Below are 72,089 nucleotides of genomic sequence, written 5' to 3' on the forward strand. Positions count from 1 at the left end.
GCATCAATTACTTACTCATGTAAACCCTAGTGACTAGTTTATTATAAATAGGACCTTTTACTATTGTATTAGACATCTTTGGTCTCAGTTTTAATCCATTGTTCATCTTAGGAGACTATTGATCACGTTTTAGAGGGGCTGGCTATTCGGCCATGCCTGGACATTTCACTTATGTATTTTCAACGGCAGAGTTTCTGCACTCCATAGATTAAGGTGTGGAGCTCTGCTGTTCCTCAAAGATTAATGCAAAGTACTACTATTTTCTATTCAATTCATCTTGTTTCGCTTCCAAGATATTCATTCGTACTTCAATCTGAATGTGATGAACGTGACAATCATCATCATTCCCTATGAACGCGTGCCTGACAACCACTTCCGTTCTACCTTCGGCTGAATGAGTATCTCTTAGATCTCCTAACCAGAATCTTCGTGGTGTAAGCTAGAATGATGGCGGCATTCAAGAGAATCCGGAAAGTCTAAACCTTGTCTGTGGTATTCTGAGTAGGATTCAATGAATGAATGACTGTGACGAGATCCTAACTCGCGATTGCAGGGCGTTAATGACAGACGCAAAAGGATAGTAAATCCTATTCCAGCATGATCGAGAACCGACAGATGAATAGCCGTGCCGTGACAGGGTGCGTTGACCATTTTCACTGAGAGGATAAGATGAAGCCATTGACAAGGGTGATGCCTCCAGGCGATTAGCCGTGCCGTGACAGGGCATTAGATCATTTTCCCGAGAGATGACCGAAAGTAGCCATTGACAGTGGTGATGTATCACATAAAGCCAGCCATGGAAAGGAGTAAGACTGATTGGATGAAGATAGCAGGAAAGCAAAGGTTCAGAGAAACGAAAGCATCTCTATTCGCTTATCTGAAACTCTCACCAATGATTTACATAAGTATTTCTATCCCTTCTTTTATTTATTTATTTTCGAAAACCCATTACTGTTTTATATCTGCCTGACTGAGATTTACAAGGTGACCATAGCTTGCTTCATACCGACAATCTCCGTGGGATTCGACCCTTACTCACGTAAGGTATTACTTGGACGACCCAGTGCACTTGCTGGTTAGTTATGCGAAGTTGTGAAGATATGTTTAGACCATGGTTCTGTGCATCCATTTTTGGTGCCATTGACAGGGAATCAATTTCGAACAACAATTCACAACCTGAGTAGCAATTTCGCATACCAGTGTTGCTATGCAACAAAATTTGGTTCTATTCCTTACAAGATACTTGCATCAATTCCAAGTGAAAGTATCACACTAAGTTTGGTGTGCCACTTATCTTTTATGCAATGTATTATGCTCACCTTCTTATTTTTACAATCACAATGTCTCTGTTTCTTGTGCCTTGATATCTTTAATTTTGCTTGCTTAGAACACATGTACTACTAACATTTCATTGTGTAAGACATTCATGATCCATCTTAGCCCCATAGCCGTTATTCTAATTATTGCTTGAGGATGAGCAAGCATTCTGAGTTTGGCAAGGGAAGAGGAAGAATAGACGAAAAAGGACAACAATGATGAAGATGAACTACAAGGTTGTAAAGTCCCTTTTCCTCTCATTTGTTTCCAGTACTCTAAATTGCATGATTGTCTTTATCTCTCTGTATGCATGTGTGGTATGAATAAGCATAGCTTGAATTTTGATTTGCAACATGTTGCTGTAATATTATGACTACCAAATTGAGTTTTGTGAATTCAAAAGCAAAAAAACGCATCATGATCATAAACAAACAAGGAATTAAAGAAGAACTTAGCATGTGCATACAAGTATTGAAAGGCTAGTCTGGTTAATTGTTGCTCAATTGCATTAGATTTTATTTAATTGAAGTTTTCATCTAGGACATTTTGTGAAATCTTTTGAAATCATGAAAACCTTGAAAAAGCAATTACAAATTAAGGCAAGAAAGAAAAAGGGAAAGAATGAGAAAGCTGAAGGCTCTGAGTACCAATGACAATTTCATTGTTAAGTACTTGTGGTGTTTATGTATCAAGTAAAATTCTTGAAAACAAAACACTTAGAATCCTTTTTGGAGGGAAATATTAATTCAGGAATTTGTCTGATAACTGTTTCCATGTTCTTATGCTTGCTGTGGGTTGGTTATTTAGCCACCTCTTAGTTTGATCTTTTACAGCAAATGGAAACAGTAATAATCTGTAGACACATCCTGATCTACTTTCTTATCATGTACTATGTCAGCAATTTGTAAGAACTGTGCCAGAAACTCAGTAGGTTCTTCCTGTGGAAGACCAGAATACTGGCAATTTTGCTGCACCATGATAATGAGCTAAGGGTTTAGCTCAAAACTGCTGGCTCTAATGGGGAGTGACGTGGCGGAAATTGGCGAGTTAAGATTTGTTATAAGATATGCGTTGCAAGTATAGTCCTCAACCAACCAGAAATCCGCTTATCAATTTAAAAAGGGTGTCACAGAAATTAAAATTAAAATACTGGGAGTATGAATCCCAGGTCGTCTCCCAACGAGTTGCAGGAAAGTGTGCTATTTTATTAATCAGATGGTTTTCAAAAAGATTTGAGTTGAATGACAGGAAATTAAATCAGAGAATTAATGTAATTTAAATAAAAGCCTTGACTGGGAGTAGATTAGTTGGAAGCCCTATTCTTGTTGTAATACTTTCAAGATTAATTGATAATTGGGGGTTGTTCTGTTTAGTTATCCCTTACTAGGTAAGGGAAAGTCAAACAAGTTGGAATGTTATTTCTATTCACAAGTCCCAATCCGCTTACTTGGAAGGACTGGCGTTAGTGACTAGAGAGCAATCCAACAATAAACCCAATTACAATTTCTCCTTTGAGCATTCCAACTCAAGGGTTCCTTTCAATCAACTCCCCATCAAGTTAGGAAACTACTCACTCATTATGAATGTGGAATTCATAACATAGGAAAGGGAATTAAAGAAAGACATGATAACTAAAACTCGAGGAATCAATTAAAGATAAAAGTAACTCTTGTATTGATAAATTCTAAAATAATCCAATAGTAAAATTAAGTAAATTAAAGGACATGGAAGAGTAAAGCCAAGTAAAGAAAACAAACTAGAATGACGAAGTCTTGATGAGGTGATAACTCTTCTCAAAATCCCAATGCAAAAAGCAATAGAAAATAAGAATCCTAAGAACTATGAATGTGTAGAGATGAAAGAAAACCTAGAGGAGAGGAAAACTAGATCTGAAAAACTAAAACTATGTGGAATGAATGATGTTGTTGGTTTCTGCATGTTCTCTGGCTCTAGTCTGCTTTTCTGGGCCGAAAACTGGGTCAAAATAGGGCCCAAAATCGCCCCCAGCGATTCTGCAGATTATGCAGATCGCGCATGTCATGCGATCGCGTCATTCATGCGGACGCGTCATTCGGCGTTTTGCTTCTCCACGCGGGCGCGTCGTCCACGCCTCCGTGTCGCTTGTGCTATTCCATCTGCACGGTCGCGTGAGACATGCGGCCGCGTCACTTCTCGTTGGTCATCTCCTTAATTTCTTGTGTTCCTTCCATTTTTGCAAGCTTCCTTTCCAATCTCCAACTCATTCGTGCCCTATAAAGCCTGAAACACTTAACACACAGATCACAGCATCGAATGGAATAAAGGAGAATTAAAATACATAATTAAAAGTCTCTAGGAAGCAAGTTTTCAATCATGTAATAATTTTAGGAAGGAAATATAAATGCATGCTAATTATATGAATAAGTGGGTAAAGATCACGATAAAACCACACAATTAAACACATTATAAACCATAAAATAGTGGTTTATCAACCTCCCCACACTTAAACATTAGCATGTCCTCATGCTTAGTTGAAGGAGATAATATGAATGAGTAGGAACATGTAGAACTCATGCAATGCAATGCAACCTATATATGTGAATGCAACTATACGATTCTTGTCTACTTGATCAAAAGTAAATAAGCTCTTCAAAATAATTACAAACCAAATTCCACTAACTCAATTCTTATACAGTAAGAACAGATAAAAATGCAAGAAGATAGCTCATGAAAGCAGAGAACATAGAAATTCAAGCATGGAACCCTCACTGATGATGTATGTACACTCTAGTCTCTCTAGTGTATAGGGTAATTACTCTATTCTTCTCTAATCATGTTTTCTAATTTTTGTTCTTCTCCTAACTAATCAACAACATTTAATATACCAATGCAAACATCATGAGGTCTTTTCAAGGTTGTAATGGGGCCAAGGTAAGGGTAAGGATGTATATATGGCTAAGTAAGCTTATAAATTGAATCTTTATTTAACCCAAGCTTTCACCTAACCTCTATGTATATTCTATATAACTTTAGAATTCATACCTAGATACCCAGAAATCTCTTTCACATTCCATACTCATGTTTCAACTTTTCATTTTAATTTTATCATACATGCATTGATCCTTGAATTCTTAACTTAACATTGGGGTAATTTTGTCCCCTTATTTATTTATTGAAAAATTTTATTTTATTTTTTTATTTTTTTTTATAAACATAAAAATAAACATAGCTTATCAGTGCACATAGATTTTTAATTCTTATAGTTTCACATGAGTAGGTATCCAAATTCCCATTATATTATCATGACACATTCCCTTATTATCTTTTGTTCCCACAATTTCCCATACTTGATTGACACACATAATTCTATCTTAAGCTAACCAAAGATTCAATTTGGGATATATAATTATTTTTCCGCTTAAGGCTAGTAATGTGGTAAAATATAAAACAAATGGGATTTAAAGGCTCAAAGTGGCTAACAAAGGAAATTGAAAGGGGTAGGCTTAATTTGGATAAGTGGGCTAAACAAATAATAGCCTCAATTATATGCAAACATAAAAATATAATAAACATTAGACATATAGGATGAAACAAAATATAGATTACAATCATAGAGAAGTAAACACACAAGAATAAAATAGTTATGGTTAAATAATGTAACCATTCATAAAGGCTCAAATCTCACAGGTTGTGTGTTCTTTAGCTCAAAAATCATGTTCCAAATACAACTTCAAGAAAATTTAACATAAAAGTTTTAATTAAAATTAGTGAAATTTTGTTCCAAAGATAGGGTCTTAGAAGAAACTTATTGCCTTTTCAATCAAGCAGAACATGCATGCAACTAACCTATTACTATGTAATTTATCCTATTCTACAAAAGAAAATCTAGCTAAATATCCTAATTTATTGGTGTTTAGGGAAGAAAAATTACCTCCGGAAGTAAGGTACTGACCGACCTCCCCACACTTAAGGCTTTGCACCGTCCTCGGTGCCATCTGTCAGGAACAAAGGTGGGTTGGTAGCAGTATCTCCATCGTCGGGGCCATCATGGCTCCCTGTGCTAGTAAAGGAAGTGGAGTCTGGGGTGTCTGAGTCCTTGAATTTTCCCAAAATCAGCTCCTTGAGGTATGTGAATTGGCGCTTGTTACGACGCTCTCTCATCTTAGCTTTCTGTTCCTGTCGATCCAACCTTGCAAGTATCTGCTGGAGCAGTTGGTCTGTAGTAGGTGCTTGTGGTGTTGAAGAAGGAATATCTTCAACTGGTTCAGTAGGCTGGCTGATAGTGGCGGCTGGAGGTCTGATATATTTCCCATTAGGGACGTATTGATCATCCCGCAGAAGTATGGCTTTGGTGTCCCCAGCTCTGTAGGAGACTCCGGCGGCTGAGATAAGATCTGAGACCAGGGCGGGGAAAGGTAAGTTGCCCGTAATTTGTACGTGTCCCATGGCATTCCTGATATGTCTAGGTAGATTCAGAGGTTGTCTGTAAGGATGCACCATAGAAGAATGGCCATGTCCGTAGTGAAGGATGATTCGTGAGTGCTCGGAAAGACGTAATGGGACATGATCTGTGCCCATACGCGAGCCTCCATGGTAAGTGCTGAAGCCGATATTCCCTTAGAGCGGGTGCGATGGTATCTGTAGATCCAACGGCTGCCAGGTAGTACCATAACTCTGAGAACGGCGTCCCAGTCAAAGTGGTACATCTGGCGCTTGAGTGCGGCTTCTTAAAAGGCGTCCAATCCTTCTGGAACAGGGGGAAGACCTAGAGCTTTTTGAATGGCCTCTTCTGTAATGGAGACTTGCTTCTAGCAGACGTAGACAGACTGCAGGGTTGGTAGGTGGAAGTTGGAGCAGAACTCGACTACCCAAGAAAAATTGACCTACCTTGGCTGTCTCTGTAGGAAATCCCATTGTCTTCGTGCAATCTGCGGCTCAACAAATGTAGCAATGTGGTTTGGGAGGAGAAGAAGGTTTTCGTTGTTGTAACTCCTTTCTGCCAGGATGGGGAACATCTGCTCACAGTAGCGATTGGGGAATCGCGCAGTGTCCTTTGCTGGGAAGGCTCTTTCTTTATCATCAACCTTTATAATCCTTTTAGATTTCTTTGTTGAGGGCTTAACTGCAGTTGAAGAGGGTTCTACCACTAATGCTCTTTTTGTTCCTCTTCTTGCGGGTTGTTTGGGAGTAGCTTTCTCCTTTCCTTTCTTGGTGGCCATCCTGAAAAAGGAAAGAGAAAGTAAATTAAATTTAAAGGGGCAGAGCAAGGAAGAGAACGGGGAAGGTGGTAATCAATGCACAATAAAGAAGAATGACGTTAACACATGGTCATGACTACATATGAAAAGTTCAGAGGTAAGCATCAAAGTGGTCCCTGAACTTATCCTCGAGGATCAAAGTAATCTCTGAACTTAAAAATTTGTCTAGATCGTCCCTAAAGTTGATCTCCGGTACTCATAGTGGTCCTTCCGGTGAATTTTGTCCAGCTGGCGCAATCGGAAAGCTGACCTGGCGTCGTTGGTGACACGTTAGCAGCCCAACGGCTAGCTGACGTGGCCTAGTAAACGTTTTGGAGTCAATTTGTTCCCTAATTTTAGTTTAAAAACCCTAACCCCCAAATTGACTCTGTTCTCCTTTCTTCTCCATCGCACATGCTGTTCTCGTCTTCTCTCCGTTCTTCTCCATCGCACCAGAGGTGAGTCTTCAGTGTTGTCTTCATCTTCAAGCACCAGACGTTATGGCTAGCGCAAGCAACACAGCTGGGAGCTCCAACAACCCAAGATCATTTGGAAGCATCATGAGGAGGATGAATAGAAACAGAGATGCGCATCTGCCAGAATGGTGTGCATGTGGGTCGAGACCAGTGCTGCGATGGTCAGCGACAGATTCTAATCCAGGGAGACCGTTCGTGGGTTGCCCAAACTACAATGTAAGTGCTTGATGATGTTCCTTGTGGTAAATGTAGAGGTTGGTTGATTCACTTTCCTGGGTTTAGACTGCAGGTAAGAGGTGGTGTGGGTTGTTTCTCTGGGTGGACAAAATTCTGGAAGAAGATGCGGTGACATGTAATGGTAGAACAAGCCCTTCAAACAAAAACGAAGAATGGAAGATGAGGATTATTTGGAAACTTGGAAGACTAGAGTCTGAAGTTAGAGTTCTGAAAATGGGGGGGATTTTCTTGTTTACATGTATGCTGCTGCTGCTAGTTACAGTTGTTGTGCTTGTCTTAAGATTGGATAGGCAGCAGAGTCAATTGTGTTTAGCCAAAAACTAAGTAAAATGTGACATGCATATGTTGTTCTGTTCATGTAATTGCACTTGTCATTTTGGTTGAAAGGAATGCAGATTAAACTGTTTCACATGACTGTTCAAGTGTAATTTAGAATCTGAATAAAGTAGAGGTTATATGTAAATAATTTTTCCTGCAGTACTAATGGAATCCTCTAATTTTTTTAATCGTAATGGCATATCAGAGAACAACCAAAAGAAAATATGGCACAGCTCAAGTTCAGTGAGGTCATAATCCATAATCATATATTAATGCAGAAAACATATTCAAAATAGGCAAGGAAGAGCCAGGGCAATATTCTGCAAGTATGTCAGAAGTTCTCAACATATTGAGAACACAAGTTTTGAACAAAAAAATTCCCAACACTTGGGTTCTAAATGCAGAAAGCACACTGCTTCATCAAAATAGTTAAACAAAATAATGTTCTCCTAAACATAATAAAGCTAGTCTTCATTTTTTGTTTCTTGGTGGTCTGAATCCAGGATTCGGAACAAACTTCATGAAGTTAAAAAGTCTTGTTACGGTCCCCTGTGATGCACCTTGCATAGGATGAGACGGAGGAAGAGTTGTGGGCTGACTGGTTGCTGGTGGAGTGGGAGCAGGTGGGGTGGTTGCTGCTTGAGAGCTGCTTCCTGGAGTTGTCTTTTCTTGTTTGGATGACTTTTTTTTTGGGAGGCAGTTTTGGTGGCCTCACAGGAGGAGGCAAGACCTATTAGTGAAGACATGTATAATAGTTAGTAAAAGTGGAGAAGAACATGCACATAATAAGATTAAATGTGATTTAATTTTGTGAACCTCTTGAGAGTCATCGGTTTGTGACAATGGTGGTTGACTGACATCAAGTTGAATTTCGGTGGGGGGTTCTGGGACAAGGGTGGCTTCACTACCATTAGCAGCTGGAGGTTGGACAGCAGTAGCCCCTGCAGCAGTAGCCTTAGCTGCAGCAGCAGCCTTAGCAGCAGCAGCAGCCACCTCATCAGCAGCTCTCTTTCCACAGTTTCTCTTCGTGTGTCCCGATTCACCACAATAACGACAGTGACCTTTTTGATAGATTCTTTTCATCTTCTTCCTCTGCTTTTTACCACCACTTGGCTCCTCATCTGCATCATTTCTTCGTTTTTTCGTAAGTGGACCTGATTTCTTTCTAAATTTAGGTGCTTGTGGTCTGTTATGTGGTGACTTTTCCCATAGGGCTTGACCTGGAATTGGGTTGATATGGAAGGCGTATGTGTTATTATATGCTTCCATTGTCAACCATTGGTGACAAAACTTATCTGGTCTTCTACCAACCCTTGCCAATGCAGCACAAGCATGCACACACGGCATCCCTAAATAACATTATCACAAGTCCAAAGATTACAAATATTAAGCCAACAGTCAAGAAAAAAATAAACAAAGCAAGAAACAAGTAAAAGTATATCACCACTCAATTGCCAAAAACCACATGTGCAGAGCCTCTTTCCTAGATCAACAACCATGTTAGTCGGCCACCCGTGAACCTCGAATTTCTCATACTCAGAGTCACCAGACCAGATCGGGACCCAACTCTTTGACTCCTTCCTTATTTTTTCCAATCTGCTGCGCTGTATAGGAGGTAGAATACCAGTGTTCGAATTAAGCTTCACTTTGTTCCTAGCAATTGACCTCATTGTATACAGTCTGACTTCCTCTAACAATGTAATGATAGGTTTGGCTCTAGCTTTTTTGATCCTTGAGTTGAAGACTTCATAAGCATTGTTGCAGATATTGTCTATTTTAGGTGCGTTGCTGAAGAAAGCCCGGCTCCAAGAGTCTCTAGGCCACTTGTTCAAATACTCCCAAGCTTCCTTGTTAACCCTCTCAATCTTTTTTATACTCTCTAGGAACCCATCTTGGCTGGTGCACCTTGCACACTCCCATAGCAACCCTCTCAGGTGGAGATCTTTCCACTGCTTGTTGAAGTTCTTCCATAAGTGCCACACACAGAATCTGTGATGGACACCTGGAAAAACCTCCTTAACAGCATGGATTAGGCCCTGAATTTAAAAAAAGAAAACAGTCACATACAAGTTATCGAGCATCAAACTGATCCCTTAAGTTATATAAGTGACATCAATTTAGTCCCTTAAGTTTTATAAGTGACATCAAATTAGTCCCTTCAGTTTTATAAGTGACATAAATTTAGTCCCTGTTCGTTGCATTACATATCAATTCAATATATATATACCAGTTCATCGAGCAGTAGTCCATCTATTTAAGCAAAGCAGTTGTTCATTACAAACACAGCAGTTCAGCAGTTCAGAATATATAAAACGAAATTATACAACAACAAAACAACAAAAACATAGAGCAGCCTATACAAATTATACAAATTATGCAATTACTCATGCTAATATCAGAGCAGCCTATACAACAACTACAACAACAAAACAACAAAAACATGGATAAAACGTACCTTCTGCATATCTGAAATGAAACAGAGCTTGTTTTGCTTATAATCTCCCAAGTCTTGATGAAGTAATTTCAAGAACCACCTCCAGTTTTCAGTATTTTCAACAGGAACAATTGCATATGCAATCACATATATGTGATTGTTTGCATCTTGTCCAATTGCAGACAAGATCTGGCCACCATGCTGGGTCTTCAGAAAAGCTCCATCCAAGCCTATGAGCGGTCTGCAGCCAGCCGGAAATCCCTTCTTACAAGCATCCAAGCAGATGTACATCTTTTCAAATATTGGTTCATCATCAGGGTTGGGCTAAGGGATAACTCCAACTGTGACAGTAAAGCCTGGGTTACTCCTAAGCAGTGTCAACCCATAATCCCTTACCATCCCATACTGGGCAGCAGCATCACCATACACAACAGCCCTTGCATCTCCTAAGGCCCTAGTCAGTGAACACTTGCTTAGTTCCAAGTCACATTTTGTCTTAAAATACTGAGCAGCCTCACAGTGTCTTAAGTTAGGATATTTTCATAGCTTCTTCACCAATTTTCCGGCCAGCCACTTCCTATTAGCCAATCTATTTTTGGTTTCCCTTGCACAACTATGATCATCATTGAACGTCTTGATCTGCCAGTAATTATTCTCAGTGTTGTTAGCAGCATAGACAAGCCATCCACAGCTGTCATCCTTATACACTGCTCTCATCCTTACATTATCATTCTTTTTAAACCAAATCCTCCGACCCTCCTATATACAATACTCACGCACAGCCTCTTTGAACTCTATCTTTGTAGTAAATGTCATTCGAACAGCAAGCCTAAGCTCCCCAAACCTACCTCTATCTCTGAACATAGGAAAAACCTCATCCGAATCAACCTCCTCCAATTCATCCTCAGAGTTTGGAGGAGTCTTTAGTTCTTCTGAGTGCCATGAGTCTCCACCATCAGATTCCTCATAACCTTCATCTTGGGCATCATCATATGTTCCCATGGACCCGAACCTAGGAATTTGTCCAAAAAAACGTGCATCATCCTCAAAGCCTGAGTCAACACACACGGGACCATCATCCTCAACCATTACAGCCCTCTTTTGTTTAGAAGTTTTCTTAGCTATCCTGGTTCTCTCCTTCACATTTGTCTTTTTCTTTCCAGCTAATTTCTCCACACCCACATCTTCCTCACTAGACACTAAATCACCATCAGGCCGATATGGTTCATCCTCCTCACAACCATCACTCGCTTCACTCTCTGAGGAATCCTCTGAGCTAGACAATGCCACATGTTCTGTTTGGGGCTGTTTTCCTTTACCGCTACCTCTTACACTAGTTCCACTAGCAGCTGCTCTTGTTAATGGCCTCCTTCCATATGGTTTTGGTGCTGCAGATTTTACATTCCTAGTCCCTCTCCTTGGTACAGCAGACTTCTTGGTCTCTTTTGATTTCGACCATGGTTTAGGCATTTCAGTGGGTAGCGACATTTTTTTGGGTGGGATTTTCGGCTTGGTTTTACTGGGTTGAGTCACTGTTTTTGGGGGTGGATTGGGGTTTGACATAGGAGTTGCAGTGGGGTAGGGGTGTATTTTTTTGTTGGTTTAGTAACAGTAATTGAAATAGGTGGGAGCTTTGTAGTTGAGTCTAGTTTTTGGGTGGGAATAGTGCTGTCATTTGGTGCAGAGGTTGGAGTAGATGCTGTTGTGGTGGGAATTGGCTCAGCATTATCATTGATGGTGGGGTTTGGGGTGGGATTCAAATCCTGTATCACCAAGAGCTCCTTCCCTTTAGATGAAACTGCCTCTGCTTCCTCAATGTACAGAGGTTCTGAGACTCCATGTTCATAGTAGACATGAACAACCCCCTTGTTCTGCTGACCAAGGTAGCACATCTCCAACAGCTCCTTGTCATTTGTTAAAGCCCTTAGACCATTTTGCAACGGCCTATTAGGAACCAGCCACTATGTTTGAGTGACCTTGTCATATCCAAGTTCCTTGTGGTAGTCTCGGACAAAGAAGACATCCAGTTTGTCTGTATCAACTCCTGGCAACTCAGAGACATCTCCACCATTGTAAGTCACACCTCCATCAACATCTATGATGAATGATCCTCCATGGTGAAATAGGATGGTAATCAAATCATCACCCATCTGCAATTTAAAAAATTTTAATCTTATATCAGCCTCCCAAAACTTCAACCATATTACCAACTTACTAACTCCATAACTAAAACTGTAACTGCAGTAAACCCTTGGACAAAAAAAAATAAGTTTCCGTCTTAACAAAAACCCCCATAGTTAGCCTAACCACTAAGAAACCTCCTCCTGATCAAACCCCTAGCCAATACCCCAAAACACAAGCATGCATTCCGATATAAAATACTCCAAGAAAAAGTTTTTTCCCCTTGTGAAGAATAGATTAACAACAAAATTCAAAAAACAGAGCTTCACCACACATTTAAAGCTTTTTTTGCGTACCTTTATCAGAGAAACCCATCTTCACAACTCTCTGTCTGATGCAGATGATGAAAGTGATCCTCTGGAGTTTAGGTTCTCCACCGAAATACGCTTCGGTGACTGCAATAGCACTGGCACCAGTGAAGAGGGTAACGGAGAAGAAGAGGGCTCTGCTTTGTGTTGTGTTTGTGTGTTTGAGTGTGGGAGACGAGACGTTAGTGTAACGTTGAGGGAGGGGGATTTTTTCGCATAAAACAATGACATTTTATGTTTTTTTGGTGCCACCCCACAAATGATGTCGTTTTTGGCTGCTAACGTGTCACCAACGACGCCATGTCAGCTTTCCGGTTGCGCCAGCTGGACAAAATTCACCGGAAGGACCACTATGAGTACCAGAGATCAACTTCAAGGACGATCTAGATAAATTTTTAAGTTCAGGAATTACTTTGATCCTCGAGGATAAGTTCAGCGACCACTTTAATGCTTACCTCGAAAAGTTCATCAATGAAAATATAGCAAGTGCATGTGGGGACAATTAAATGCAAGGGGTTTATTGGCATGCAGGCAAATGCATGAGTAGCATAGATCAAGCATTCAATGTTGAAGTTAGATTACCAAGTCTTTCAAACTAACAATTTGTTTGTAATAACAATTATATTAAATTAATAAAATAGAAAAAGGGTTTTGTGAAAAGCAAGCATTGAAAAGTAGAATAAAGTAGAAAAAATGCTTAATGCCATATGGGCCTTTTCACAAACACATAGCATGCATGATAGTTAAGTTATTGAAAGCATGAATTTGAACATGCAAGCATCCCTTGAAAAAAGTAATATATAATTGTCAAACAAATTTATAACAATCCACAAGCATATAATGACTCACATAAATTTATAACACCAAATAAAAAGGAAAAAGAAAGGAAAAAGAAAATATGAATAGTGAAGGTAAAATGAAAAGAAAAGAAGATAACATATAAAAATAAGAGGAATAATAGAAAAGTAAGGGGGAAGGAGAGAAAGAAAAACCTTGTTAATAGGGGTGAGAGAGAGAGAGAGAAAGTGTAAAAAGTGAGAAAGAAGGAAGAAGGAAGAAGGGAAGAAAAAGAAATAAGGAGGGAAAAGAGAAAATAGAATTTGGGGAGAAAAATATAAGATAATTGGCAAATCAGGAAAACTGTGTGGCGCAAGCGACGCGGTCGCGTGAGGCAAATGGTCGCGCGACTTGCGCTTAAACTGATTGACGCGGTCGCGTCGGTCATGCGGTCATGTGGGACGATTTGTGCCATTGCCCCGTCTTTCCCACGCTCCTGCGTGACTCACTGTTCGTTTATTATTTTCTCACATCCCCTTGCGACGCGGACGCGTCAATGATGCGGTCGCGTCACGTAACTTTTTTTTTTAATTTAAAGGTATGTAAATGCAGATGCATGAAATGTACTAATAAAGAGAAGAGTTATTGAATAGGAAAACTAAAAATAAAGAAGAGAACGATCATACCATGGTGGGTTGTCTCCCACCTAGCACTTTGCTTTAACATCCGTAAGTTGGACGCTCCACTAGCTCAGTCTTCGGCTATGTGGGGATCTTCTAAGAGGAAGATCTCGAGCTCCTTGTTTTTCTTCAGCTGCTCGCTATGGTACAGCTTTAAACGATGTCCATTAACTTTGATAAGTTCAGAGTTTGAAGGATGGCTTAGGTGATAAACTCCGTACGGTTCGGCCTTATCTACTCTGTATGGACCTTCCCATCTTGATCTCAACTTGCCTAGCATGAGCCTCAGTCGAGATTTGTAAAGGAGGACTAAATCCCCAGGTTGGAACTCTTTCCTCCTGATGTGCTGATCATGTACAGCCTTCATCTTCTCCATGTATAGTCTTGAGTTCTCATAAGCTTCCAGGCAAAGGCTTTCCAATTCCTGCAGTTGCAATTTCCTTTCAGCTCCGACTTTCTCAATTCCCATGTTGCACTCCTTTACTGCCCAGAAGGCTTTATGCTCTACTTCAACAGGGAGATGACAAGCTTCTCCATAAACTAAGCGGAAAGGAATCATCCCAATGGGTGTTTTGTATGCGGTTCTGTACGCCCAAAGTGCATCTTGTAGCCTGGTGCTCCAGTTTCTTCTATGAGGTTTGACTATCTTCTGCAAGATACGCTTTATTTCTCTGTTTGACACCTCGGCTTGCCCATTAGTCTGAGGGTGGTATGCTGTTGCAACCTTATGAATTATCCCATGCTTCTTCATTAATCCGGTTAGTCTCCTGTTACAAAAATGGGTGCCTTGATCGCTCACGATTGCTCGTGGTGATCCAAAGCGACAAATAATATGGTTTCTCATAAAGGAAACAACAGTGTTAGCATCATCAGTGCGGGTAGGAATTACTTCTACCCATTTGGAAACGTAATCTACAGATAACAATATATAAAAATAACCATTAGAATTTGGAAATGGACCCATGAAGTCAATGCCCCAAACATCAAAAATTTCATAGAAAAGCATAATTTTTTGAGGCATCTCATCCCTCCTGGATATATTACCAAATTTCTGGCATGGGAAACAAGATCTACAAAATTCAGCAGCGTCTCTAAAAAGAGTAGGCCACCAGAATCCACAGTCTAAGATTTTTCTGGTAGTTCTTTGAGGGCCAAAATGTCCTCCACTCTCAGATGAGTGACAGGCCTCTAAGATGGACTGGAATTCTGATTGAGGCACACACCATCTAATTACCTGGTCAGCGCCACATCTCCATAAATATGGGTCATCCCATATATAAAATTTAAACTCGCTTTTCAGCTTGTCTCTTTGATGCTTAGAAAAGTTTGGAGGAAAGGTGCGGCTAACTAGATAATTAGCTACAGGTGCATACCAAGGGACTATCTCAGATACTGCTTGCAGGTTATCAAATGGGAAATTATCAGCTATAGGAGTGGAGTCATCTGTAATATGTTCAAGGCGACTCAAGTGGTCTGCCACTAAATTCTGGTTACCACTCCTGTCTCTAATTTCCAAATCAAATTCTTGTAATAGCAGTATCCAACGTATAAGTCTTGGTTTGGACTCCTTTTTAGCTAATAAATACTTTAGAACTGCGTGGTTTGAATACACTACTACTTTAGTACCAAGTAAATAGGCTCGGAATTTATCCAGAGCAAAAATAATAGCAAGAAGCTCTTTCTCAGTAGTAGTGTAATTGGACTGAGCGGCATCTAAAGTTTTAGAAGCATAAGCAATAACAAAAGGATCCTTACCTTCACGCTGAGCCAGTACTGCTCCTACGGCATGGTTGGAAGCATCACACATTATTTCAAATGGTTGGCTCCAGTCTGGTCTTCTAACAATTGGAGCTTGAGTTAGGGCGGTTTTCAGCTTATCAAACGCTTATTTGCAATTTTCACTGAACTCGAACTCAATATCTTTCTTCAGTAGCCTGGATAAGGGAAGTGCTACCTTACTGAAGTCCTTAATGAATCTCCTGTAAAAACCTGCATGGCCAAGGAACGAACGGACTTCCCTCACAGAAGAGGGGTAAGGTAAACTAGAAATAACATCCACCTTTGCTGGATCTACAGAAATGCCAGTATTAGACACAACATGTCCTAGTACAATACCTTGTTTTACCATAAAGTGACATTTCTCAAAATTTAATACAAGGTTTGTACTGACACATCTATCTAATACTCTAGATAATCCATCTAAGCAAAGGCTAAAGGAATCGCCGTATACAATAAAATCATCCATAAAAACCTCCATACAGTCCTCAATAAGATCAGAGAAAAGACTCATCATGCACCTCTGAAAGGTAGCTGGTGCATTGCACAAGCCAAAGGGCATTCTCTTGTAAGCATAAGTCCCAAAAGGACATGTAAAAGTGGTCTTTTCCTGATCCTCAGGAGCTATATGAATCTGGAAATAACCTGTATACCCATCTAAAAAACAATAATGTGATCTACGTGACAGGCGATCCAGCATTTGATCAATGAATGGAAGAGGATAGTGATCCTTGCGGGTTGCTTGGTTGAGGCGTTTGTAGTCAATACAGACCCTCCAGGCGTTCTGAACTCTGGTTGTCAGGAGCTCTCCATGCTCATTCTTCATTGCAGTGACTCCAGACTTCTTTGGCACCACTTGTACTGGGCTTACCCATTCACTGACTGAGATGGGATAGATGATATTTGCCTCTAGTAGTCTGGTCACTTCCTTTTTGACAACCTCTAGGATAGTGGGGTTCAGTCTTCTCTGGGGTTGACGGACAGGTCTTGCTCCCTCTTCTAAAAATATTCTATGCTCACAGACTTGAGGGTTTATGCCTACTATGTCTGCCAAACTCCAACCAATTGCCTTCTTGTGCCTCCTCAGCACACTAAGTAACTACTCTTCTTGTTGAGAAGTAAGTTCCCTTGCAATGATAACTGGAAACCTCTGCCCATCTTTAAGGTAAGCATATTTGAGGTGTGGAGGAAGGGGTTTTAATTCTTACTTTTGATCATGGTCAGGCTCTGGGTTGTCTGGAGCTGGTAACAGTGGTAGAGCACTGTCATTGTCCTCTGAGAATGTCCCCACACTTGGACCTTGTCCTGCGTGCTTCTCTTCAAATTCCTCCTGATGGACTTCAGCCACGGTTTCATCTTTAATGTCACACTTGAGGATAGTGTGATCTTCCGGAGGATGCTTCATAACTCCATTCAGATTGAAGATCACTACTCGGCCATCTATTTCAAAAGAGTATTTTTCTGAAAAAGCATCTAATTTAAACTTTGAGGTCTTCAGGAATGGCCTTCCGAGTAGGATTGATGATGGCTTGTCTGAGTCATTTTGGGGCATTTCCAGGGTATAAAAATCAGTGGGGAACGTGAGTCCCTTAATGCCCACTAATACATCTTCAGCAACTCCAGCCACTGTAATAATGCTTTTATCTGCTAACACAAAACGAGCTGCCGACCTTTTTAAGGGGGGAAGCCTCAAAATATCATATATAGACAAAGGCATTATACTCACACATGCTCCTAAATCACACATGCAATCAGAAAATACTACACCACCAATAGTATAATTAACCATACAAGGACCTGGGTCACTACACTTTTCAGGTAAACCACCCATTAAAGCAGATATGGAACTTCCTAAAGGAATAGTTTCTAATTCATTAATTTTGTCCTTATGTATACATAAATCTTTTAGAAACTTTGCATACTTAGGTACCTGTTGAATAACATCAAATAGAGGAACAGTTACCTCAACCTTTTTGAATATCTCTACCATTTTTGGATCAGGTTCCAGCTGCTTCCTGGGCTTCCTTGCAAGTTGTGGAAATGGAATAGGAGTGATATCTTCTGCAGTGTCTGCGCCTTTTGATGCTTCCTTCTGTGGTTGAACTTCTTCTTTTTTAGTTATGTCCTATATGTCTTCTTCCTCTTCAACATCTTCTATTTCCACTACCTCTTCAGCTGAGGTGTGTTCTGGTGGGCTTGGATCCTCCTAGTTCCTCTCCTGCAGTGTGGTTTCGGACCTTAGGGTGATGGCATTAATACCACCCTTGGGATTGGGTAATGGTTGAGAGGGAATTTCACTGGAGCTCAAAGGTTGGTTATTGGAGTTATTCATTGATCCAATCTGGGAGACAAGAGCTTGCAAAGTAGCGTTCAGACCATTCAGAGTGGCATTAATGTTATTTTCTATGGTCTGTTGTCTCTGATCAATAGATTGTAGTAAGTCATCATTAGCAGAAGAAGAAGGATAAGTAATTTGAGAGGTCTGCTGTTGGGTATTCTGTGGTCCTTAGGATTGCCTCAGGTGAGGTGCTCTGTAAGGCTGGTACTGGTTCTGCTGCCTGTTGTTATTATTCTACCTCTGATTTCCCTAATTATCTCTGCCTCCTCTGTTATTGTTGTCCCTTCAATTCTGGTTAGAATTGTCCTGCCATCCATGGTTGTAATTGCCACTTTGATTATACCCTTGGTTGGGGCGGTCATAGAAGTTATGAGTGGCTGCCACGGTGTTGTCTTCCTGCTGGAGCTGCGGACATTCATCAATATAGTGGCTATAATCAGTACAGATTCTGCAAACTCTCTGTGGGACTAACTGTTGGTTTTGCTGTGTTGGAGACGGTTGAGCTTGCTGAACTTGTTGTTGGTTCAATTGCATCTGCTTCAACAAGTTGGTCATTTCACAAATACTCTAAGTTAAAGCAGCAGTCTCTCTGCTAGAGGATACTTCTGCAACGGCTTTTGCACGGCCTTGTTTCTGCCTGAGATTCCTAGTAGATTCAGCTAAGTCGCTGATCAATTGCCATGCCTCATCAGTGGTCTTGTACTTTTTTATAGACCCATTGCTAGCACTTTCCAATGTGGTCTTATCTTGGGGCCTCATGCCCTGTGTGACATAGCCGAGTAACACTATCTTGTCAATCATATGGTGGGGGCAAGCTTCCAGAAGATTATTGAAGCACTTCCAGTACTCATAGAGAGTTTCAGATTCATCTTGAACAATCATGGAAATATCTTTCCTCAGTTTATCAGTAACTTCAGCTGGAAAGAACTTTTCCAAAAATTCTCTTCTAAGTGTATCCCAGTTGGATACAGTTGCAGCGGGTTGAGTGTAGTACCACTCTCTTGCCTTTCCCTCAAGAGAAAACGGGAAGGCTTTCATCAAAATTGAAGTTTCATCTGCACCATCACGCCTGACAGTAGAACAGGCTGCTTGAAAATCTCTCAGGTGCTTGATAGGCTCTTGAGCAGGTAAGCCATGAAACTTGGGCATCAAATTGAGCAGTGCGGTCTTTATTTCAAAGTCTGTAGCCACCGCTGGATGATGCGCTTGAAACGGTTGCATTGTAAAATCAGGGGCTCCAGCCTCCTGGATAGTCACTCTCCTAGGTGTTGCCATGTCACCTATACGTAAATCAACCGAATCAGTAGAACGGGGTCTGGTTTTTTCCTCAAATGACGTTTCAGATCCGCCCTCAGAGAGGACTAACCGACGCCGAGCTTGCCTTATTCGTGAAATAGTTCTTTCAATCTCAGGATCGAATACTGGCAAGCTTGGATCAGGAAGTGAACGCGTCATCTAGTGAAAGAAACAAGCAGCTCATAGTAACAAAATAAAATAAAATGCAAATAAATAAATTCCAATTAATAACTTTAGCACTCTATTGCAACTCCCCGACAACGGCGCCAAAAATTGACGTGGCGGAAATTGGAGAGTTAAGAATTGTTATAAGATATGCGTTGCAAGTATAGTCCTCAACCAACCAGAAATCCGCTTATCAATTTAAAAAGGGTGTCACGGAAATTAAAATTAAAATACTGGGAGTATGAATCCCAGGTCGTCTCCCAACGAGTTGCAGGAAAGTGTGCTATTTTATTAATCAGATGGTTTTCAAAAATATTTGAGTTGAATGACAGGAAATTAAATCGGAGAATTAATGTAATTTAAATAAAAGCCTTGACTGGGAGTAGATTAGTTGGAAGCCCTATTCTTGTTGCAATACTTTCAAGATTAATTGATAATTGGGGGTTGTTCTGTTTAGTTATCCCTTACTAGGTAAGGGAAAGTCAAACAAGTTGGAATGCTATTTCTATTCACAAGTCCCAATCCGCTTACTTGGAAGGACTGGCGTTAGTGACTAGAGAGCAATCCAACAATAAACACAATTACAATTTCTCCTTTGAGCATTCCAACTCAAAGGTTCCTTTCAATCAACTCCCCATCAAGTTAGGGAACTACTCACTCATTGTGAATGTGGAATTCATAACATAGGAAAGGGAATTAAAGAAAGACATGATAAATAAAACTCGAGGAATCAATTAAAGATAAAAGTAACTCTTGTATTGATAAATTCTAAAATAATCCAATAGTAAAATTAAGTAAATTAAAGGACATGGAAGAGTAAAGCCAAGTAAAGAAAACGAACTAGAATGACGAAGTCTTGATGAGGTGATAACTCTTCTCAAAATCCCATTGCAAAAAGCAATAGAAAATAAGAATCCTAAGATTTATGAATGTGTAGAGATAAAAGAAAACCTAGAGGAGAGGAAAACTAGATTTGAAAAACTAAAACTATGTGGAATGAATGATGTTGTTGGTTTCTGCATGTTCTCTGGCTCTAGTCTGCTTTTCTGGGCCGAAAACTGGGTCAAAATAGGGCCCAAAATTGCCCCCCGCGATTCTGCAGATTATGCAGATCGCGCACGTCACGCGATCGCGTCATTCATGCAGACGCGTCATTCGGCATTTTGCTTCTCCACGCGGGCGCATCGTCCACGCCTCCGCGTCGCTTGTGCTATTCCATCTGCGCGGTCGCGTGAGCCATGCGGCCGCGTCACTTCTCGCTGGTCATCTCCTTAATTTCTTGTGTTCCTTCCATTTTTGCAAGCTTTCTTTCCAATCTCCAACTCATTCGTGCCCTATAAAGCCTGAAACACTTAACACACAGATCACGGCATCAAATGGAATAAAGGAGAATTAAAATACATAATTAAAAGTCTCTAGGAAGCAAGTTTTCAATCATCTAATAATTTTAGGAAGGAAATATAAATGCATGCTGATTATATGAATAAGTGGGCAAAGATCATGATAAAACCACACAATTAAACACATTATAAACCATAAAATAGTGGTTTATCAGGGGGTATACAGATACTACTCTCATAAGAAGCAGTAATGGGGTTAGCATATGACCCCAGAGTCCTTCTGGACTGTTCATTTCTACTTGAGTCCATAATGAACCTCTCTTGTTTTTGTATACACGGTTAACAAGGAAATCAAAAGATGTGTGTCTCTATGTCAGGATATAGAGCATTGGTATTGGAAGATGGGATAGAAAAAAAAAGGGATGTGAAAGAAGGATTATGTTTTGAAAAATAAAAATAGAATAAAAGAAAAATTAAAATATTTTTTTATTTTATTTATTTAATACTAATTTGAAATTAAAGAAATTAAAATAAAGTAAATGGGAAAAATGGTATAAGTTTCAAAAATTAAAAGAAAAGAAATAAAAGAAATTAGAAAACTAAATTAATTGATTAATTAAAAAGATTTGAAAAATTATGGGTAAGGATTTTCGAAAAATGAAGAGAGAGAAAGTGGTTAGGAAGTTTTGAAAAAGATATGTCTTAAAATTAAACATACTTGTAAGAAAATAAATAAAAGAAAAGATTTGAAAAAGATATGATTTTAAAATTTTTAAAGATTGAAACTTTCTTAACAAGAAAACACCAAACTTAAAATTTTTCAATCAAAATAATAAGATAGGACAAGTAATTCAAAAATTATATAAAAAAAAAGAAAAAAATTTTGAAAAATTTTATAAAAGATTTTCGAAAAATATAAAAAGAAAATTGAAAAAAAAATTGTTTTGAAAAAGATTTAAAAAGATAAATTTTTTAAATTGAAATTTTGACTTGACTAACAAGAAACTACCAAAATTTAAAAATTTTGACTAAATCAACCTAAGGAATTCGAAAATGATGAGTAAATAAAGGAAAAGATATTTTTTTTTGAATTTAATGAGGAAAGAGAAAAACAATAAAATGACACCAAACCTAGAATTTTTAGATCAAAACAAAGAAAACAAAGAAGAAAATTTTGAATGTCAAGATGAACACCAAGAACACTTTGAAGATCAAGATGAACACTAAGAACAAATTTTGGAAATCTTTAAGAAAATAAAAACACAAAGGACACCAAACTTAAAAATTTTTATACTTTGGACACTAATAATTCAAAAATGCACAAGAAAAATAAGGAAAGACACAAAATAAGAAAAATTAAAGATCAAACAAGGAAAATAAATAAGAACAACTTGAAGATTAAGGAAGAACAAGGAACATAAAATTCGAAAATATGAAGAACAAAAAGAACATACAATTCGAAAAATTTGAAGGAAAATAAAAACATGCAATTGACACCAAATTTAAAGAATGAAACTAAACTCAAACAGAAGACTCAAAGGAAAACTAAAGATTAATAAAGAAAAATAAGATTTTTGAAAAGAAAATAAAAGACTCAAATTTAGTTACTCTAAACCAAAAAGATAAAATTTTCCTAATCTAAGCAACAAAATGAACCGTCAATTGTCCAAACTCGAACAATCCCCGGCAACGGCGCCAAAAACTTGGTGCACGGAATTGCAATCACACCTTTGCAACTCCGCACAACTAACAGCAAGTGCATTGGGTCATCCAAGTAATACCTTACGTGAGTAAGGGTCGATCCCACGGAGATTGTCGGCTTGAAGCAAGCTATGGTTATCTTGTAAATCTTAGTCAGGAGATTAACGATAAAAATGATTTTGTTTATGAAAATTAAATAACATGAAATGAATGATACTTGTGATTCAGTAATGAGGAACAGGTTGAGGTTCCGGAGATGCTCTGTCATCTGAATCTCTGCTTTTCTACTGTCTTCTTCTCCAAACACGCATGGCTTCCTTCCATGGCAAGCTGTATGTTGGTGGATCATCATTGTCAATGGCTACCATCCGTCCTCTCAGTGAAAATGGTCCAGGTATGGTTTCTGTACGGCTAATCAACTGTCGGATCTCTCGTCTCGGATGAAAAATACTAGGCACAGCTACCGCACGGCTAATCATCTGTTGGTTCTTACTTGTGTCAGAATAGGCTCTCTCTATCCTTTTGCACACTGTCACTGCGCCCAACATTCGTGAGTCTGAAGCTCGTCACAGTCATCCCATCCCAGATCCTACTCGGAATACCACAGACAAGATTTATACTTTCCGAATCTCAGGAATGCTGCCAATTGGTTCTAGCCTCTACCACGAAGGTTCTAATCTCACAGATTCGAATGCTCTGTTGTCAGGAGAGGCAAGGCAAATCCGTGGATCAAAGACCCAAGAGATATGCACTCAAGCTGTCGCCCAATGACTACGTTGAGCTCAAATAGAACGGGAGTGGTTGTCAAGCACGCGTTCATAATGTTGAGAATAATGATGAGTGTCATGGATCATCATATTCTTTATATTGAAGTACGAGTGAGTATCTTAGAACAGAATTAAGCGTGATCGAAAAGAAAACAATAGTAATTGCATTAATCCATTGAAACACAACAGAGCTCCTCACCCCCACCTATGGGTTTTAGAAACTCATGCTGTAGAAGATACAATATGAGATGTATAAATGTCATAAGTTACCAAATGAATCTCTAAAAGTAGTTTTTATACTAAACTAGTAACTTAGGTTTACAGAAAATGAGTAACTACTTGCAAAGAGTGCAGAAATCCACTTCCGGGGCCTACTTGGTGTGTGCTTGGGCTGAGCATTGAGCTTTACATGTGCATAGGCCTTTTCTGGAGTTAAACGCCAGCTTGGATGCCAGTTTGGACGTTTAACTCCAGTTCTGGTACCAGTTCTAGCGTTTTACGCCAAAAAAGGGTCTCTATCTGGCGTTGAACGCCAGTTTGGACCATCAAATCTCGGGTAAAGTATGGACTATTATATATTGCTGGAAAGCCCAAGAAGTCTACTTTCCAAAGCAATTGAAAGCGCGCCAATTGGGCTTTTGTATCTCCAGAAAATCTACTTTGAGTGCAGGAGGGCTAAAATCTAACAGTATCTGCAGTCCTTTCTCAGCCTCTGAATCAGATTTTTGCTTAGGTCCATTAATTTCAGCCAGAAAATACCTGAAATTACAAAAAAACACACAAACTCATAGTAAAGTCCAGAAATGTGATTTTTGCATAAAAACTAATAAAATATAATAAAAAGTAACTAAAACATACTAAAAACTATGTAAAAACAATGCCAAAAAGCGTATAAATTATCCGCTCATCACATATCAAAAAAAAAGAGAAAAAAAAAGAAAAAAAAGAGAGGAAGCAATAAAAAGGGGACAGAATGCCCCAAGTGAAATAATTAAATTAATGCATATGATTTGTATTCAAAAGACATCAAGGTACATGGATTTGCGGAAAAATAGTTAATGGGTGGCAAGGCTTTGCATTGTGATAACATGGAACGTCTTAAGTTAGGTGGGAAGTTTAGGTTAATCAAGGATTCAAATTTTAGTCCACTTAACCAAATACATTCCTACCTTGACCCTAACCCCATTACAACCCTTGCAAAGACCTCTTAATATGTGTATTTGTGCATCAAATTTCTGTTGATTGGTAGAAGAAGAGCAAGCCTTAGAAAGCAAGATTAGTAGAGAACTGAGAGACTCGACCCTCAAACACTAGAGTGATTAGAGTACATACACTGCCAGTGAGGGTTCGACGCTTAATTCTTTGTTCTCGGCTTTCATGAACTTTCTTCTTGCAAGTCTACTTGTGCTTTGTTGTGTGATTTAAATTAGTGGAATCCAGTTATATTTGTTCATGGAGAATTTGTTTACTTTAAACCAAGTAGGTAGAAGCATTTTAGCATGTGGTTGCATTCATATAGATAGGTTGCATTGCATGAGTCTCATCTTTTCCCCTTCACTCTTTTGGTCTCCTTGAGCTTAGCATGAGGACATGCTAATGTTTAAGTGTGGGGAGATTTGATAAACCACTATTTTATGATATATTTTGGACTAAATTGAGTGGGTTTTGTCAACTATTCTCACACTTATTCATGTAAATTGCATGTTTTTCATTTCCTTCCTAATTTTATGATATGATTGAAAACATGCTTCCTAGGCCTTAAAAGTGTTGACTCTTAATTCTCCTTGTTACCATTCGATGCCGTGATGTGTATGTGAAGTGTTTTCAGGTTTACAGGGCATGAATGGCTTAAAGGATGAAGATGAGGCATGTCAAAGTGGAAGGAACACAAGAAACTAAAGAGCTAAGAAGCGAGGAGCGACGCGCACGCATGGCTGACACGTGCGCGTGATTTGGAGCATCTTACAGCGATGCATACGCGTGACTGACGCGTACGCGTGACCAGCGCAGAAGTTTAGCTATGCACACGCGTGGCCGACGCATATGCGTGACAGAGCGTCACGTGCTGCACTTAACAGAACTCGCTGGGGGCGATTTATGGACTGATTTGGACCCAGTTTCAAGCCCGAAAACACAGACTAGAGGCAAGGGTGGAGCTGAGACTGGACACACTTCAATTTTCATTTTTAGTTTAGTTTTAGTTTTGAATTCTAGAGAGGAAAACACTTACTTTTCTCTAGGGTTTTGATTTCTTAGTTTTGCTTTTGAATTGGATTCGAGAGAGCTGCTGCTACCTTCAATTGGAGTAATTGTTCTTACAATTTTCTTCCCTATTACTTCTATTACTTTTGTTTTTCCATTTAATTACCTTGAATTGATGTTTGGATTTTGTTACTTTTGGATTTTATTAATGCAATGAATTATTTTTATGTTTAATTTTAGTATCTGTTTGATCATTGTTAATTATTATTCGTGCCATTTTTAATTTGATTAATTTCTCAAAATTACCATGTCTTTTATTTACTCCTATTATATATTTATGAAAATGGCATTCATGTTAATGACTTAAAGCTCTCAACTTGGCTTAGGGGTTGATTGATTGGGATCCCTTGAGTTGTGATACTCAAGTAGTGATCTGTAATTGGGAGTTGCTGGCTAACTCAATTTTCACCAACTCTAGTCCTTCCTTATGAAGTGACTAGGACTTGTGAATCAGAATTAGTACAACCACTTGACTTTCCTTAATTTGTCAGAGGATAACTAAGTAGAAGTAATGAATATTTACTATCATACTTGGGAAAGACAACAAGGATAGAAACTCCAATTAATCTCCCCTAACCAAGGCCATTTATTTTAAATACATAACACCTCTTGTTATTATTCATTGCTTTAATTCCTAGCCATTTATTTTTCTGTTCTCAATTTAAAAAACATTCAGAAAATTTCTAACCAATAATTTGCATCTTGTGTCAACTCTTTGCGAAATGACCTGGGATTCTACTCCCGGTTATTCATTTTTAATTGTGACATATTCTAAATTGATATTGGAATTTTCGTCGATTAAGACTGTACTTGCAACGCTATTTTTATCAGAGATTCTTAACCGGCATTTTTCCACCCATCATCTAACTACCCATTAACTATCATTTGCCACATATTCATGCATCCCAAATATGAGTACAATACATATGCATTGCTACCACCATTTACTTTGGGGCATTTTGTCCCCTTTTATTATTTGCTCTTTTTGTTTTCTTTTTTCTCCTTTTTTTTTCTTTTTTTTATTTTTATTTTTGTTTTTCTCAATGTATATGATTAAGGTATTGGATGCAAGAATATGTGCTTAACTATCTTTTTCACATTTTCACAAAAATATACAATACCCAATTCCTAAACCAAATGTTTTCAATCCTAAATTTCCCACACTTAAATCATGAGCACTCTCACTAGTCTAAGCTAACAAAGGATTCAAATTAAGGACATTATTGTTTTTCGCTTAGAGTTAATGATGTGCTAATATAAAGAAGCTAATATAAAGAATAAATGGGGTAAAATAGGCTCAACATGGGTTTGCAAAGGATAATGAAAGAGTAAGGTCATATGGGTATGTAAGCTATAGTGAAACAAAGGCCTCAATCACATAAGTGTATGCATACATCAAACAATGAAAATATAGAATTAAGCAAGACAAAGATCACAATTTTAGAGAGAACAACACACACCAAAATAAAACATTGGTTGATAAGATTCAACCAATCAAATAGGTTCAAAATCTCACTGATTTTGTGTGTTCGAGCTCTAAAACCATGTTTCAAATTAAATTTCTTCAAGCAAGTTTAACAAAGATTTTAATTCAAATTAGTGAAATGCCTAAAATAGTTTCTTGGAAAAGAAATTATTACTTCAACCAAGTGGTACATACATGCAAGCAATTAACTACACATGCAATCTATTATGCAATGCAACAACTAATCTAACAAAGAAAATTAAACATTGGTGTTGGACAAGGAAGTAGTTACCCACGGAAGTCGGTATCAACCTCCCCACACTTAAAGGTTACACCGTCCTCGGTGCATGCAAAGAAGAGCAAGGTTGATTGGGGTTGCTACAACTGATGAATTCCTCCAAAAGGTTGTACGGAGGGACTTGTTTGTCGCCCCATTCAAAAGCTTTTCCATTTCCCTCCTTGGTGGCTATCCTGAAAGGAGAGAAAAAGAAAGAAGGATACCCCACAAACAAAGATATACAAACAGATAAAATATGGGTGGGCTAATGCCAAATAATAATGAGGTTCTCAACTACATGGTAGCTACAACATGCAAGTGAGAAAATAATATAGGCGAATGGCATATCCATAGTGCAAGAATTAGAACAATGAGGGAGAGAGAGTAGGTCATGAAAGACAATATGAGTCCATATCAATGCACAAGGAATACAAGTGTTATAGAAGATTAGCATTGACATATAAATAATATCACCCAACAATGTAAAACAAGTCACTAAGCACCAAAACAATGGAAAAAAAATATTCAATAGTTGCGTAAGAAAATTTAACACCAATGGAAAAATAGCAAACCTAGAAAAGGAGATAAAAACATGAACAAAGTTAAAATGGAATGAATGAAAGTATGCAAATGCAATAACTAAAAGAGAATGAAAGAGAATAAGGATGAAAAGGGAGTAAAAGAAAGGGAGAAAGGAAGAGGAAAGAAGAAGAAATGAGAGAAGAAAGAAGAAGAAAGGAGAAGAAGACGCGACACATAAGCGTCGCCCACGCGCACGCGTGGGTTGCAGAATGAGGAGGTGACGCGTACGCGTCAGTCATGCGTACACGTGGGTGTGAATTGTGCTCCTCACACAACACTTGCACAGTGCCAGCGCAACTCTCTATTTGGTTTACCAAAGGTAGCATGAAGAAACGACGCGTGGAAGATAAAAAAATGCAAATGATGCGTGCGCGTCGACGACGCGCACGCGTGGGTTGGGTTGTGTGCCTGGCACCCCACCCGCATGGTTCCAGCGCAACTCTCTGTTCATTATACCAAAGATTGCAGCGTCGCATGTGACGCATGCGCGTCGGTCTCTCGCACGCGTGGGACACACTTTTTTTTTAAATTAACAAGCTACCTGCTGTGTGGAAAGCGATCCAACACAAAACTCACCGGCAAGTGTACCGGGTCGCATCAAGTAATAATAACTCACAGGAGTGAGGTCGATCCCACAGAGATTGAAGGATTGAGCAACTTTAGTTTTGTGGTTGATTTAGTCAAGCGAACAAGAGTTGATTTGAGTTATTTGTAATTGACCGAAGCTAAATTGTATGAATTGTAAAGGGAGAGGGAAGAATTGCAGTAAATTAAAGAACTAAATAAGTAAAAGTGCTGAATCTTAAAGAACAAGTAAATTAAATGACAGAAACTTAGATTGCAAGAAATGTAAATTGCTGGAATCTTAAAGGGTTCAAGGAGCTGGGATTGCAGAATTTAAACAAGGAAAAGTAAATTGCAACAAGCAGGAAAGTAAAAGATGAATTGAGTCGAAATAAATCTCAAACAGAAAGGTAAATTGGCTTGAAGAAGCCTCAGCAGATAAACAGAAAGAAAAATGAAGGATCTCAGGGGTCAAGAGACTAGAAAACCAAGTCTAGATCTCACTGCCTTCCTTGATCCAATTCAAAGATCAATTGCAAGAGAATTAAAGATCAAACAGTAGAAGAAGTAAATTCAAGTCTCAATTTCTCAAATGGTGCAGTGAAACGAAAACAGCGAGAGATTTCAAGGTGAGATTGAGACAGAATTTCCTTAATTCTCAACACCCAAGACTTAAGCAAAGTATGTAGAAAAGAAGACAAGAAAACCCAGAGGAAGAGAATTCAATTCTCTTTTCCAATTCTCCCCAAAAACTCTAAATCTTAAGAACAACAATGAAAAATAAAATTGAGCTCTCCACTGAAGTCCAGTAAAAAAATCTGAAAAGAAAAGCTCCTCCAAAACTTAAATCCTAAGCTATTTATACACTATCTTCTAATGATCATTAATCCTTGAATTTGGGCCCTTGGCCTTGATGGAATTGGGTTGAAGATAGCCTCTGTTGATTGCTCTTGGTCTTGAGAAGAAATCCGTTTGCACTATGGACTTTGGGATCATTCACGTTTGAGTCAACGTTTGAGGCAAACGTTGACTCAAACATCTTCGTGTGATGGCGTTATGCAGAACGGGTGGTTGTTGTCACTCACGTTTGAGTTCACGTTTGAGGTCAAACGTGAGCTCAAACGTGATCCTCCCCAAGGCAATCTTCAGCCAACGTTTGACCTCACGTTTGAGGCAAACGTTGGCGCAAACGTGGCTCCTCCTCCAGGGTATTCTTAAGCCAACGTTTGACCTCACGTTTGAGGCAAACGTTGGCGCAAACGTTGAGCTCCTCCAGGGTGGCTGTGCTGTTATCCACGTTTGAGGCAAACGTGATCTTCTCAATGCTGCCTTTATTTCCATTCCTGCCATCCCCTTTCTTTAACCTTCCTCCAAGCCTTTTGGTCACCTATCATCAATCAACAAATGCATCAAAGCTACGCTAAAATCATGAGACTTCTTCTTATCCTTGACATATAAGCAATTATAGCACAAAACCTCATGAAAATGCATCAATTTACTCATGGTTGATTGAATCCAAGTACACATGAATTTCTACCCAAATGGCTTACTTGTAACTCAAGAAAGTGTATAAAACCTATTAAAAACAAAGAAAAAAGACTAGTAAAACTAGGCTAAGATGCCCTGGCATCACTACCAAAGTAAATCCAAACATTATTTAACTAGCTAGATCACAACTTAAACTAAATAAACCTAATTAAAAAGAAAAATTCAATTTATTACCAATATAAATAAAAGGAAAAATAGGAAGAATTTACCATGGTGGGGTGTCTCCCACCTAGCACTTTTAGTTAAAGTCCTTAAGTTGGACATTTGGTGAGCTCCTTGTCATGGTGGCTTGTGCTTGAACTCATCTTGAAACTTCCACCAACGCTTGTGCTTCCAATAAGCTCCAACATTTCCAAGTGAATTTATGAAGCCTTGATGAAGTTCTTCACAAGTTTTGAGCTTCCAAAGTTGATTATCATTGTTCCAACCGGGTGGCAAGAAATCCGAATTCTCAATGAAGTACCAAACTCTTCTCTTAGATCCAACCAATTGATCACTAGTCCAACCCTTGCATCTAGCTCTTGAAATCGCAACCTTGATGAGTCTTGATTTGTAACTCCAAGCACTGAACATCCTTCTCTTACGCTTAATTCCACAAAGCCTCCTAAGTTGGCCATCCGTTTCAAGAATACCATACTCAAGTGGGACAATAAAGCTAATAGAGATAAGTTTTACCTACTCAAATGAAGGAGTAGACGGCAACCTAGGTAGAGAAGTCTCCAACGATCTTGACAAAGCATATTCAATTCCTGTCCAACCTTGCCGAAGGACTTCCACCTTTTGAAAAGATTCTTCACTTTCAAGCTCTTCCTTACCGAGTTCATCCAACTCTTCTCCGTCACTCAAATAAAAAAATGTGGTTGAGAGAAATCTACCTCAATGTTGCTTTCAATTTCAACGGGAAAAAGGTTCTTCAAACTCAAGGGATTCACTTGTGGATGCAAATTCAGTATTAGGATGGCTTGATTCATGATCATCATCACCAAGGGAACTTGCCTCTTGATCTATCCCGTCCAATTATTCATAGGGAATATGCCTTAGAGGTTGTGCACTACCCTCCTCAATATTAATTTCAAGCTTCTTGGAGGAATAATCTACAACTCTAGATTCCCATGGAGGTTCAGCATCTCCTAAGTCTTCAACCACTTCTTCCTCTTCAACAATTATGGCTTCCTCCAATCGTTCCAATTCAAAATCACATTCCTCACTTTCCACCAGAGTTCCTAGTCTCTCTTTCATGCTATGTTCTTAATCAGATTCTCCACATGTAGCCATGGGAGTTCCTTGAGTGTCCAAACGTTGGAAAGCTAATCGACTTACTAACTCAGTCACGGCAGTCACAAATTCTAGTGTCATCCCTAGCATTTCTCTTTGCCCATGAAAAATAAGATCAAGGGTGTCATCCATTGGAGATTGGGGTGGATGGAAGGGTTCATCAATTGGGAGAAGGGGTTCATAATAGGAGGGTGGTTCATCATGATAAGGATGTGGCGGTTCAATACTCTCCATCTTTTCCACTTGTTGCATAACACACTCCAGTCCCTTGTTCTCAAGTTGAGATTCCAAGATCTCCTTCATGCTCCGATCTTCAGTTGACTTTCCACATTCATCCGTGGAAATGCTTTGTTTGTTGAATGAGTCCCATGGGTCGATGGTGGCTCTCATTTTGGCAATGTTAGCCATGAGAGCTTCGTGTGCTTTTCGGTCTTCCTCTCCCTCCATTTGATGGATGGTTGCTTGAAGTCGACCCATTGCTTCCTTAAAATGATCACGTGGCTCTTGTTCTTCTTGGCTAACATAATTAGGATCATATTGCTCTTGGATTGATGGATATGGACATTCCCCTATGGAGGGTTGTGGTGGAAAGGAAAATTCATCTTGTGGTTGAAAGTTCGCATACTTTGGAGGTGGTGTATATTGAGGTGGTGGTTCTTGGGAGTAATTGTGTTGGAATTAGGGTGGCTCTATGTATGGTTCATTTGGCTTATAAGATGGTTGGTATGGTGGATATGAATTATGGTCATATGGAGGTGTTTGGTGGTAGGGGGCTTGTGAGTACGGTGGTTCAAAACTATGTTGAGGAGGGGGTTCAAAGGCATATGGTGGGGGTTATTGGTAACTACAACGGGATCCACCATAGCTATTGGATTGATATGCATCTTGGAATGGTTGTTGCTCATAGTACATTGGAGGAGGTTGTTGCCAAGAGGGTTGATCAAATCCTTGTGACTCCTCCCATCTTTGATTGTCCCATCCTTGATGCAAGACTTCATTGTAATCTCCACTTCCTACAACATAATTGTAACCACACTCATAGCCAAAGGGGTGAGAATTCATGATAGTGAGAGAAAATAAAAACAAATACTAACAAAAAATAATGAAAATAAACTCCTAAAACTAGCAACAACTAACAAGGAAACGAAAAGGCAAACATATTTATAATATTCACAATAACCAATAATAAGGCACACATTTGCAATTCTCCAGCAACGGCGCCAAAAATTGATGGGGGGAAAATGTCGGTAAAGATTTTCACAAAAATATCGCGTTGCAAGTATAGTTCTAAACCGACAATTAAACCTCAATCAACATTTAGATTGTTTGTCATAAATACAAACCCAATAAAATTAACCAAAGTGTTCAAACCTCGGGTCATCTCTCAAGAAATTACAGGGAAGTATATTTATTATTAGATATGGAAAAGTATATTTTTGGGTTTTGTAATAAGAAACAAGAAAGTAAAATGGCAAGAAAATAAACTAATAACTAAGAAAGCTCTTAGCAAGGAATGATAATTAGAAGTCATATCCTCATTATCATCATCAATTGTGATGGTAAATGTGAATTACCTTCACTTAGTTAACCTCTAACCAATGGAGGAAGGTCAAGTGCATACAATCAACTTGAGTCCACAAGTCCTAGTCAACTCATAGTAAGAGACTAGCTTTGGTGAAGTTTAAGCTAACCGACAATCTTCAATCACCAATCAACAAAAGACTTTTGATAACTCAAGAGTCTCTAAATAATCAATCCAAGTTAAGAATAGAAAAATCTAATTTAAAACCCAACCAAGCATTTTATCAAATATTTGGAAGGAATAAAATAAAAGCATAGAAAACTAACAAGACCTAGCAAACTCTAAGACTAACAATTGCAAGAGGAAACAATAACAACAAATTAAAGAAAGCAATCATAAATATGAAAATATAAATTGCATTAATATAGATTAAAGGGAACAAGAAGAATTCATAAACTAAATTGGCAACATAAAGGAATCAACAAGAGAAGTAGATAAACTAGAGTACTAGAACAAATAAAAGTAGAAGAAAACTAAATTAAAACAAGGTAGAAATCTGAATTTGGGAAGGAACAAGACTAAAAACCCTAAAACCTAGAGAGAGGAGAGAGCCTCTCTCTCTCTAGAAACCTACATCTAAACATAACTAATGTGTGTATGAAAAGTGAATGATGGATAGATCCTTGATTCTGCTCCACTCCCAGCCTCTAATATGCGTTTTCAGGCTAGAAACTGGGTCCAAATCAACCCAGAAATCGCCCCCAGCGAGTTCTGTTAGGTGCAGCATGTGACGCTCTGTCACGCATACGCGTCAGCCACGTGTACACGTTGCTGAACAAATTCTTGGTCACGCATACGCATCATCCACGCGTACGCGTCGCTTGACATCTGCATCGGTCACGCGTACGCGTCATCCATGCGTGTGCGTCGCTGCTAGCTTCCCAAGACCTCAATTTCTTGTGTTCCTTTCCATCCTCTAAGCCATTCCTGTCCTAGAAAACTTGAAATCACTTAACGCACATATCACGGCATCAATGGTAATAAAAGATGATTAAAAATTAGCAAATTTAAGGCCAAAGAAGCATATTTTCAATCACAGCACAAAATTAGGAAGGAAAATATAAAACATGCGAATTCTATGAATAAGTGTGCAAATAATGGATAAAATCCACTCAATTCAACCTAAAGTATACCATGAAATAGTGGTGCATCAACCAGACCCAAAGTGGGCCCAAGGCCCAACCCAAATCTTATTAAACAAAGGAACTCAGCATCTTCTTCCTCCCTCATGAGCCATTCACGTTGAGAACTTAAGGAAAGAGGGAAGAAGAGAGTTCCAAAACAAAAACCTAGCTTTACCTTCAAATCCTTTTAACTTTTGATCCGAGGCTCCGATCGCCGCACCGTTTACGGCCACGCGACCGTGGCGCCGAGCTCTACAAAGCTCATAACTTTGTTTCTAAGGTAAGCCACGTTTTTCTTCCAGTTTTCTAGCCCTTTGAATTCGAAATTCTTGAGTAAAAGTGTTGATATTTTGAACTCTTTGATGTTATAGGATCTAATTAGCTTGAAGAGAAGGTTCAATCTCACTCCTTTGATTCTTGCGTATGGTAAGATCCTTAACCCTAAGTGAAACACTTAAGATTTTGTGATTAGTGATTGAGTTTGTATGTGTGGGTGTATGTTATGTGTATTAGGAAGTGTATATATGTATGTTAGAGCTTAACTGAGGTGTTGGAAAGCTTGGAGTAGGCTTGTGGTGCTAAAAAATCTACTTGAGGAAAGTGAAATTGGAAGTGTTCCGGGTTGAGCAGGGAATCGGCCAATGTATGGTTTCGGTTTTCTATATCTAAAATGTAATGTGATGTGAAAACTTAGGCTAGAAACCCTAAGATAGGCATTAAATTTGAGATGTTGTTGATTGATTATAATGGATTATTATTCGATGAATAAAAAACCAAAAAAATATTTTTTAAAAATTTAAAATGTTAAAAAATAAATTTTTTTATTTTTGAATTCTTAAATTATAAGATTAAATTTTTTTATTTAAAGTAGAAAAATAAAATGAAGTCCAGCAATATTTAATAAAACAAAAAATTTGTAAATTTTTTATTTTTTATTTTTAAAATTTTAAACAAAAAATAAATAAATTAATGAGTAATTACCCAAATCAGTCCCCAACGATTTTAAAAGTGGACATTTTAGTCTCCAAAAAAAGTTAATATACAGATCAATTCCCAACGTTTTTTTCTGTCAAACATAATAATCCTCCGTCGATTTTACTTTTACTAGATATCAACCTTTATTATTATTAACTTAGCTTTGTGCATGTGGACGATGACACTAGCATATTAATACTCTCTTTTTCGTTAGAAACAAGTAAGGTGAATAATGATGCATTGAAATTCAAATTAAAACATTATCTTTTATTACAAACATATTTTTTAAAGTAGGACATCTTTTGATTATATTAAATACAAAAATATCAAATGATTTAACCTTAAATTTCTTGTAAAATAGTCTCTAATAATTTTATTGAACATTATTATTATTATTATTATTATTATTATTATTATTATTATTATTATTGAGTGACTATATATATAAAAGAATCTAATGAATAAATTTATCATCATTTTTGTTCAAAAAATAAAAAAAATTATGTTACAGTATTATTGTGTAATTAATAATAATAATAATAATAATAATAATAATAATAATAATAATAATTTTATTTTACTTTTTTCTACGAAAGACTATTATGTCTAAGGGAGAAAAACGTTGGAATTGATCTATGTATTATATTTTTTTTTAGATTAAAATGTCAGCTTTTAAAATTTTTAGGGACTAGATAATTACTCTAACGAAAAATAAATTGGAGACTGATTTATCTATCGGAATAAAATTTTCGAAATATTTTTGTATATTAATTTTTTTGAGATTAAAATATCCACTTTTAACATTCTTGAGTAGGTAATTATTTATTATTCTAAATAAAATAAGGTTTAAAATTATACGAAAAGGGTCATATTGGTAAAATCAGGAGAAATGGATGGGCTTCGCGTATAAATCCCTAAACCCTAATTGCATCCCCTGTGGCCGCTCCATTATCACACACAGAAGCAGCGGCAGCAAACAAGGAGAGAAAATGACGACGAGATTCAAGAAGAACAGGAAGAAGAGAGGTCACGTCAGCGCCGGCCACGGGCGTATTGGAAAGCACCGGAAGCACCCGGGAGGTCGTGGTAACGCCGGAGGAATGCACCACCACCGCATCCTCTTCGACAAGTACCATCCCGGTTACTTCGGCAAGGTCGGTATGCGGTACTTCCACAAGCTCCGCAACAAGTTCCATTGCCCTATCGTCAACATTGACAAGCTCTGGTCCTTGGTTCCTCAAGAGTTGAAGGATAAGGCCTCCAAGGACGGTACCAAGGCGCCGTTGGTTGACGTTACGCAATTCGGTTACTTCAAGGTTTTGGGGAAGGGGGTTCTTCCTGAGAACCAACCTGTGGTCGTGAAGGCCAAGCTTGTTTCAAAGGTTGCGGAGAAGAAGATCAAGGAGGCTGGTGGTGCTGTTGTTCTCACCGCTTGATTTCTAGGGTATTATTCTATTTTTGAATAATTTTAGGGTTTATGCTTTTTACATTTTTTGTTTTTGGACTATTTTAAGATGTTGGATGTTGTTATTACTATGATATACTTTAGCTGGGTTAGTTGAAGTGTTTGGCTCGTACTTTAGTCTAATTTTTCTGTTGGATGTTTGATTATAAATTTGAAGTGGGGATCATATTAATTGGACGCTGCTTATTTAAAAACATTTATCTGAAATGCGGCATATTAAGGTGATAGTGATAGGTTTACAAGAATGAAGGGTTTGTTATGCCTTTAATTTCTTGGCATTTATAATAGAAATTGATTGTTTTAGGGTTTGGTGATTTTGATTCGGTTATGCTTGATGCTTTTGGTTGTGGCTTGTGTTCATTTGGGGCATCAAGTTATACATTTATGGACCGTTTTGTGGTGAGTATTTTGTTGTCTTTTGAATAGAAGTGCAGGGAGATGTGATTAGAGCATTTTACAATGGCTTTAACATTTTCTAATCGGTGGTCATAGTAGCTTTGGTCCTTCATTGTCTTTCTTTCTTCTCTTCACTGTCTTCCTTCCACGTCAAGCAGCTTGTCAAAGTAGCATTGGAGTGTAGGTTGCATCCATTCTGCCGCCTGTTTAATGGAGATTGTAATCTAAGTTAGTAATTAGTAAATGCAACATCCAAAAACGTGGAATCATAATCCAATTTTGCTCTAATGTTGGAAGTACTTAGGGTTCTCTTTGATTCAAGGACATTTCAAAGAGAAGCGAACATAACTGTCAATGATTAAGCTCTTGGGTTAAGCCTCTTAACAAAACTTTTGGGCTTACCGTTACCCATGGCTAATTGAATCTATTTTTGTGTGCTCTTTATAAGCATATCCTTGGTTTTAGAGGAATACTAATGATTTTTTCATCGAACATTTTTTCTAAAAAGATTAATTGTTATGCAGAGGGACCTGTTTAAGAATTTTTAGAATTCTGAGTTTTGATTTCTTTTAGAGTTTTCATCGATGAGATTGATTCTTCTCAAATTTTTAGAAGACGACCTATGATTGATTAGTTTACAAATAAAAAAATTGGGGATTGATTTAATAATTAAAATTTATTAAATACTAAAATACCTCATTAAAAATTTCTTAGGATATTGAAATAAGTTAGGATATTACTATTATTCTTAGGACTAAACCACCAAAAATAACCATGAAAGATTGATTCGCTGACAAAAGTAACCACAGAAGATCATAACTCCTCGTATGCCTACAATTGATTAGCTCTATTTGACAAAAATAACTACGGACACAAGCCATATTCTCATAGCTTTGATTTCACCTTTAATCTTTTTCTCAACCTTCATGGCCATGTTAACTTTCCTCTCCCTGTGATCTATTGAAGCAATCAACACATCTTGATTAGCAACACCACATTCATGCTCATTCAGTATTCTAATCAAACACTTTGTCAAACTTTGCTATCCCCCATCAATTTCATCATTAAACAAAATAATTGCAATTGCGACTTTACAGAAGCCAAAAAATCGAAATATCAGAGATGCAGAGAAACCCTATACTTGTCTAACTATCATAAATAATGTTCCATACCTTCGAAGAGGGTAATGTTCCATACCTTCGAAGAGGGGCAACGAATAAACCATCTTCCAGGATTAGTAACCGTCAAAGATTTCAACAAGACAACATACTCACCTAGTGACATCTTCCATCTAGAATTTTCTTCTTCTTCATCTTCGAATGTGAAGCTCCTGAAAATTTGCTTCCTTCTCAAATTCTATGAGAATAAATGAATTTAGGGTTCTCCTGTGGAGTAGCTTGGAACGATGGATGATTGTGCTCGGGTATGATTTTACCCTGCAAAAATTGGGTTCCAACTAAGAAGAACGAAGAAAACAGTCCACGTATGCCACTCTGTTAAGGCTACATCAGGCTTGGCTATTTTTGACAAACGGAGCTAATCAATTATACGCATCTGAGGAGTTATCATCTTTCATGGTTACTTTTGTTAGCGAATCAATTTTTTATAGTTACTTTTGGTAGTTTAGTCTATTCTTAGTTTTATTTGCCAATTCCGGATCCCCATGAAATTATTAAGGTGCAGTTGGTTTTTTTATTTTACTTTATTTTTAGAGTAAGGTATATTTTTTGTCTTTAAAATTTGTCTAAAATTTTAAAAATATTTGTAAGTTTTATTTTGTTTTAATTTTATTCCAAAAATTTTTTATTTGTATTAAATATATTCCAACAACTAAATTTTCAAAAAAATTAAGATTAATCTAACAAAAGTGCATGAAAATTATGCTTTGATTTGTTTGTGTTGAAAGTTATTTTTATGAAATTGTTATTAATTTTATGATTTAATCCTAAATTTAAAAAAAAATTAACCGTCTAAGGTATATTTGATGCAAATAAAAAATTTGTGGAACAAAATTAAAACAAAATACAATTTAAAGATATTTTTAAAATTTTTGTAAAATTTCAGAGACAAAAAAATATACTTTATCTTTATTTTTAGAATTTTATTAAAAAAAGTAAATTGAAAAATAAAATTTTAGTATTTCTTTTGTTTTTCACAGAATTTTATAAACAGAAAATAATAAAAATAACAATGCAAATCAAACACACTTATAAAAGTGTGGAACTCCATTATGAAGTCTCGAATCGCTAGTATAGATGCATCCGCTATCAGCTTAATTTAGTTTGTGATATTGGACTAGTGAAGGGAGTCTACAGGCCTGGTATTTTATAAACAGAAAATAATGAAAATGATACATTGGTTGCGGTCGTTTCTTGTTCGATTGTTCCATCACCTTTATCTTCGTGAATACGCATGAAAGTGGACTATGAGTTTACGACACGCTGCACTATAATAGTAAATAACTAAATATAAAAGTGGAACTTGCACCAATTATATAAAACTATTGTTTTTATCTTAGTAACATTAGAGAATATATATCTTTTAAAATTATGTCAATTTTATTCTGATAATATAAATTATAAAAAAAATTATTTTTATAAAAAATTGTAGAAAACAAAAATTTTTGTGAGCTAATAACAATAGAATATTTATAGGTAAAAAAAAAAGTCAAATAAATTTTTTAATTATTATTTTTATGTAAAAAAATTTTAATTTTTTATTAATAATTAATTTTAATATTCATTATTTAAAATTTTAAAAAAAATTAACGTATATATTTTTATACTTAATTAAGTATTAAGTCTGTTGTATAAATAAAAATAATTAATTTTTATACTTATTATTTACAAATAATATTTTTTTATATATAAAAAAATATAATTAGATTTTAGTATAAAAGAATTTATATTGATAGTTATAGAATTAATTTAAAATTCTTTTTTTGAAATAATTGAATCTTGATTCTAATTATTAATCACAATATAAGTATTTTCTTCAAATTATATATAATAAATATTTAAAGGAAGAGAAGTGAAAATATAGATTAGAAAGATAAGTGGTGAAAATTTAAAACTAAATAAAAAAATATGTATATAATAATATATTTTTTTATGTGAATAATATTACTGAATATTTTTAATTATATTTAATTATAAATTTAATGTATTTTTTATAATTTTATGAATTTATTTAAATTATATTATTTTATTAATTTATTTTTTATAGAATAGAGAGAGAAAAAGAGAGAAGGAAAGAGAGAGAGAATTTGTTAATTTAAAAAAAAAAAGATTTTATTTTAATTATAACAAAAGAATATTTCTTCACACATTTTAGTTTGTCAAATTAATAATATATGTAATGACCTAACTTTTGGCATGTCCGACAACTACCAATCGTTAGGTGTTATCATTTAGTCGACCAATAAAATTCTATACTCTGTATTACATACTTAGATATGAGCTTGTCGCACTTACCGATATTGCGTAAGTTAGTCAGATTTTATATTTTCATGTTTAAATTAAAGAACAATTATAGATGAAACCTTATATTCACATAACAAAGTATAAAATATAGCAACCATCATATAGTGTCTCAAGGTTTAATTCATACATTCAACTGATAACATAAAAAGTCATAACAAGTATTCACCCACGATATATATAATTTAGAAGTTAGTACATAGTAGATTTATAGTTACATATATGCATACTATATATAGGACATCTCGAAACCTGACCCACACATAAGCCTCTAGTCTGGTACCTAAGCTAACATAAAGATAGTAAAATCTTACCCCTCAGAAAATACTACAAAAAGAGAGAGAAACAAAATTTAATGACCGAGGATGATCTATTATACTTCTGTCATTGTATAAGATGTCTCTGGTACGGGTTGAGAGATGGATCGAGAACTTGCGGGTTGAGGTAAATGCTGGATCACTTGACTGGAGCAATGGGGGAAGGTACCTGCAAAGACACTCCGACGCTCAAGTCAAAATGGATCTAAGAGGTATAAGGTGTGAGGAATGAATGAATACCTGGAGGGACCTGGGTCCTCTATTTATAGGTGATGGTAGTTATCTTATCTTATCTTGTTTGGCTAAGATAAGGGAGACGTTTGAATTCGAAAGTTGGTTAGGAACTCTAGAGGGCCGGTTCCGGGCCTTCTAGAAGGGCGAAGCGGGTCGGACCCGGGTAACTAGGTTCAGGGACCATTCCGGGCGTAGGATCCGTGGGTCGGATCCGTAACAGTTGCCCCCGGAGCGAGAGAGTGAGGGTGCTCGGTCTCATCGCTGGAGGAACCTTTTCCTCGCCGTTTGTGGTTTGGCAAGGAGATCATTTATTTGGTTTTTCTAGTCGAGGTCGAGGATTTGGGGAGTTCCTGGCCGTTTCATGGTCAGGCGAGGAGCACGTTGTTTGGGCGTCTCATCACATGCCGGGTTTGATGACCGTTCTGAAGAAGGGTCCGGAGATCGGGTCTGGAATAGTTGTCCCCGGAGCATGAGAGTATGCTTTCTTGGTCTCAATGCTAAGTCGTTGGGGAGTCCGATTCTCTGTAGTTTGGGAGACTGTGAGGGACCTGAAAAGGGCGTGACATCATCCTGCATTTATTGGTAGGATGTTGGTCAGTCTGGCTTTCCGAAAGTTGGAAGACCGTCAGCTCATGCTGTTTTGTGTGGCCTTTTTTGGGTTGTTATTGTGAACTTATTTTAGGCCTCTTGGTGGGCCGATTTCAAGACTTTGTTTATTTAGCTTATTTGGATTTTCGTTTTGTTAGCTTTGCGGGTGATCGATTCACGAGTCACTATTTTTGTTATTTGGATATCTGTTTTATTGGCTTCGGGGTGATCGATTCCCGGGTAGCCGTTCACTTATTTGGATATCCGTGGGTAATCGATTCCCGTGTAGCTGTTTACTTATTTGGATATCTATTTTGTTATTCGGATATCCGTTCTGTTATTTGGATATCTGTTTTATTGGCTTCGGGGTGATCGATTCCCGGGTAGCCGTTCACTTATTTGGATATCCGTGGGTAATCGATTCCCGTGTAGCCGTTTGGATATCCGTTTTGTTATTCGGATATCCGTTTGTTGGCTTCTGGGTGATCGATTCCTGGGTAGCCTTTTCACTTATTTGGATATCCGTTTTATTATTTGGATATCCGTTTTGTTGGCCTCGGGGTAATCGATAGCCGTTTGCTTATTTGGATATCCGTTTTGTTATTCGGATATCCGTTCTGTTATTTGGATATCTGTTTTATTGGTTTCGGAGTGATCGATTCCCGGGTAGCCGTTCACTTATTTGGATATCCGTTTTATTGTTTGGATATCCGTTTTGTTGGCCTCGGGTAATCGATTCCCATGTAGCTGTTTACTTATTTGGATATCTGTTTTATTGGCTTTGGGGTGATCGATTCCCGGGTAACCGTTCACTTATTTGGATATCCGTTTTGTTATTCGGATATCCGTTTGTTGGCTTCTGGGTGATCGATTCCCGGGTAGCCTTTTCACTTATTTGGATATCCGTTTTATTATTTGGATATCCGTTTTGTTGGCCTCGGGGTAATCGAATCGCGTGTAGCCATTTGCTTATTTGGATATCCGTTTTGTTGGCCTCGGGGTAATCGATTCCCGTGTAGCCGCGTTTGGTTTGTGCCATCGGACGGGGCAATGCTTTTGAGAAAATGAATTCCATTTATGGTTTGGGCCTCGTTAAAACCTCCCAATGTGGGTAGGAAAGAGTACCCAGTAAGAAAATATACGATTAAACGACTTAAGCAATAAATGCAAGTAAAAAAGGCAAAATATAAAGGGTAAAGAGATAGTCTTAAACGACCTCAATCTTGTTGCTTTGGAAGGATGTTTCTACATATAGTAGCACCGTAAGTTAGTGGAATTTCAGGATCTTGGAAGCTTGGTCCCGTCTAGTCTTTCGAGCATATAGGCTCTTTTTTCGATTACCGTCCTAATTTGGTAGGGACCCTCCCAGTTGGGCATGAGCATCCCTTCTCCAGGAGTGGGTGGACCGATATCATTTTGTCGTAAGACGAGGTCTCCTGGTCCAAAGTCTCATCGTATCGTGCTGCCATTGTACCTTAGACTTATTCTTTGTTTTAGGGCTAGCTCCCGTAGGTGTGCTATGCTCCTGACCTTGTCTGCAAGGTCCCACTCTGCCTCTTTGTCGTTTCCTCACACGATTCTGTGCGGACTTTGGTCTTGGTGTACATCAAGGTCGGCGAGGAAGATGCCTGCCGCATCTCGGGATCTCTTGCGGAGGGTCGAGCTGGTGTTCTCACACTCTACCGCGACTTTCCGGTCTCTGTGTATTTTTCCGATAGTGCCGTCATCGGCTTGGAACTTCATGAGTAAGAATTTGGTGAAGATGACCGCCGAGAGGTTGTTAATGGTCTTTCTCCCGAGGATGATGTTTGTAGGTGGTGGAGTTCTTGAGGATGACAAATTCGGAGAGGATGGTCTTTCTTTGGTTCCCGGCTCCGATGGTAAGGGGAAGTGTGATGGTGCCATCCGGTTGAAGGAAGTTATTCCCGAGCCCGGTTACCCATTATGGTGGGTTTGTAGGTTTTTGTTTCAGAGCCCGAGTTTGTCGAAGGATCCCCTGAAGAGGATGTTGGAATCTGCTCATGTGTCGAGTAGTATTCTTCTGACCAGCCCGGTTCCTATCTTTGCGGAGATAACGAAGGGGGCATCTTTCGCCGAGGTGCCGTATTGGCAGTCCTCGAGGGAGAATGTTATCGCATTATTGGTGATGATTTTTGGGGTTTGGTTTCTGACTGCCAGGACCTTGAGGTTCTTTTTTAGTGCCGATTTTGACTTTTTCGGCTTATCCTTGCTTGTTATGACGTTGCGACTATGGTCGGGTCTATTTTCGGACTTTCCCGAGGGGCTTGTCTTTGTGTCCTTGGGTTGCGTCCTTCCCTCTCTGGTGATCTGTCTCTTTCTGTGCGCTTCGACTCCCTGATGATCTTGGCGAACTCGGAGAGCTTGCCGTCTCGTATGGCTTGCTCCAGAGCGTCTTTTAAGTCGATGCAGTGCTGTGTTCTGTGCCCGTATCCTCGGTGGTAGTCACAATATAAATTCTTGTTGCCGCCCGTTCTTTCTTTAAGTGGTCGGGCCTTCGGAAGGACGCCTCGGTCAGCTATTTGGTGGTAGATCTCGGTGATAGGAGCTAACAAGAGGGTGTAATTTGAGCATTTGTCGGTTTGGAATGTTCCTTTTGGTTTTCTCTTGGTGGGGTGTTTTGGCAAGGTACCGTAGTGCCGTTCTGCCGTTTATTGGCCGCCACGACTTGGCTCACCTCCTCATCGTTTATGTAATCCTTAGCGACGCTCTGAATCTCGTGCATAGTCCAGACTGGCTTCGCGGTGAGATACTTTCAGAAGTCCTCATTCATAAGTCCATTGGTCAGGCAGAGGCTCGCGACTGAGTCCGTGAGTCCATCGACCGTCAGGTATTTTCTCGTAGATTCGTCTTGTCTTTGGGTAATTCCGAGCAAGCTAATGGGGTGTTTAGCTTTGGTGATTTTGATAGTGAACTGGGCCATGAACTTTCTGGTGATATCGTGGAAGCTGGCTATGGACCTATTTGGGAGGGCGTTGAACCATTTGATCGCAGGGCCATCTAAGGTTATCGAGAAGGCCTTACACCGGATCATGTCGGCGGCTCCTTCCAGGTTCATCCTGGCCTCGAAGGCCGTTAGGTGTTCCCGGGGATCGTTGGTCCCGTCCTATTTCATGTCAGTGGGCTTGTTGAAGTCCTTCAGGAGTTTGGCTCTCAAGGATTTTTCTGTGAACGGGATGGCTTCCATTATCACGTGCATGTTTCCTGCTCGTTTGGCCTCCCGATGGTGCCGTCGGTCGTCTTCTCCGCGTCGGTGTTTCGGGTCTAGGGAAACGCTGCGATCGTGCTGTTTGCAGCAGGGGGCCTGGTGTTCCTGGTATCGCGATGAGATTAGGTCCTGGAGGTCGCTTGACTTGTATGCTCCGGGTGGTACCGTTCTTTGGGTGTGAGTCGGCCTTTGAGGTTTTGCACCCTGAGGCACAACTCTTGGATTATCTGGACCGCCTTCTCTCCCAGGCCATCGGGTGGCCGGGCTTTAGTGGGAGGACGGTTGTCCTCTCTTGGTTGTTGCTAGGTTGGGGTTAGTTGGCGATGTGCCGCGTTTATTATCCTCCCATGGGTGGGAGGAGTGTTATCTTGGAGTTCAGGAGTTGGGCTTTGTGGGTTTGAGTTGGGGTGTCGGGTGGAGGATTGCTCCTCGAGGTTCTCCGTCATGCCACCACGATTTGGTTGTCCCTCGTATCTGTGCAAGAACCTTGAGAACTTTCTTGATCTATTGGCTCCTGAGAGGTCTGAGCTTGGCCACGGTGGTAGCATTTAAGGAGGTCGTTCATGATGAGCTTCCTTATGAATTTTCAGTAAGGTCCGAAGGGGGATCATGGCGACAGAGTTGTCACAGGTGAGGCGACGGATGACAGAGGTTTGGAACCTAGTGTTGAAAGAGGTGACCTCGTGGGTTTCAAGGAAGAGCTTGAAGAGTTCTGGTGCATGAAATTGTGATCTCCAGGCTCGAACAATCCCTGGTAATGGCTTCAAAGCTTGGTGCTTTGATCTTAATTCATAATTGTCACAACTTCGATACAACTAACCAGCAAGTGCACTGGGTCGTCCAAGTAATACCTTACGTGAGTAAGGGTCGAATCCCACGGAGATTGTTGGTATGAAGCAAGCTATGGTCACCTTGTAAATCTCAGTCAGGCAGATATAAAGTGATAATGGTGTTTTCGAATATTATATAATAAAATAGGGATAGAGATACTTATGTAAATCATTGGTAGGAATTTCAGATAAGCGAATGGAGATGCTTTTCGTTCCTCTGAACCTCTGCTTTCCTGCTATCTTCATCCAGTCAGTCTTACTCCTTTCCATGGCTGGCTTTATGCAAGGGCATCACCGTTGTCAGTGGCTACATCCCCTCCTCTCAGTGAATAATATGCTCACGCACCCTGTCACGGCACGGCTATTCATCTGTCGGTTCTCGATCATGCTGGAATAGGATTCACCCTCCTTTTGCGTCTGTCACTAACGCCCAGCACTCGCGAGTTTGAAGCTCGTCACAGTCATTCAATCATTGAATCCTACTCAGAATACCACAGACAAGGTTTAGACCTTCCGGATTCTCTTGAATGCCGCCATCATTCTAGCTTACGCCACGAAGATTCTGGTTAGGAGATCTAAGAGATATTCATTCTAGCTTAATTCATGTAGAACAGAAGTGTTTGTCAGGCACGCGTTCATAAGGGGGAAGGATGATGAGCGTCACACATAATCATCACCTTCATCACGTTCTTGGGTGCGAATGGATATCTTAGAAGAGAAATAAGAAGAATTGAATAGAAAACAGTAGTACTTTGCATTAATCTTTGAGGAACAGCAGAGCTCCACACCTTAATCTATGGAGTGTAGAAACTCTACCGTATGAAAATACATAAGTGAAGGTCCAGGCATGGCCGAGATGGCCAGCCCCCTAAAGCGTGATCAATAGTCTCCTAAGATGAACAATTGATTAAAACTGAGACCAAAGATGGTCAAAAAGACTAGTAAAAGGTCCTATTTATAATAAACTAGTCACTAGGGTTTACATGAGTAAGTAATTGATGCATAAATCCACTTCCGGGGCCCACTTGGTGTGTGTTTGGGCTGAGCTTAAGTGTTGCACGTGCAGAGGCCATTTGTGGAGTTGAACGCCAGTTTCTGTGCCAGTTTGGGCGTTCAACTCTGGTTTTGGATCCTTTTCTGGCGCTGGACGCCAGATTTGGGCAGAAGGCTGGCGTTGAACGCCAGTTTACGTCGTCAATTCTTAGCCAAAGTATGGACTATTATATATTGCTGGAAAGCCCTGGATGTCTACTTTCCAACGCAATTGAAAGCGTGCCATTTCGAGTTCTGTAGCTCCAGAAAATCCACTTTGAGTGCAGGGAGGTCAGAATCCAACAACATCAGCAGTCCTTCTTCAACCTCTGAATCTGATTTCTGCTCAAGTCCCTCAATTTCAGCCAGAAAATACCTGAAATCACAGAAAAATACACAAACTCATAGTAAAGTCCAGAAATGTGAATTTAACATAAAAACTTATGAAAACATCCCTAAAAGTAACTAGATCCTACTAAAAATATACTAAAAACAATGCCAAAAAGCGTATAAATTATCCGCTCATCACAACACCAAACTTAAATTGTTGCTTGTCCCCAAGCAACTAAAAATCAAATAGGATAAAAAGAAGAGAATATACTATAAATTCCAAACTATCAATGAAACATAGCTGCAATCATATGAGCGGGACTTATAGCTTTTTGCCTCTTGAATAGTTTTGGCATCTCACTTTATCCATTGAGGTTCAGAATGATTGGCATCTGTAGGAACTTCAGATTTCGAATAGTGTTATTGACTCTCCTAGTTCAGTATGATGATTCTTGAACACAGCTTCTTTATGAGTCTTGGCCGTGGCCCTAAGCACTTTGTTTTCCAGTATTACCACCGGATACATAAATGCCACAGACACATAATTGGGTGAACCTTTTCAGATTGTAACTCAGCTTTGCTAAAGTCCCCAATTAGAGGTGTCCAGGGTTCTTAAGCACACTCTTTTTTTTTTTTTGCTTTGGACCTTGACTTTAACCGCTCAGTCTCAAGTTTTCACTTGACACCTACACGCCACAAGCACATGGTTAGGGACAGCTTGGTTTAGCCGCTTAGACCAGGATTTTATTCCTTTAGGCCCTCCTATCCACTGATGCTCAAAGCCTTGGGATCCTTTTTATTTGCCCTTGCTTTTTGGTTTTAAGGGTTATTGGCTTTTTCTGCTTGCTTTTTCTTTTTCTTTCTATTTTTTTTTTCGCCTATTTTTTTCTCTTTTTTTTTTTTTTTTTTTTCTGCAAGCTTTGTTTTTTTTGCTGCTTTTTCTTGCTTCAAGAATCATTTTTATGATTTTTCAGATTATCAAATAACATGTCTCCTAGTCATCATTCTTTCAAGAGCCAACATATTTAACATTCTTAAACAACAACTTCAAAAGACATATGCACTGTTCAAGCATACATTCAGAAAACAAGAAGCATTGTCACCACATCAATATAATTAAGCTAAGTTCAAGGATAAATTCGAAACTCATGTACTTCTTGTTCTTTTGAATTAAAACATTTTTCTTTTAAGAGAGGTGATGGATTCATAGGACATTCATATCTTTAAGACAAAGTTACTAACTACTAATGATCATGTAATGGGGACACAAACATAGATAAGCACATAGAAAACGAAAAACAGAAGTAAGAAGAACAAGGAATGAATCCACCTTAGTGATGGTGGCGTTTCCTTCTTGAGGAACCAATGATGTCCTTTAGCTCTTCTATGTATCTTCCTTGTCTTTGTTGCTCCTCCCTCATTGCCTTTTGATCTTCTCTTATTTCATGCAGCATGATGGAGTGCTCTTGATGTTCCACCCTTAGTTGTCCCATATTGGAACTCAATTCTCCTAGGGAGGTGTTGATTTGCTCCCAATAATTTTGTGGAGGAAAGTGCATTTGAGGCATCTCAGGGATCTCATGGAAATGAGCTTCTTGCGCCTCTTGAACTCCATGACTGGGCTCTCTTGCTTGCTCCATCTTTTTCTTAGTGATGGGCTTGTCCTCTTTGATGAGGATATCTCCCTCTAAGTCAATCCCAGCTGAATTGCATAGGTGGCAAATGAGGTGAGGAAAGGCTAACCTTGCCATAGTGGAGGACTTGTCAGCCACCTTGTAGAGTTCTTGAGGTATAATCTCATGAACTTCCACCTCTTCTCCAATCATGATGCTATGGATCATGATGGCCCGGTCTATAGTAACTTCAGACCGGTTGCTAGTGGGAATGATTGAGCATTGAATAAACCCAACCATCCTCTAGCTATAAGCTTGAGGTCCAATCTTCTTAGTTGAACCGGCTTGCCTTTGGAGTCAATCTTCCATTGAGCTCCTTCTACACATATGTCCATAAGGACTTGGTCCAACCTTTGATCAAAGTTGACTCTCCTTGTGTAGGGGCGTGCGTTCTCTTACATGTATGGCAAGTTGAACGCCAACCTCACATTTTCCGGACTAAAATCTAAGTATTTCCCCCGAACCATTGTAACATAGTTCTTTGGATCCGGGTTCTTACTTTGATCATGGTTTTTGGTGATCCATGCATTGGCATAGAACTCTTGAACCATTAGGATGCCGACTTGTTGGATGGGATTTGTTAGAACTTCCCAACCTCTTCTTTGAATTTCATGTCGGATCTCCGGATACTCATTTCTTTTGAGTTTAAAAGGGACCTCAGGGATCACCTTTTTCTTGGCCACAACATCATAGAAGTGGTCTTGATGGGCTTTGGAGATGAACCTTTCCATCTCCCATGACTCGGATGTGGAAGCTTTTATCTTCCCTTTCCCTCTTCTAGAGGATTCTCCGGTCTTAGATGCCATCAATGGTAATGGAAAAACAAAAAAGCTATGCTTTTACCACACCAAACTTAGAATATTGCTCGCCCTCGAGCAATAAACAAAAGAAATAGAAGAAGAAGAAGAAGAAATATGGAGAGGGAGAGGGAGATGAGGTTTCGGCCAAGAGGAGTGTAGAGGGGTGTGTTGTGTGAATTTGGTGAAGAATGGAGGTCTTTATATAGGGAAGGGAGGGGGGGTTAAGGTTCGGCCATATGGGTGGGTTTGGGTGGGAAATTGGTTTTGAATTTTGAAGGTAGGTGGAGTTTATGAGGTAGGTTTATGGGGAAGAGGAGATGGATGTGAGTGGTGAAGGTTTAGTGGGGAAGAGAGATTGAGGTGATTGGTGAGGGGTTTTTAGGGAAGAGTGTTTATGGGGTTGTGTGAAAGAGAGTGGTGAGAAGAAGTGAGTGGAGGTAGTTGGGGATCCTGTGGGGTCCACAGATCCGGAGTGGATCCTGTGGGGTCCACAGATCCTGAGGTGTCAAGGTATTTACATCCCTGCACCCATTAGGCATGTAAAAATGCCTTTGTATCCAACTCTGGGCGTTCAGCGCCAGGTTGGTGGCCATTTTGGGCGTTCAACGCCCATCTGTGTGCCATTTCTGACGTTGAACGCCAGAACCATGCCTGTTCTGGCGTTCAGCGCCCAGAAGCTGCCCATTTTGGGCGTTCAGCGCCAGAACCATGCTCTGTTCTGGCGCTGAACGCCAGACAGATGCTCCTCCAGGGTGTGATTTTTCTTCTGCTGTTTTTGATTCCGTTTTTAATTTTTATATTTATTTTGTGACTCCACATGATCATGAACCTAAGAAAACACGAAAAAAAATAAAAATAAGAATTAGATAAACATTGGGTTGCCTCCCAACAAGCGCTTCTTTAATGTCAATAGCTTGACAGTGGGCTCTCATGGAGCCTCACAGATGTGCAGAGCTTTGTTGAGACTCTCCAACACCAAACTTAGAGTTTGGATATGGGAGTTCAACACCAAACTTAAAGTTTAGTTGTGGCCTCCCAACACCAAACTTAGAGTTTGACTGTGGGGGCTCTGGTTGGCTCTGCTTGGAGAGAAGCTTTTCCTGCTTCCTCTCCATGGTTGCAGAGGGAGATCCTTGAGTTTTGAATACAAGGGAGTTCTCATTCCATTGAAGGACTATTTCACCTCTGTCAACATCAATCACAGCTCTTGCTGTGGCCAGGAAAGGTCTTCCTAGGATGATGGATTCATCCTCTTCCTTTCTAGTATCCAGGACTATGAAATCAGTAGGTATGTAAAGGCTCTCAACCTTTACTAATACATCTTCTACTTGTCCATAAGCCTGTCTTCTTGAGCTGTCTGCCATCTCCAGTGAGATTTTAGCAGCTTGCACCCCATAGATTCCCAGTTTCTCTATTACAGAGAGGGGCATGAGGTTTATTCCTGAACCAAGGTCACACAGAGCCTTAAAGATCATGGTGCCTATGGTACAGGGTATTATGAACTTTCCAGGATCCTGTCTCTTCTGAGGCAATGTCAGTTGATCCAGATCACTTAGTTCATTTATGAACAAGGGAGGTTCAACTTCCCAAGCATCAATGCCAAATAATTTGGCATTCAGCTTCATGATTGCACCAAGAAACTTGGCAGTTTGCTCTTCAGTGACATCCTCATTCTCTTCAGAAGAAGAATACTCATCAGAGCTCATGAAGGGCATAAGGAGGTTCAATGGGATCTCTATAGTCTCTAGATGAGCCTCAGAGTCCTTTGATTCCTCAGAGGGAAGCTCCTTGTTGATCACTGGACGTCCCAGGAGGTCTTCCTACTTGGGATTCACGTCCTCTCCTCTCCTCTCAGGTTCGGCCATGGCACTTATGTCAATGGCCTTGCACTCTCCTTTTGGGTTCTCTTCTGTATTGCTTGGGAGAGTACTAGGAGGGATTTCAGTGATCCTTTTACTCAGCTGGCCCACTTGTGCTTCCAGATTTCTAATGGAAGATCTTGTTTCATTCATGAAACTTACAGTGGCCTTAGATAGATCAGAGACTAGATTTGCTAAATTAGAAGCATTTTGTTCAGAGTTCTCTGTCTGTTGCTGAGTTGATGATGGAAAAGGTTTGCTATTGCTAAACCTGTTTCTTCCACCATTATTAAAGCCTTGTTGAGGCTTTTGATCCTTCCATGAGAAATTTGGATAATTTCTCCATGTTGAGTTATAGGTGTTTCCATAAGGTTCACCTAAGTAATTTACCTCTGCTATTGCAGGGTTCTCAGGATCATAGGCTTCTTCTTCAGAAGATGCCTCTTGAGTACTGTTGGATGCAGCTTGCATTCCATGCAGACTCTGAGAGATCATATTGACTTGCTGAGTCAATATTTTATTCTGAGCCAATATGGCATTCAGAGTATCTACTTCAAGAACTCCCTTCTTCATAGGCGTCCCATTACTCACAGGATTCCTTTCAGAAGTGTACATGAACTGGTGATTAGCAACCATGTCAATGAGTTCTTGAGCTTCTGCAAGCGTTTTCTTTAGGTGAATGGATCCACCTGCAGAAGTGTCCAGTGACATCTTTGATAGCTCAGATAAACCATCATAGAATATATCCAGGATGGTCCATTCTGAAAGCATGTCAGAAGGACACTTTTTGGTCAACTGTTTGTATCTTTCCCAAGCTTCATAGAGGGATTCACCTTCTTTCTGTCTGATGGTTTGAACATCAGCTCTAAGCTTGCTCAGCTTTTGAGGAGGAAAGTACTTGGCTAAGAAAGCCGTGACCAGCTTATCCCAAGAGTTCAGGCTATCTTTGGGTTGAGAATCCGACCATAATCTAGCTCTGTCTCTTACAGCAAAGGGGAAAAGCATGAGCCTGTAGACTTCAGGATCTACTCCATTAGTCTTAACAGTATCACATATCTGCAAGAATTCAGTTAAGAACTGAAAAGGATCTTCAGATGGAAGTCCATGAAACTTGCAGTTCTGCTGCATCAGAGAAACTAGTTGAGGTTTCAGCTCAAAGTTGTTTGCTCCAATGGCAGGAATGGAGATGCTTCTTCCATGTAAATTGGAATTAGGTGCAGTAAAGTCACCAAGCATCTTCCTTACATTATTATTATCTTCGGCTGCCATCTCCTCTGCTTGTTCGAAAATTTCTGAAAGGTTATCTCTGGATTGTTGTATTTTAGCTTCTTTTAATTTTCTCTTCAGAGTCCTTTCAGGTTCTGGATCTGCTTCCACAAGAATGTTCTTATCCTTGCTCCTGCTCATATGACAAAGAAGAAGGCACATAATAATAATAATAATAATGGAGATCCTTTATACCACAGTATAGGGATCCCTGTGTGAGTGGAAGAAGAGGGGGAGACAAAGAATGTAATATAATGGAAGAAACACAACTGTGAGGAGGCTAGAGATATGAGATGAGATGTTAGGATATGAATGAATAAATAGAGTAAGATGGGGGAGGGAAAATTTTCGAAAATTATTTTGAAAAAGAGTTAGTGATTTTTGAAAATAGTTTTTGAAAAATGTTTAGTAATTTTTTTTTTCGAAAATTTTTTTGAAATCAAAAATAAAAATTAAAAATAATTAGTTAATTAAAAAGAAATTTTGAAAAAGGGGGAAGATATTTTCGAAAATAGAGAGAGAGAGAGTTAGTTAGGTAGTTTTGAAAAAGTTAAGAAACAAACAAAAAGTTAGTTAGTTAGTTGAAACAAATTTTGAAAACCAATTTTGAGAAGATAAGTAGTTAGGAGGTTAGGAAAGATATTTTGAAAAGATATTTGAAAAAGATAAGATGAGAAGATATTTTTGAAAAGATATGATAGAAATTAGTTTTGAAAAAGATTTGATTTTTAAAATCACAATTAATGACTTGATTCATAAGAAATCACAAGATATGATTCTAGAACTTAAAGTTTGAATCTTTCTTAACAAGCAAGTAACAAACTTCAAATTTTTGAATCAAAACATTAATTGATTATGTTATTTTCGAAAATTATGGTATAAAATAAGAAAAAGATTTTTGAAAAATATTTTTGAAATTTTCGAAAATAACTAAGAATTTTGAAAAAGATTTGATTTTTGAAAAAGATTTTGAAAAAGATAAGATTTTCAAATTGAAAATTTGATTTGACTCATGAGAAACAACTTGATTTTAAAAAATTTTGAAAAAGTCAATCCAAATTTTCGAATTTGATGAGAGAAAAAGGGAAAGATATTTTTTTGATTTTTGAAATTTTTATGAAAAACATGAAAAATATGCAATGCATGAAATTTTTAGATCAAAACAATGAATGCATGCAAGAATGCTATGAATGTCAAGATGAACACCAAGAACACTTTGAATGTCATGATGAACATCAAGAACATAATTTTGAAATTTTCTTTTTTAATGCAAAGAAAACATGCAAGACACCAAACTTAGAATTCTTTAATGCTTAGACACTAAGAATTCAAGAATGCATATGAAAAACATGATAAGACACAAAACAAAAAATCATCAAGATCAAACAAGAAGACTTACCAAGAACAACTTGAAGATCATGAAGAACACCATGAATGCATGAAATTTTCGAAAAATGCAAGATACACATGCAATTGACACCAAACTTATGATATGACTCAAGACTCAAACAAGAGCACAAAAATATTTTTGATTTTTATGATTTTCTAAATTTTTTTGGATTTTTATTTTATATTTTTCGAAAAATTTAAAAGAAAAAATAAGGATTCCAAAATTTTTAATATGAATTCCAGGAATCTTGCCATGTTAGTCTAAAGCTTCAGTCCAGGAATTAGACATGGCTCACTAGCCAGCCAAGCTTTCAAAGAAAGCTCCAGTCCAAAACACTAGACATGGCCAATGGCCAGCCAAGCTTTAGCATGTAAATCAGAAACAGTAGCAGGTGGATTAACTCCAACTAGCTTGCCCTTGATAACAAATTGCTGCCTTAGTCCAAATAAATTTAGACATGGCTTTACAGCCAGCCAGGCTTCACATGCTTCATGAAACACTAGAATTCATTCTTAAAAATCTTGAATAAATTTTTGAAAACATTTTTATTTTTTTATTTTTTTTTTCGAAAACATATGAGAGATTTTTGAAAATATTTTTGAAAGAAATTTTTTTTTTTGAAAACAAAACGAAAAGAAAATTACCTAATCTGAGCAACAAGATGAACCGTCAGTTGTCCAAACACAAACAATCCCTGGCAACGGCGCCAAAAACTTGGTGCACGAAATTGTGATCTCCAGGCTCGAACAATCCCTGGTAATGGCTCCAAAGCTTGGTGCTTTGATCTTAATTCATAATTGTTACAACTTCGATACAACTAACCAGCAAGTGCACTGGGTCGTCCAAGTAATACCTTACGTGAGTAAGGGTCGAATCCCACGGAGATTGTTGGTATGAAGCAAGCTATGGTCACCTTGTAAATCTCAGTCAGGCGGATATAAAGTGATAATGGTGTTTTCGAATATTATATAATAAAATAGGGATAGAGATACTTATGTAAATCATTGGTAGGAATTTCAGATAAGCGAATGGAGATGCTTTTCGTTCCTCTGAACCTCTGCTTTCCTGCTATCTTCATCCAGTCAGTCTTACTCCTTTCCATGGCTGGCTTTATGCAAGGGCATCACCGTTGTCAGTGGCTACATCCCCTCCTCTCAGTGAATAATATGCTCACGCACCCTGTCACGGCACGGCTATTCATCTGTCGGTTCTCGATCATGCTGGAATAGGATTCACCCTCCTTTTGCGTCTGTCACTAACGCCCAGCACTCGCGAGTTTGAAGCTCGTCACAGTCATTCAATCATTGAATCCTACTCAGAATACCACAGACAAGGTTTAGACCTTCCGGATTCTCTTGAATGCCGCCATCATTCTAGCTTACGCCACGAAGATTCTGGTTAGGAGATCTAAGAGATATTCATTCTAGCTTAATTCATGTAGAACAGAAGTGTTTGTCAGGCACGCGTTCATAAGGGGGAAGGATGATGAGCGTCACACATAATCATCACCTTCATCACGTTCTTGGGTGCGAATGGATATCTTAGAAGAGAAATAAGAAGAATTGAATAGAAAACAGTAGTACTTTGCATTAATCTTTGAGGAACAACAGAGCTCCACACCTTAATCTATGGAGTGTAGAAACTCTACCGTATGAAAATACATAAGTGAAGGTCCAGGCATGGCCGAGATGGCCAGCCCCCTAAAGCGTGATCAATAGTCTCCTAAGATGAACAATTTATTAAAACTGAGACCAAAGATGGTCAAAAAGACTAGTAAAAGGTCCTATTTATAATAAACTAGTCACTAGGGTTTACATGAGTAAGTAATTGATGCATAAATCCACTTCCGGGGCCCACTTGGTGTGTGTTTGGGCTGAGCTTAAGTGTTGCACGTGCAGAGGCCATTTGTGGAGTTGAACGCCAGTTTCTGTGCCAGTTTGGGCGTTCAACTCTGGTTTTGGATCCTTTTCTGGCGCTGGACGCCAGATTTGGGCAGAAGGCTGGCGTTGAACGCCAGTTTACGTCGTCAATTCTTGGCCAAAGTATGGACTATTATATATTGCTGGAAAGCCCTGGATGTCTACTTTCCAACGCAATTGGAAGCGTGCCATTTCGAGTTCTGTAGCTCCAGAAAATCCACTTTGAGTGCAGGGAGGTCAGAATCCAACAGCATCAGCAGTCCTTCTTCAACCTCTGAATCTGATTTCTGCTCAAGTCCCTCAATTTCAGCCAGAAATACCTGAAATCACAGAAAAATACACAAACTCATAGTAAAGTCCAGAAATGTGAATTTAACATAAAAACTTATGAAAACATCCCTAAAAGTAACTAGATCCTACTAAAAATATACTAAAAACAATGCCAAAAAGCGTATAAATTATCCGCTCATCAAGTTCAAAAGAAGAAGCAACCTCGGTGAGCATGGAGCCGAAGTAGAGGAAGAAGATGGGGCCATGGCGCTTGGAGAGACGGATGAGGGAGTGGTGAATGAGAGGGTCCAAGAGGTGGAGGTGTCCCACTAAAGGGAGGCGAGACTTTGGGCTCAGAGGATTTGAAATTTCACCGTTGGAGTAGGGCGAGGGTGCATAAAGAGTGTTATCACTAAGAAGGTAATTGCAAGTAACATTGTTCCTTTGGGATTTCGCCGTTGGAATAGGGCGAAGGTGTGTTATCGCTGCAAAGGTGATGTAAGTTAAGGAAACATTATTCCTTTGGGATTTCGCCGTTGGAGTAGGGCGAAGGTGTGTTATCCCTGCAAAGGTGATGCAAGTTAAGGAAACATTATTCCTTTGGGATTTCGCCGTTGGAGTAGGGCGAAAGGATGCATAAACATGCAAAGGTGATGCAAGTTAAGGAAACATTATTCCTTTTTGCTCTCAGTTACACGCAAGAAATCTGAGTTTGATGATTGCTCTTCTGGGTTATCCGCCATGCCGCCACAACGTTGCAAAGTCCCCACAGACGGTGCCAATGTACAAGATGTCTCTGGTATGGGTTGAGAGATGGATCGAGAACTTGCGGGTTGAGGCAGATGCTGGATCACTTGACTGGAGCAATGGGGGGAGGTACCTGCAAAGACACTCCGACGCTCAAGTCAGAATGGATCTAAGAGGTATAAGGTGTGAGGAATGAATGAATACCTAGAGGGACCTGGGTCCTCTATTTATAGGTGATGGTAGTTATCTTATCTTATCTTGTTTGGCTAAGATAAGGGAGACGTTTAAATTTGAAAGTTGGTTAGGAGCTCTAGAGGGCCGGTTCCGGGCTTTCTAGAAGGGCGAAGCGGGTCGGACCCGGGTAACCGGGTTCGGGGACCATTCCGGGCGTAGGATCCGTGGGTCGGATCCGTAACAGTCATCAAAATCAAAAACTCAGTCTACTATCATCGTCTTGGAATAATTGTGCATAGCCTTTAACCTATCTCTAGTAGCTCCACCACTCGAAGGGATATTAGATGCATCCTCTATTGTGATTTGAGACTACCATTTAGGGTCCTCCTCAGGATCCTCCTCCTCAGATGAGGTGATAGGTCCGTCGGTCCTCATCGAAGTGAACATCTCTCCCAGGGGTATATAAAATCTTGAAAATTAATAAATAATTAACTAATAAATTAATTACTATCCAAAAAAATTAGGAAATTAAATGTGATAGGTTAGAAGAGTAAAAATATTTAAAATACGAATTTTAACACTAATTTCAAAGATTTAGGCCAAAAATTACACCAATGGGCCAAAGTGGTTAGACCGGGCCCAAGGTCCACTATATAAGGCTGTGAATCAGCCTTTCCTCCCCAAATATTAAAGGGATTCATGCTAGAAATTGGGGAAGGAGGAATCAAAGTACAAACCCTTCCTCCATTCAACCTTCAATCCTCCATATCTCTCAATCCGGAGCTCCGATTGCTACACCATTTACGCCCATGCGACCACTACATCGAGCTCTTCGAAACTATCCAAATGAAGTGGTAAGGAATTCACATTTTCTTACCCATCCCTTCCTCCTTTCAATTTTAAAAATCTTGGGTTTTGGATATTGAAGAATTGAATAATTTTGATGATTTAGGTGAACTCTAGCAACAGAAAATCACTGAGTTTAGTCCAATTGACCTGTGGGTAACGGTAAGAAAACTGTAACACTTGTGAATTTTTGAATTAGTGAGCCCTATGTTGATTATTGTGATATTGTGTGAGTTAGATTGTGCTTATTATTTTGGAGTCCAATTTGGCAGTTTGGAACAAGATTTCGTTGTTGGAGCTTGTGAAGTTGGAAATTTGTGACTTGGAACTTGTAAAGGAGAGGCATTTTGAGGTATTCTGGGCTTAGAGAGGAATCAGCCAAGGTATGGTTTTGGTTTCTCGTAGTTAATGTATAATATTACGTGAAAACTTAGGCTAGTTGACCGTAGGATAAGTTGAATTGTACGAATTGATTGTTTGAGTAAAGACTTGATTTAGTATGTGAATAACAGTTGAATTTGGTGGATTGATGAATGTGTTGAAATGATTGTGAATTGATTGAGAAAGTGAGAATGTATGTTGATATTTAATGTTGATGTTGGTGGTAATTATGAGTAGAAATTATGGATTTGATTGATGAATTAGGTGCTATTGTGTTTGTGAAGTGATTGAGAAGCTTGTGATAAAGGTTAAGAGTAATTGGTATGGTTGTGGTTGGGGTTTGAATGATTTCGAGTTGAGCATTTTGGAAAAAACTAGAGAATTTGATGAATTCAATAAAAAAGTTGAGTTTAATGGGAATTGTTGAATTGAATCGATGAACTTATATGTTGGAAGGTTGTAGAATGGTTGGAAATAATGTGAACACAATTTAGGAACATTGGGACTGATTTGGTTGAAAAACAATTGGTTTTAAATTAAGAAGTTTTGGCAAATATGAGATTTTAAGGTTTTTGGTAAAAATAGATTTTTGACCAACTTCAGCAGGTCATAACTTGGCTTCTGGACTTCCAAATTTTATGAAACTGTTTTGAATGAAAATTAGGTCCGTGAAGTTTATAACGTTCACAGAACGGGTTAAAAATAATTTTTTACGAAAAAGTTATGCGCGTTCGAAGTTGGGTGTGTAAAACTGGTTTTCTGTAACTTAATAGCTTTTTGAAGGATTTTGGAGTCATGCGTACGCGACATGCCATGCGACGCGAGCATTGGGCTCTACCCATGAGTCCCGCGTATGCGGAGATGTCATGAGTACGCGAGTTTGGCAATTTTCATACTCATGCGTATGCATGACTAGCCAGCTTTGCACAAGTTGCATTTTTGAGTTTTAAACCATTTCTCTAGCTTTCCAAACATCTATAACTCCTATCTAAGATCCGATAGCTAGCTTTTAGCCTTCGAAAAGAGAACAAACCTATTGGGGGAAACAGATTGACACTGAGGAAGATTTTGTGAAGTAAATAATTGAATTAATGAGGTAAGGATAAAGTTCAATGAGATATGATTAATGATGAGGTTGGATATGAGGAAGAAGAATGATGAAAACTGAGTTTAATTATGAAATATAGAATGAATGTGAATGAATAAAAATGATATTGAGAATGAATTTTTGAATGAGATACCTGGGCAGTGGCAGTAGTAGTGGTTTGCCCACTTGCTCCGGGTCAGTGATTGAGACGCTTAAGCAGTAACAGCAGTAGTGGTTTCTTCCACTTGCTCTGGGTTGAGTTCGTAAACACCTGCCTGGATAGTACGCAGTAGTAGTGGTTTATTCCACTTGCTCTAGGTCAAGTGGGTAGTATGTGAGGGATTATGGCTCAGACTCGCTTGCTCCGTGAGGTGGTCTTTCTGTCCAAGGTTAGCTACCAGAACATGTCGGGTTTGGCTATATAACCGACAGATGATATCATCAGTCATAGGACAGGCATATATCATGTACATCAGTATGTTTTGTTTGAGTGCGCATTGTTTTGGCTTGCCTAATCATTTATCTGTAATTACCTGCTACTTGTCCTATCTGTTGTACTTTCTATCCATAATTGTGATTTTTTTGTTTGTATTTTTGTGTGTGTGCATTTGAGAGATCCCTCATGTGGTGGAGGTGTGATGAGGGATGTTCTATATGGTGATTAGGAGGTTTGAAGTAGACAGAAAGTGAAGAGTTAGATTAGAATCAGAATCCCTGGATAGATTACCAAAACTTATGGTTTAGTATAATCTTCAAGTTTAATTTTAAGTGTCGGAGTTTTAGGAATGCCTCTGGCTTTCCCGGGACCTTTTATATTATCTATGTGGGCACCTTAACCATACTGAGAACCCCTGGTTCTCATTCCATACATATTCTATTGTTTTTCAGATGCAGGTTGGGAGGCATCTCACTGAGCATTCCTGAGACTCTTTAGAAGCGAAGAACTCTTTTGGGACTTAGTATTTGCATTTTTTTTGTTCCTCTTAGAGGCTGTCTTGGAGAAACAGGTGAAAATTTGGAGTTTGAGTTGAGTAGACTTTTGAGTATATATATATACTCTGGCCGGCCTTAGTTTCGCAGGTCGAGTCTCGAGCTTGATAATTGTATCTTTTGGACCTCTGATCTTTATGTATATAGTTATCCTTTTCGTCCTAATTTTGTTTATCTGTTAACGCTTATCTTGCGAGTGTGATGCGATTTCTGATACGCTTTTGTTTAGCTTCTTTTTCAAGGCTCATAGTTACAATTTCTTTCAACTATATTATATATGTATTTTTATATTTAGAGATTGTAGCGCCTCGCCACCTTTGATTTACGTCCTAGGCGTAAAACTTTGAGTGATAGGGTGTTACAGGGTCAAACTATGTTGCCAACAGATCATTAGGAAGGGATCTTGCTGAGGCTCTGATGATGCATGATAAACCACTATTTTATGGTTTATATTGTGCTAAATTGAGTGGTTTTTCATCCATTATTCTCACACTTATTCATAGAAATTGCATGTTTTACGTTTTCCTTCCTGATTTTGTGCTATGATTGAAAACATGTTTCCTGGGCCTTTAAATTGCTAATATTAATCCTCTCTTATTATCATTAGATGCCTTGATATGTGTGTTAAGTGATTTCAGAGTTTATAGGGCAGGAATGGCTCAGAGGATGGAAAGGAAGCATGCAAAAGTGGAAGGAATACAAGAAGTTGAAGGAACTGCAAAGCTGTCAGCCTGACCTCTTTGCACTCAAACGGCTATAACTTTAGCTACAGAGGTCCAAATGATATGGTTCTAGTTGCGTTGAAAAGCTAACGTCTGGGGCTTCGATTTGATATATAATTTCTTATAGTTTCCCTGACGATAAGTGATGTGAACGCGTGATCTACGCGGACGCGTCGCAGTGGCGAAAAAAACCAGCGTGTTTGAATTCGAAACCAGCGAATTTTGGGTTGTTTCTGACCCAGTTCTCGGCTCAGAAAACACAGATTAGAGGCTATAAAGTGGGAGAATATATCCATTCACAATCATCAGCTCATAATACACAATTTTAGGATTTAGATGTAGTTTTTAGAGAGAGAGGTTCTCTCCTCTCTCTTAGGATTAGGATTTAGGATTTTTATTATGTTTAAGCTATGATCTCTTCATTCTAAGTTCTATGTTCATTCAATATTTATTTTCTACTTTTATTTACTCTAATACTTTTATTTGTATTTGATTTATGTTGCTCAATTTAGCTTATAAACCTTTCCATGTTAGATTTGAATTTATGTTTAGACGTAATTTGATGTATTTCAGATTTATGAATGCTTTTAATTTAATTTAGAATTTTCCCTTTTGGCTTTGGTTGAGTCATTGGAGACTCTTGAGTTGTCAAACTCATTGTTGATTGAAAATTAGAATTCTTCAAGAATTAATTCGAGTTCCAATAACTCTAGCCTTTCCCAAGGAAAGACTAGGACCTGAGGAATCAAAATTAATTCCTCCACTTAACTTACCTTCATAGTTAGAGGTTAACAAAGTGGGAGAAAAAAATTCAATTTTCATCACAATTGATAAGGATAACTAGGATAGGACTTCCAGTTCTAATACCTTGCCAAGAGTTTATTTTATTATTACTATTTTATTTTTCTTATCATTTAACATACTGGTTCCTTACTTTCAAAACCCCCCAATTTACAAGACTCATAACCAATAATAAGAACATACTTCCCTGCAATTCCTTGAGAAGACGACCCGAGGTTTAAATACTTTGGTTATCAATTTTAAAGGGGTTTGTTACTTGTGAAAACCAAAACTTTTGTAAGAAAGGACTTTTGTTGGTTTAGAAGCTATACTTGCAACGGGAATTTATTCTGAATTCTAGACCACGCAAAAGTTCTCTCTTCAGTGCATCTGGCTGAGGATCAGCATGAAGGCAAGCAAGATGAAACTCCTCCTGGTAGTAGTGTGGAAGAAACGTGTGATGAGTACCTCTAGGATGCAGGGTAGAAAGAAGAAAATCATAGGGTTGGTCTAGGTCGAAGTCCGGACTCAACAATAGTGCAGCAAAAGAGTGGTCGCTAAATATATACATCTGGGTATGAGGCTCTCCCCAAATGATAGCACTGTCCAAAATTGGGTCCTCGTAAGAAAATAAAATCGACATCTCAATAAACAGAACTCATGTGCCAGCGATCATCACCATGTGACAATCGTTCCTAAGGTTTCCAGCAGGATACTAACGTAACGAAGGGGAAAAATTGTATGTCGTTCCTAGGGCACAACTCTAGAGTAAAAGATCGTCTCAAATTTTACCGTGTCAACCCTAGGTTTATATCTACTCTTCACTCGGTTATCATAGTCCCACTCTCTTATTAACTATACTTTAGTCTTTGTCAGTATATGAGTAACAATAATAGAAACAAAGACAGACAATTCATAGAAATACAGAAATTAGAGAATAGGCACAAACACAGACACAGACACAAAGAAGATGTATAGTGTACAAACACAAAGAAAATGCTTCAACTAATATAATGCATGTCTATCATAAGCAGGCCATGAGTTCACGCGTTGATTGACTACCCGCACCCAATTTTACCTAGGACAAATCCCGAATATAGTTTTTCAACTGCGTACTTTCAACATATGTGCCTCATGAGAAAAATCATGTATGTTCACAGTAGTTAAGGGTGGCAGTGGGGCGGGTAGGGGCGGGTTTTTGCCCTACCCGACCCCGCCCCGCCCTCCTTTGACCCTACTACTACCCGCCCCACCCCTACCCGCGGGTAGTAAACTGTTCTACCCTAACCCGCCCCTGCGGGTACCTGCCCCGCCCCTACTCGCCCCTATAAAATTAAATAATATTTTAATTTTTAAATATTCATACAGAAATTAAGATAAAAAATTTAAAATTCATACTTAAATTAAAATTTAAACATAAAATTCACACATTGTCCAATAACTTGAAAGTAAAAAAAGTTAATGTTTGATTACTACAAACCTAACACCATAATAAAAATATTACATAATTAAATATAAGAGTCTTCAATCCTTATTTTTGATCACTTTCAACATCTTCATCATCATTAAAGATTTAGAGGTCAAGATTCAAACCTGAAAATCAAAGAGATAACAATTAATAAATTAATTATAGCATAAAACCATATAGAATGCTTTTAGAAAAGACATAAAAAATGATCAATAATAGCATAAAACCAGATTATCAATCAGTAACACAAAATCAATAAGAACTAACTTAAATTTGATAAATAATATCACACTGGAGTCTCTTCTCTAAATACTTAAATGTGCTTGGCAAGAACTAACTTTCAAAAAAATATTAAGTTTATTCAATGTCAATTCTAATAAAATTCATTGTATAAAATAAGAGTAACAAAATCTTCTTAAAATGAGGAGCAGCTTAATGAAAAAAAAGATTGTGCAACATTTAGAACACAATGTAAAATCAAAATCATTACTACCTTTCATGTGAACAAGTTCCATTGTCCACAGGACGCAAAACCCAATTAGAAACCATAAGAGAGCTAAAGAGAAAGATTAAGTGAAAATCATGCACGTTATAGAGGTATGATAAATATCAGCTAAGTAAATTACTCATTCTCATATGTCATTATAAGCAGCAAGGGAAAATGATTTTCAACCAAGTAGATCCCTGTTGTCATCTAGTTTGATTAGGTCAACAATTGATTTCTATTAACAATTATTCTACGACACTATTTCACATCAGAACTATGATTGAACTTGCCTATTTTAGAGGTATCTTGGGTGAAAATACTACATTAAGGCCTAAGAGTATGTTCGGTCAGGGGAAAAGTGGGAGTAAACATTACCTAAATGAGTTTCATGTGTATACATCGCAAGCATGATGACTTGATGGTGTTAGATTGAAACCAATTGTAACTAATCAAGCACAAATCACAAGAATATACAGAAGGATAACATTCATTGACTAACTCTAAATCAGACCCAAAAGAAAACTTTAAAACTGATGTGTGAAAAATGATCCAACACAAACTCACCGGCAAGTGTACCGGGTCGCATCAAGTAATAATAACTCACATGAGTGAGGTCGATCCCACAGGGATTGAAGGATTGAGCAATTTTAGTTAGGTGATTGATTTACTCAAGCAAATAAGTATTGATTTGAGTGATTTATATCCAACAAAAGTTAAAGTGCATGAAATTTAAAGGGAGAAGGATAATTGACAAGAATTTAAAGTACAGAAGAATTAAAAGAGCTGAATCTTAAGGTGCAAGTAATGTAAATTGCAGAAACTTAGATTGCAAGAAACATAAATAACTGAAACTTAAAGTGCAAGAAATGTAAATGGCTTGAATCATAAAAGGATTTGGGCACTGGGATTTGCAGAAATTAAACAAGCAAAAGTAAATGATAATTAATAAAGAAGTAGAAGATTAATTAAGATGCAGTAGATCTAAACAAGAAATGGAAAATTTCTTGAGAAACCAAACAGAAAGCAAAATGTAACTTAATTGCAATAGCTAAAGGAAATGTTGAAGATCTCAAGGGTGGAGGAGACTAGAAAACAAGTCTAGATCTCAAGTCCTTCTTTGATCTAACAAGAGAGCAATTGCAGAAAAATTAAAAGATAGATTGCAGAAGAAGTAAAGATGAAGACAGTAGAGAAACTTAGATCCAAATCACAATTCCTTCAATTATGCAGTAAAATAAACAGAAAGAGAATCCAAGGTGAGATTGAAACAGAATTTCTTTAATTCTCCACCCAAGATTCCAGACAAAGAGCAAAAAATGCAGAAGCAAGAACAAAAAAGAAGAGAGATCAATTCTCCTTCCCAATTCCCAAACTCCCAAAGCTAGAAAATAAATTTGGAAATTCAAAAGTAAGCAAAAAGATTCAAAAGTGAAAAGAAGGTCCCTCTCTAACTCAAACTATCTTCTATTTATACACTTCCTATTTTTGGATTTTAGAATTTGGAGTGGGCTTTTTAATTTTGTGAAGAATTGAATTTTATTTCATTTTTGGACTCAAAATTGAGTCATGGTGCACTCCCAGGGCACGGCTCAGTTGGAAAACCAAACTGAGCGCCCAATGTTGCTTTGTGTTGCCCAATTTTGTGCGCTAGCCCTTTGTCCTTGTTGCACTTCACTAGAGCTCAGTTGAAAAATTGAAATGAGCTCTATGTCTTGCCTTGGGTGTGTCAAGCGCGTGTCCTAGCTCCCTGGCCGTGTCAGCTTGTGCGCAAGGTTCCCTCCTTGGTGTGCTTCCTAGCGTGCCAAAGTGTGGGGAGTGGGGGAGAGTAGCACTCAGTTGAGAAAGCAAACTGAGCTCCCCATTGTAGCACATGGTTGTGGGCTTCATGCTTCCAGGTTCGACTCTTGGTTGAAGCAAATTGATGCTGATTTCCTTGGAAGAGTGGAGCACTCCTTCCTTGCCTTTCATGAAGCTCCCTAGTTCGAACCTTGGGAGAGCCATCTTGGCTCATTTTCTTTTCACAAGGAGTAGCGCTCCTCCCTTGTTCTCCATGGAGCTCCCAGGTTTGAATCCTTGCCAAATCATTTTGGCTTATTTCCCTTGCATGCTTGGTAGCGTGAGGTTCCTTGTTCGAACCTTGGAGAAGGCTTTTTGGCCAATTCTTCTTGTTTTCCTTGCAAGGAGCGTTTCTTGCTTCCCTTGGGTCATGAGTTCGAGACCTTGAGGCTTCATTCCTTGGAATTGTGTCTTGAATTAATTTTGGAGAACCCCCGATAAAGCTCACTTAGTGAACTGAGCTTTGTGCCTTGCTTTCTCCCTTATTTTCTTGTGGAGCTCGGTTCACTCTTCCAACCTAGCTATCCTTCTTCCTCAATGTTGCTACGCTTTTTCTTCTCTTGGGCACGCTCCTTAGGCCACGCTTTTCTTATTTTTTTTCTTTTCTTCACCTACAAGTAATCAAAACAACCAATCGAAGTATCACAAAATTCACAAAGCTTAAAATTCATTTAAAACCAATTAATTTTAGCTTAAACTTTATGATTTTGTGTCAATTAAAGGGTGGTTGATTGATTCAAAGAAACCATGCAATTCCACTCTAAATTGCTAACTTACAATGCAAGAAGTGTATAAAACCTATTAAAAACAAAAGAAAAAGACTAGTAAAACTAGTATAAGATGACTTGTCATCACAACACCAAATTTAAACCTTGCTTGTCCCCAAGCAAGAAAAGAATTATGCTCAAAGGTTCTTTCAATTAGAATGGATTGAAGAATAACTTGCAATGTTCTTGTTTTTTTTTCTTTTCTGCCTAGTAATTGATGCTCAGATCCTTGGGCCATATTCTTTTGTTTTTGTATTTTTTTATTTTCTTTTGTTTGCTGCTTCTTGGATCAATAAATGTTTGAGAATCTTCATAATACTTCTTTGAGCTTTATATCCTGCCTATGAGCTTGAAGAGAGAACTTTTGCGTGGCCTAGAAATTCACAGAATAAACCCTTGTTGTAGGTATAGCTTCTAAACCAACAAAAGTCCTTTCTCACAAATGTTTTGGTTGTCACAAGTAACAAACCCATTTTAAATTGATAACTGAAGTATTTAAACCTCAGGTCATCTTCTCAAGGAATTGCAGGGAGGTATGTTCTTATTATTGGTTATGAGTTTTGTAAATTGGGGGTTTTGAAAGTAAGGAACAAGTAATTTAAATGACAAATAAAATAAATAGATAACTGTAAAATAAACTCTTGGCAAGGTATGAGAATTTGGAAGTCCTATCCTAGTTATCCTTATCAATGGTGATGAGAATTGAGTTTTAATCCCACTTAGCTAGCCTTTACTAAAGCAAAGGAAGGTCAAGTGGACCAATTAGTTTGATCCTCAGGTCCTAGTCAATTCCTAAGAAAGGACTGGAGTTATTGAAGTTCAATTCAATTAGTAAAGACAAAAATTATCAATCACGTTGAGTTTGATAACTCATGAGTTACCAATTACTTAACCAAGGCCGAAAGGGGAAAAGTAAACTTATTCAAATAAAAATGTCTTCAGATTGGAAGCAACAGTAACATAAATAAAAGAAAGCAATCATAAACTGAAATACCTCAAATAACATTAATTAAGAGAATCATATGTAACATGGAAGAGTGCATAAATTAAATTGAGAAAATAATTAAAAAGGAACATTGAACCTGATAAAAAGAGACAATCATGAAGGCGAGAAAAATCCTAATTTCTAGTCCTAAGAGAGAGAGGAGAGAACCTCTCTCTAAAAACTACATCTAAATCATGAAAAGTGAATAATTGGAGACCTCCTCATGAATGGATGCATTCCCCCACTTTATAACCTCTAATATGTGCTTTCTGAACTTGGATCTGGGCCAAAAAGGGTTTCAGAAATCGCTGGGGGCGTTTTCTGCAGTTTCTGGTGCGTGGCATCTGTCACGCGTTCGCGTGGGTCACGCGGTCGTGTCATCTGGAGTTTTCCTTATCACGCGTTCACTTCAGTCACGCGTACGCGTCATCTGTGTTCTGCTCATGGCGCGCGTCCGCGTCAGTCACACATTCGCATCGCTACCTTTTCGCGCTGGGCATGCGACCACGTCGTCCATGCGTTCGCGCCGCTGCTAGTTTCTTCAAAAACTCCATTTTGTGCTTTCCTTCCATTTTTGTATGTTTCCTTTCCATCCTTTAAGTCATTCTGCCTTAGAAGTTTTGAAACTACTCAACACATAAATCACGGCATCGAATGGCAATAAAGGGTAATTAAAATAATTATTTTTAAAGCATAGGAAACATGTATTTCACATATATCACATAATAAGGAAGGGAAAGTAAAACCATACAATTTACATGAATAAGTGGGTGAAGGGTTGAATAAATCACTCAAATTGAGCACAATATATATCATAAAATATGGGTTTATCAACCTCCCCACAGTTAAACAATAGCATGTCCTCATGGTAAGGTTAAAGTGGTGGAATCTCATACAATGCAATCTATTCTAAATGCAAACTACCTAAATGAATCATGCAATTCTAATTGTTATTCACTTGTATATAAAACTTACATGTAGTTAAATTAATTCACATCCCCAAGGAATCATATATACATAGCCAAAACCCTAGATAATGTTAAAGCACTTTTACAATTGAGATGGGTAAAAATATTTTTCAAACTTGCAAGACCATTAACAATTTAAGCAGAGATATACGGTGATGAGCTATTGAACCCTCACTGGATTTTGTGTTTACTCTCTAGTCACTCAGTGTTTATTGGGTTAATCACTCTACGCTTCTTTTTATCCTTACTTTCTATAACTTTGTTCTTCATCTAACCAATCAACAATTATAGAATACAGACATACAAAAATCGTGAGGTCTTTTCCAAGGTTGTAATGGGGCCAATGTGAAGGTAAGGGTATATGTATAAGGCCAAGTGAGCTAATAAGTGAATCCTTGATTAGTCTAAGTTTTCTGACCTTAGGATTTTTGCCAGTAAAGAATTTTATAAAAATAGTCGCGTTGTAGATATAGTCTCTAAACCAACAGAAATCCCTTCGTACAAACATTTTGGTTATCACAAGTAACAAACCCCTTTTAAAATTGATAACTGAGTATTTAAACCTCGGGTCGTCTTCTCAAGGAATTGCAGGGAGGTATGTTCTTATTATTGGTTATGAGTCTTGTAAATTAGGGGTTTTAGAAAGTAAGGAAGCAGTATGTTGAATGATAAGAAAAATAAAATAATAATAATAAAATAAACTCTTGGCAAGGTATTATAACTGGAAGTCCTATCCTGGTTATCCTTATCAACTGTAATGAGAATTGGATTTTTCTCCCACTTTGTTAACCTCTAACTATGAAGGTAAGTTAAGTGGATGAATTAATTTTGATTCCTCAGGTCCTAGTCTTTCCTTGGGAAAGGCTAGAGTTATTGAAACTTGAATTAATGAAATGAAGAAATCCAATTTTCAATCAACAATGAGTTTGATAACTCAAGTGTCTCCAATGACTCAACCAAAGCCAAAAGGGAAAAAAGTATACTTGAATGAAAATAATTTGGATAAACAAAGAACATTAATAACTTAAAGAGAGCAATCATAAGTCTAAAATACCTCAAATTATATTATATAAAGAAATCAATTCTAACATGGAGTTCATAAACCAACATTAACAAACTAAAATAAAATAATAGAATAAATAAAAGTAGAAGAACATTGAACCTGGGATTGAGAGTCACTCCTAAAACTAAGAGAAATCCTAAATCCTAATCCTAAGAGAGAGGAGAGAACCTCTCTCTCTAAAAACTAAATCTAAATCTTCAAATTGTGAATATGAAAGCTTTTTTATGAATGGATGCATTCCTCCACTTTATAGCCTCTAATCTGTGTTTTCTGGGCCGAGAACTGGGTCAGAAACAACCTAGAATTCGCTGGTTGCGAATTCAAACATGCTGAATTTCCGTCACTGCGACGCGTCCGCATGGAGCACGCGGTCGCGTCGCCTAGAGTTAGGGAAACTATGGCATATTATATATCGAAGCCTCAGACATTAGCTTTCAACGCAACTAGAACCGCGTCGTTTGGATCTCTGTAGCTCAAGTTATGGCCGTTTTAGTGCGAGAGGGTCAGGCTGACAGCTTTGCAGTTCCTTCAACTTCTTGTATTCCTTCCATTTTTTGCATGCTTCCTTTCCATCCTCTGAGCCATTCTTGCCCTGTAATCTCTGAAATCACTTAACACACATATCAAGGCATCTAATGGTAATAAGAGAGGATTAATATTAGCAATTATAAGATCAAAGAAGCATGTTTCCAATCATAACACAAATTCTGGGAAGGAATTGTAAAACATGCAAATAGTATGAATAAGTGGGTAAAGAGTTGATAAAAACCACTCAATTGAGCACAAGATAAACCATAAAATAGTGGTTTATCAACCTCCCCACACTTAAACATTAGCATGTCCTCTTGCTTAAGCTCAAGAGAAGCTATAAAGATGAAGATGAATGGTAGAGAGTATGAAATGCAACCTATCTATATGAATGCAACTACATGCAAAATGTTTCTACCTACTTAGTTAAAAGTAAATAAGTTCTCCAAGACAAATATAAATCAAATTCCACTAATCTAAATCATACAATAAAAGACAAGTAAGCTTGTAAGAAGACAGCTTATGAAAGCAGGGAACATAGAATTAAGCACTGAACCCTAACTGGTAATGTATATCACTCTAACTCTCAAGTGTCTAGAGTAATTCACTCTACTATTCTCTAGTCATGCTTTCTAAACTTTGTTCTTCATCTAACCAATCAACAAGTATTTAATGTACCAATGCAAACATCATGAGGTCTTTTCAAGGTTGTAATGGGGCTAAGGTAAGGGTGAGGATATATGTATGGCCAAGTGAGCTATAATATGAATCTTTAATTAACCTAAGCTCTCACCTAATATACATATACTCTATATACTGTTAAATTCATGCCTAACTACCCATAATTCCCATTTTTGTATGATTCCCATACTCATGTACCACATTTTTGATATTTCTTTACTTTTATCACATGTGCATTGATCTTTTTATTAACTTAGCATTGGGGTGATTTTGTCCCCTTATTTATTTACTTATTTATTGAATATTTTTGGATATTTTTCTTTTTTTTTTTTTAGAGAAATAAACATAACTTATCAATGCACATGGATTTTCCATTATTTTTCTATTTTGGTTTTTTCATGAGTAGGTTCCCAAATTCCCAATATTCAAATAAATTAGAAACATGATACATTCCCTTATTAACCCATGTTCCCACAATTTTCCCACACTTAATTAACACACTATCTTAAGCTAACCAAAGATTCAATTGGGATAATTAATTTGTTTTCCACTTAAGGCTAGTGATGTGGTAAAATATAGAACAAATGGGGATTAAAAAGCTCAAGGTGGCTAACAAGGGTGATGTAAAGGGTAGGCTTATTTGGGATAAGTGAGCTAAAATCAAATAATGGCCTCAATCATATGCAAGTATGTAAATACACTAAATAATGGACATATAGATTGGAACAAAGCAAAGATTGCAATCATAGGGAAGAAAACACACAGGAATAAAATATTTATGGTTAAATAATGTAACCATATAAATAAGCTCAAATCTTACAGGTTGTGTGTTCTTTAGCTCAAAAACCATGTTCCAAATACAACTTCCAAACAAGTTTTAACACAAAAATTTTTCAATTTAAATTAGTGAAATATTATAAAAGTTTCTTGAAAAAGAAAATATTACTTCATCCAAGTAGTAACTAAATGCACAAAATCAAATAAACATGCAATTAACCATGCAAATGCAATAATGAACAAACAAAGAAAATAAAACAATGGTGTTGAAAAGAAAAAAATGGCTAACCCATGGAGATCGGTATCGACCTCCCCACACTTAAAGATTGCACCGTCCTCGGTGCATGCTAAGATGTACAAGTGGACGGGCTGCTCTAACTGATGTCTTTCTCTATAGATTGTACAGATTGACTTGTTTGTCTCCCCTTTTAGAATTTTCCTCCTTTTTCCGTCTTTGGTGGCCAGCCTGAAAGAAGAGAAAAAGAAGAAAAGTAACCCAAAAGATAGAAAATAAATAAAATATGGGTGTTAATGCCAAATAATAAGGGTCTCATTTACATGGAAGCTTCAACATGTACGTGAGAAAACAATAGAAGCCATGGCATACCAGTGGTGCAAAATTTGCAACAATGGGGAAGAGAGTAGGTAATGAAAGACAATGTAAGTTCATGTCAATGCAAAAGGAATATCAGTAATATAAAAATTAGCATTGATTTAAATAATATTACCCAATCAGAATAAAACAAG

The 72,089-nt window shown here is 38.2% G+C and overlaps 1 protein-coding gene and 1 pseudogene across 1 annotated transcript; one reads left to right on the plus strand and one right to left on the minus strand.

Annotated features, from left to right (window-relative positions):
- Positions 1–35,861: 35,861 nt before the first annotated feature.
- Positions 35,862–36,618, plus strand: LOC107631753 (large ribosomal subunit protein uL15x). The gene has a single exon (XM_016335299.3). The coding sequence runs from the start codon at positions 35,875–35,877 to the stop codon at positions 36,415–36,417; it is 543 nt and encodes a 180-aa protein (XP_016190785.2). The 5' UTR covers positions 35,862–35,874; the 3' UTR covers positions 36,418–36,618.
- Positions 36,619–45,061: 8,443 nt separating this feature from the next.
- Positions 45,062–57,411, minus strand: LOC148577206 (2-hydroxyisoflavanone synthase-like; annotated as a pseudogene).
- Positions 57,412–72,089: the final 14,678 nt, after the last annotated feature.

This window comes from Arachis ipaensis, chromosome B1 (assembly GCF_059453495.1).
Source record: "Arachis ipaensis isolate K30076 ecotype BB chromosome B1, ASM5945349v1, whole genome shotgun sequence".
Classification (NCBI taxonomy): Eukaryota; Viridiplantae; Streptophyta; class Magnoliopsida; order Fabales; family Fabaceae; genus Arachis; species Arachis ipaensis.

Bases quoted from the DNA above. Each gene is read 5' to 3' on its own strand.
- LOC107631753 (XM_016335299.3), top strand. From the start codon at position 35,875: ATGGGCTTCGCGTATAAATCCCTAAACCCTAATTGCATCCCCTGTGGC.